Genomic DNA, 71,884 nt, shown 5'->3' with positions numbered 1-71,884 from the left:
CTCTGAAACTCACACACTCAAACAAACAACCCGTAAATTAGAGAGAATGTGGCGCTCCAATAAAACAGAGGAGTCACGAATACTCTGGCAAGAAAGCCATAGTAAATACATGACAGCCTTACGACATAGTCGATCTACATACTATTCCTCACTAATTGAAGAAAATAAAAATAATCCGAGGTACCTTTTCAGCACTGTAGCCAGGCTAACACAAAGTCAGAGCTCTATTGAGCCCATGATTCCTCTAGCCCTCAGCTGTGAGGACTTTATGACATTTTTTAACGATAAAATTCATAAGATTAGAGATAAAATTAGCCACTCCCTGCCTTCACCTGGGCCTGCTGTACCATTAAATGTAAATAGGCCTAACCTAAACTGTTTCACACATATAGGACTTCAGGAACTTAACTCTATTATTTCATCCTCCAAACCATCGACCTGCCTTTCAGATCCGATCCCAACTAAGCTGTTTAAAGAAGTTGTTCCCCTGGTCTGCCCATCTTTGTTGGAGACAATAAATATATCCCTATCAATAGGCTACGTGCCACAGTCCTTTAAAGTAGCTGTAATCAAACCACTTCTCAAAAAACTTACTCTTGATTCCAGCACTTTAGCAAACTACAGGCCTATATCTAATCTTCCTTTTATTTCAAAGATTCTTGAGAAAGTTGTGGCGGCTCAGCTCTGTGAATTTCTTCAAAACAACAGCCTGTTCGAGGACTTCCAGTCAGGTTTTAGAGCTCAACACAGCACAGAGACTGCTTTAGTTAAAGTAAATAATGATCTACTCTGGGCTTCAGATGAAGGACGACTCTCAGTGCTGGTTTTATTAGATCTTAGTGCAACTTTTGACACTATAGATCACTATATTCTACTAGAGAGATTAGAGAAATTACTTGGAATCACAGGGACTGCCCTAAACTGGTTTAAGTCCTACCTATCTGATAGGTACCAGTTTGTACACGTGAATAATAGGTCTTCTGTGTACACTAAAGTAAGCTACGGGGTTCCTCAGGGCTCTGTGCTAGGTCCAATCCTCTTCTGTATCTATATGCTCCCCCTTGGTAATGTTATGAGAAAATACTCTGTTAACTTTCACTGCTATGCTGATGATACCCAACTGTATGTATCAATGAAGCCAGGTGAGACAAATCAGCTATCTAAACTTGAGGCCTGTCTAAAGGACATTAGGGCCTGGATGGACCAAAATTTTCTTCTTCTCAACTCAGACAAGACTGAGGTCATTGTACTGGGCCCACGACACCTTAGAGAAACCTATGCTAGCCTAACTGCCCTAGATGGCATTACTCTGGGACGAAGCACAACTGTTAGAAACCTTGGGGTTCTATTTGATCAGGATTTATCCTTCCACTCTCACATAAAACAAACTTCAAGAACTGCCTTCTTTCATCTCCGTAACATTGCTAAAATCAGATCTATCCTGTCTCAGGGCGACGCCGAAAAACTAGTCCATGCTTTTGTTACCTCTAGACTGGATTATTGTAATTCTCTTTTAGCAGGCTGCCCGAGCAAGTCGCTTAAGACACTTCAGCTGGTTCAAAATGCTGCAGCACGTGTACTGACTAAAACTAGGAGAAGAGATCACATTACTCCTGTATTAGCCTCTCTGCATTGGCTTCCCATAAAATATAGAATAGAATTCAAGATTCTTCTTCTCACTTATAAAGCCCTAAATGGACAGGCACCAGCCTATGTCAAGGAGCTTGTAGTGCCATACAATCCCCCCAGAACACTACGCTCTCAAAATGCTGGACTACTCGTTGTTCCATTTGTCTCTAAAAGTAGTATAGGAGGAAGAGCTTTCAGTTATCAGGCCCCACTTCTCTGGAACCATCTACCAACCACGGTTCGGGGGGCAGACACCCTCTCTACCTTTAAGGTTAGGCTCAAAACATTCCTCTTTGGTAAAGCTTTTAGTTAGGAACCAGCTCATAGCTCATAATTAAGATGCAATAGGCATAGACTGCCGGGGGGGGGGGGGGGGGGGGTCTGGCATGCTCGGTTGGAGAAAGGTTGGAGAGGGCGTTAAGAGAGAGGTCATTTAGGCTAGAGAGGGACCGGAGAGGGACCCATTCCTCTCTCAAACACTCCCTCTATGTCTGCTTCTTCCCTTGTGTGTTTGCTCCTGTACTCCTTCTGGCTTTTGTCTTGCAGGTCCGTGGGATCCTTAGTGTGGAGTTACAGAGTCTCAGCGGCTCTGTCTCCACCCTCTCCTCTGCACACACCCAACACAGCATAACGTGGATGGCTGTTCATCATACGAATGGGATCCACACAAGGTTCCTGCTGCTTAACAGAAGGTTTTCCTTGCCGCCATGATGAATTCATGTTGGGTGTGGGATACATATGTATGTGTATATACGTATATATGCATATGTGTGTATCCATAAAATGAAGAGTCCGTCCTTAAGAATGCTCTACTGTAAAGTGCCTTGAGATACCATTGGTTATGATTTGGCGCTATACAAATAAAGATTGATTGATTGATTGATTGATCTTCTTTTCAACTGATAAAGAAGAAGAACATTACAAGCTATTAGAAGACATCTTGAGACGCTTGAGAGATAATGGTATGAAGATAGGGCTCCCAAAATGCGAGATAGGTGTAAGTTCGGTGAAATACTTAGGTATGACAATAGGGAGTGATTCAATACAGATGGTTCCTGGTTACCTTGACAATTTGAAACCACATACAGTGAAGGATCTAGAGAGAGCAATAGGAAAGATGAGTTGGGTAAGTTCCACTATTCCATGATATCCTAACATAGTCAGGGGAATAGAGGACATAAAACTAGGACTAAGGAAATGGGATACAGAAAAGAAAAAAATGATAGAACGAAATAGGAAACTGACGTCAGAGGGAAAACAGTTGTTCCAGGCAACAGTTAAAGAAGTAAAAGAAGCTGTTAGGTCATGTTGTATGATGTGTATTAATCATTCTTTCATTGTTCTTTTTACTCCCTAATTCATACACTTTTGCAAAAAGAAATGCTCATTTAATCATTATAGCAAATCGCCTGTTCTGACATGTCACACCTGTTTACTGCATTTTGAAAGGTCATAGCTGCAAAGTAGATGTTGTTGAGTGATCGCCATCTGTTTTCCACTGAAAAATAAAGCTAACACCTCAAGGTGTGAGGAGTCACACTTTGGGTGTAAGATGTCACACTTTACTTTAACAGGAAACCAACGTCTTGTTATGCATCAAGTGTTAACCATGGACAGCAACAACAACCAGTGTGGAAACCACCTTTTATGAACATCTGTTATGCAATCTGGGCCTTGACCTATGTATGAACTTTTGTCCTATTTTACTATTTGCTTAGGTGGTCGGAACATGAATAATGACATATTATCACGCTATGCTTGGGGCTATATAAACCACTGTATTTCTGTGTTCTGGGTCTTCTCTTACACGGACATTCTAGTTGTCCATGAAGATCCCCTTCTTTCTCTATCGGCTGATAGTTTAAGACTTTGATACTTTGAAACTTTTTTGATTGACTTTTGATTTTTGTAAACCTATAATAAAAATTCATTAACTATTAAGAAGCCTACTTGATTAAATCAACCGCCTGCATACACCCACATCTGAGACAGCATCTGGTTGGAGGACACACTTCTAGGCCTCTGGTAAGTGAGCCTGCCCTCGGTATCCTCTTCACAGGGGTGCCCAGGGTGGGCTAGCTCATGCTGTTGTAAAAAAGAGTTGTTTCCAGCTTCGACCCATATTGGATGGGTCCTAATATCAATCCCATAAAAATATAGCGAGACTACTCAACTTCCAATAGGAGGAAGCACATTAGTCCTTTTCTTTATTAGACAACAATAATAGAGAATAGGCAGCCAGCTTCGAAGACAAGGTAGAGGGGGAATTCTTGTTTGAGTAAGACAGTTTTAGAACCCTTGCCGCTATAAAGTCCCGCAGGCTAAAGACAGGTCACTATCCCCAGTCACAGGAATAGACCCAATAATCTTAAAAACGGTAATGGACGAAGACGGAGGATGGATAGAGGCAACGGAAACAAGTAGTGAAAAACCATTCATGTATTACTCCCATCGTTTTTCAAACACTGAATTAAAATATGCCACTGTAGAACAGGAGCTTCTATTACTATGGAAAGCAGATGTGACAGGGTGGAATGCTTCCGCCCTCCTCCTACCTGCTTCTTGTAGCGCTCCTCCCTGCGCACCTGGGTTGTCTGCTGATTACAGGGCGGGCACCGAAGGGATTTAGGTTCAGGTCTGCTGTGGCTCAGATTCCTTTGTCGCTCCTGTGCGCGGATCTCTCCTCCTCCGTGAGTCTGTGGAGTTGCACCTCTGGTAGTATCGCAGTGGCTTAACACGCTGTGGTCACCTTGCGTCAATCGCCACCGTTCCTCCTCGTTGGTAAGTTATCTGCTGCCTTTTACGCACCATTGGCTGTCACTTTGCGCTCAAAAGTGCTTTCCCTCCAGTGCTCTGGTGTAGGTTGACGGCTGGCTGCTTTGAGCGCATTGATTGCTACTGTTGGGTGAGTTTTACGCAAAGTTGCTCTTTCTGCTGCTGTGCGCACCGGGCACTCACGGGTTTTTCCTTCTTCCCTAGTGCCATCGCAGTGCGCATTGGTCATCGACAGCGGTTTGTTTGAGTCATCAGAGTGGGATGTTTGGGTAAGCGGCATGCCTCGCCTTTTGGCCCAGCTGGCTGTGCCTAGTCCGTCCTAATGCCTTCCTTTTTATGCAGTGTGGTGCTTTGGTAGGCGCACCTTGCGCACACTTTCTGCGGAGGCCGGGAGAGCGCCTCTGTTGGGGTCTTTGGACCGGTGCTTCTTCTGACCGGTAAGCTGCTGGTTTCTGCCTGGCTCCTTTAAAATTATAATCCCTCTGTCTCCTAATGTGGTGCTTTGATCTCACAGCGGGACCAAACTGCACCTTCCGTGTCTGCTTGGAATAAGTCTTGGCCCACACCATTCATCGCACCGTGGTGCAACTCCTCCCACCTTTGCTGTTCTCGATACTTTAAAACACAGTAACCCTCCCAAGCTGGACTTGGGAGTTTCGCTAGACATTTTTACCAACCCGTCTTTAAGGTTCTGCCACTGTATAAGTATTGTACATATAATTTGTGCATGATTGGTGCATATTGCATATTGGGTTTTTTTGTTGCTTTGCATGTGTGTGCTTTGTTTGGGTTTGTTCTGTTTGATTCTTCTGCACTAATGGACACGAAATGAATACTCTTTTAAAGAAATGCTGTGAAATAAAGAACTTTGCTTGTTATAATTAAAGGTTCTGTCTCTGCCCCATGATTGAAGGTAAAACGAGCCTGTCTGCCTTTATGCAAGGTCCTAGGTTTACCCTAGGTGGCGTTGTCACTTGGTAACTTAAAGATCCCTCCTATTTTGCCACATATATAAAGAAATGAGAGCAATGTCTGGAGATAGGAGCATGATAGTGGAAACAAAACCCGTTGACAAAAGAGATACACAAAGGATCAGTGGAATCTGTGAAAGCCCATCAGAGCAGATGGGGAAAATGGACATTAATGTTACAGGATAAACAATGGAGGTTTGCTCTAGGCGAAAATAAAGGAAAAATCAAGGAAACCCCGGATGAAAAACCCCCCAGCAGAATGGGACGGAATATACTCTATATTCACGGATGGAAGCATGACAGATAAGGACAAAATAGGAAAATGGGGCTTCATAGTTTATAAAAGAGAGAAACAGGTCTGGCAACAAACAGGAAGAGAAGGTAGCACAGCACAGGAAGCTGAGGTTTTAGCACTTGTGAACACACTGCAGTATGCAGATAGTTGGTAAGTAGTAGACGGAGTAAAAAATTATTTAAGGTTTTGGAAAGCTAGGGATTACTATAATTATAGAGGAAAGGAGTTAGGACATAAAATGCATTGGGTAATCATTGCTCAGTTGCTGCAGAAAACTCAAATATGGATAGAACACATGAAAAGTCATACCGGAAATAAAATAATAATATTGATATTCAAAAATAATAATAATAATAAAGCAAATTTAGCTGGGGATGGGACCAAGATGGCGGCCCCACCGCTCCATGCGGCGTCTACTCTTTATCATGTTTATTGATCACAACAGCATGAAAACCCGTATGTTTGTGAGTTAAGCTCATGCAGTTACACAGGAAGTGCTTCAAGACTGTTGTTCAGGTGTTATACATTCAAACATTAACCCTCTGTTGAACACAGAAGGTTAACAAGTACTTAATAACTCAATATTGACACTAAAACATTAAAACATTTTGCAAAAATCATTCAACTACGGTATGCCAGTTAAGTCAATTATTTAAGTCAATTATTTAAAAAAAAAAAAAAAAGGGTGCGACCAAATTCTGTGCTGGTGCAACCAACTGAGAAAGTTAGTCGCACCAGTGCTACCACTACTGGAAAAATTAGTGTAGAGTCCTGAAGCTTGTTTGAGGTTCTCCACTTCCTCCACAGCAGACTGCTCTGGAATGGAAAATACTTATTCCTTTATCTAAAACTTCCTTGTTCTTCTGGTGCTTTTCACCTACAGTTCAGAGTCCAGGGGGGGAGTATGACCCTCCCACACTCTTCACCATTTGTTGGTCATGTGATAACCAACAGAGCCTTTGTTCTAAGTATCATTGGCCATGTTTACATGGGAGCTTTAATTCCTCTTTAAAGCGGAATAAAAGTTAATTCCTCTTTAACCTGACCTTGTAAACACATAATTCCTAATGCTAATTTAATTCCAAATTAAAGTTAATTCCGAATTAGGTGGCTGGTTTAATCCGTTTTTAATTCCGAATTAGAAAATTCTTCTTTCTTGTAAACACTTGATTTAACTTGGTTAAAGCCGCTTTAAGTCAATTTGGATCGTTTTGCTCTTGCGCGACTTGTAGCGATGACTCGCTGGTGACGATAAAATCAAAGATGGCGGCGGCCCAGACTCCAGCTAGACTATTTAATAAGAGCCTTAAACGACATGAATATAATAGAGTGGATGGACGGAGGCATAAACATGCAGACTTTCACACGGACTTATTAAACACACACGGACCTCGGTAAATGGAACAGGCTTTACCGGACGGCTGGCACTAGGACCCGGATGTGGATTAAATGCGTCCCCGTACTGCATGTACAGGCTGTAATATCACCAAGTTTGGAATTTTACCAGTTGTTAGAGCTACAATCTTTAAAAGGGAGCAACTATTTATTCTTGGTGATTGTTTTCTGGGGTTTTACTGGGCTTTTTACCGGTGATTAGTTCCTATCTCCCTTCCGCTCCGCGGTCCAAACTGAAATGGTGTGTTATTGTCGAGCTGCTGCTTCAAAACTACAATCAAAATAAAAGTGAAAACGGTTTTCATGCGGTCTTCTGTGTTTTTTCCCCTTGCTCTCTGCCCCCCTGTTTTGTCCTCACGAATCATGTTCTTACACTGTACAGACCGACTCTCTGATACGATCTGAGTGCTCACACTGCACGTCCATACATGACACGTTGGGGTCTTGTTTCCGGAAATGCAACATACAAATTAGAAGAAGAACTCTTAAGAGTCACCATTAAAACAGAAGAAGAAGGACCCAGAAGTGGAGAGACACTCGCAAATCTCAGCAAAAAGAGCTTTAAAAAAGAAAAGACGGCGATGTGATACATACAGTGTATGCCTGCCTTTAGACTGTTGCTACTCCACGTCGGTCTCCCTTTTTGTTGTTTGCTTTGCTGTGTAACCGTGTCTAACGCCACGATGGGGACTTTTCCTGCTTGAATGTCCACCATTATACTTTACTACAGAGGATGTAAACGGGCTCTGACTTCTGTTGAGCAGCCAAAACACAAAACAGATCATGAAGCACTCTGTTTCTAAAAAGATCTCTGATTGGCTGAAAAGTCGTGTCATGCTCCTGGATTTCTAAAGCTCTTATATAGGGCCAAAAGAAGGAGCAGATGTCCCATTTCCTATCAGAACACTTTGAATTACAATATGCTCATAAGTGATTATGAAATTTTACATACTGCAGCCTTATTTCCAAATTATTCACTGTTCAATAATTCATTACAAATTAAAAAAAAAAAATATCATGTAACTGTGGCCGTTATGTCGTATCATGTGTGTGGCAGGCAGTATTCCTACATGACTTTTCCCTGTGCAGACTGTTTAATTAGATCACTCAAGCTCCGCGGGATATGGACCACGGTCTCCGCTCCTTCCTCTTCATGGCCCTCCTGGCTCAAAAAGAAGCTGATCAACTAACATTTTTCTGTCAAGCACAGCACCCCTGGTGAGCCTGCAGGCACCAGCCGGGCTAATCAATTCTCAAACCATGGCAAAACGTCTCATAACTTTGAAAGACTCCCAGCCTTGGTAGCAAAAGTTCAAAGTATCTGTGGCCTATCTCATAGGAATGAAGAGACGGCCCCCAACTACTTTACATGTAAAAAGTCACAGACGCAGCAACACCAAGACACCCCAGAGTGCAGATCTTCTGTAAAGCCATACATGTGTATTCTAAAGTCTAAAGGCTCAAACATACTCGGGCGAAGCGGTGTCCGCGCGGAGTCTGCAAGATTTTTTGACCGCGCGGACTTCTCCTATTAGTTGGTGTCACACAAAACACTGCTCGGCATTGTATCGACCTGCATTAAATGTAACACCGACCTGCATTTCACCTCCTGGTGAAACAGAGCAGCAGAGATGAAGACGAGCTTAGAGGAAAGACTGGCAAATGAGCTACAACAGTAGCGACACCTTTAGATGGTAAATGGACTTGATTTACATAGCGCTTTATCCCTACACTGAAGTAGTCTCAAAGCGCTTTACATAAAACACATCCAGGAGAACAAACAGAGAAGTGCTAAGAATCATGAGACATTTAGGACAGTCCGCGCAAAGTCCGTTGAGCGCAGTGTCCGCCCGAGTATGTTTGAGCCTTGATGTGGTTTACCTGCTATAATGGAGCTGGATTTAAGACAAATATGACAAAATATTGATTTACATTTAATCTATAAATGAATAAAAACACTTTCTTCCAAAAGTCCACATTATTCAAAATGAAAACTCTCACAAATATAATATTTTATTGATAGACATAACAGTAGTTGGTTGTGTTAAAAAGACAGAAAAACTGAACAAAAATGCTGTTGCATTAGTTTAAAAATATAACTAAACAGTCATGAAATTTGGATTTTACTTCTACGACATCAAGCTCGCGAAAAAGTCATTTTTGAACCTTAGCGCTCTCCGTAGTATCTAAGACAAGCGCAACAACTCACTGTTTGAGGCGTGGCTAGGGTAAACTGTTCAGGATTTCCCCATCACTATCCAAATACTACACAAATAGAACAAAATTTTACCATTAATATTTTAATTTAAAACATGAAAAACGCTGCTTTCATGGTTTTTGTTTTTACCGTTTTAGTTTATTTGTTAAGGGTGTAACAATACATATATTTGTATTGTTGGATAACCGGGTCCCACAGCCGGCGGGGATAATGGTGTGTGCTCTCTCGCACTATCTCTCTTAAACATTTATCATCTAGTGAGTTCTGGAACAGGGTTTTTATGGTACCTTGGGATTGTATACAGTTTACTCTGTTTTGCTAGTGGTTTACCCTGTCTAGCTACCGGTAGGTCAGGAATACATCCAGTGACTCACGATATCTCACCTACGTCAGTCTGCCAATGCACTATGTTGCTCTCTATTGCTTTTGAGGCCTGGGGATATTCTTACCTGGGTAAAAGACATAGTCAGTCCTGGTTCCTTGGTCTTCCTTAATCAAGAAGAATCGGTACTAAAGGTTTAAAGTTTAAATATATCTGAACAAAATCAGATATATGTCCTTTATTTGTAAATTACAAACAGGTGATACAATTTCCCTTCAGATAGGGATCTTCAAGAAATAAAAATAAATCTCTCTCTATTGAGTGAAGTCCTCTTCAGGTAAAGAAATAAAGTAAAGTTATGCAAATTCCCCCGAAAGGGTACATGGCTATAAGTAATTCCTTCAATAGGTTATAAGCAAGTAAGCTCGAGCTTCTCAAAAGACGCACCCAAAAAGACTCTCTTGAAGAAGGGCTCTGAACATCATCACTACTGTCCACATCATTGAGTACTGGTATATATATCCAACCTAGGGTAGGGAAGTGTTATTCCCCTTACCACTATACTGGAATTCTAGCTGAGCATGATATACTTTATTTATCTAAGGTTATACTTGAACACAACGGTTGATCATATTCATCAACAGAGGATGCAGGTATCTCATGATTTTTGTCAGAGTGTTTCGTATGGCCATGACCACAAACAGGAAGGGAAACACTTCTGCATTCTAGTAAGACACTCACTTCATCCTCTGCTGTTAGATCTCTAAGTCACATTGTCATCCGCTAAGCACATTGCAGTTTCATTATATTTATTTATGTCAGCGTAGCTTTCAATAATAATGGAAGATTTTGGAGTCTTCCAACAGTATTTAACCGTTTCGGTACAGGACGTTCGGTTCAGGTACAGGGTTGTTCACGGGTGAGTTTCCGGAACGGAACAGAAGTTGAGTATGTTTACTTCCGCCTGCAGCTAAATGTGCAAGCCCGTATGTCATGGCTTTAATAATATTTTATGTATTTTTTGTTTGAGAATATTATTATTACCAGGCAGCACTTTACAGTATTTTTTTTAAACTTTATTTTCATATTCTGTATAATGTTAAATACATTGTTGGTTTAGTAAAGTTTTGAATGAACAAGCAAATTGATGTTTTGCATTTTGTTCCAAACTGTACCTAAAATGAACCAAACCGTGACCTCAAAATCGAGCTTTGTATCGTACTGTGATTTCTTTGTATTGTTACACCCCTATTATTTGTTGTTGTTTTTTATTATTTAGTTTTGAATAGGAATATCTAAAGAACAAATACAATGACTATTGTTGAAAGTGTTTCTGGGCTGACAAAGCGTTGTTGCAAGTCATTATTTTATTTTATTTTTTTTTTTTGCAAGTCATTATGACACAGCAGTGCCCTCTCTTGGCCCAGCCTCCCATCGCCACCACCCAATATTCCAAGCTTGCTGGATGTGCTTTACCTGCTATAATGGAGCTGTATTTAAGGCAAATATGACAAAATGGTGATTTATATTTAATCTATAAATGAATGAGATCACTTTCTTCTAAAAGTCCACAATATTCAAAATGAAAAATCTCTCACAAATGTATTTTATTGATGGACAAAGCAGTAGTTGGTTGTGATAAAAACAGAAAAAAACCAAACATGTGCTGTTGCCCCAGTTTTCATTTATACGACATCTCCAGATAAAGCTTGCGAAAAAGACAGTTTTGAACGTTAGCGCTCTCCGTAGTACCTCTGTGACATGGGCACCAGAGCCGTATAGAGAGAGTTGTGTAACCATTGGAGTAATGGTTCTTTCTTTTCTTTTTCTTTTTACAGCAATGGCGGTTCATGGAGCCTCACAAAAGTTCCTGAAGTGAGTAGTTGAGCAATGGAGCTAGAGCGTAGTAGACAATTTCTGATGTACATTTGAACTGTGAGACGTTTAAATAATAATATTGGAAATTGTTATTGTTATTATCAGCGTATCTAACCCCATTAACGTGTACATTATTAACTAATTGTTAATTAGTTAATAATACATTAGTAGTATATGACAGTGTGCTGTATAAGTGTGCGTATGACGGTGAACTGTATAAATATTGTAAATCAATGCAGTTATTGACGACAAATTACCTAAAATCCCAAATTATGTCGCTCAGAATCAATGGATTAAGATTTGCCCGTCAATAACTTCCGGAACTATTTGAATCTATTTAGAACTTCCGTTGTCGCAACGCTCTCTGATAGGTAGTACAACTCGGGGGCGGGCTTTCGCCGTTTGGGGCGTAGCTTGAGTAGACATGACGCTATATTTAAAGGATTTCCCCGTAAATATCCAAATATTACACAAACAGAAGAAGATTTCGCAATTAATATTTTAATTTTAGAACTGCTGACATGGTTTTAGTTGTTTTTCTGTATTTCTGTTTTGGTTTTAAATCAGTAAAAATAAACACACTGTTCATTTATAGGTTTTGTGTGTGTGTGTGTGTGTGATTTTTTTTTTTTTTTTTTTTTTTTTAAACAAAATAACGAACAGTACACGGACTAATGACAATTGTTAAAAGTGTTTTTGGGATTTAAAAAGCATTGCATTATTGCAATTCATTATGACACAGCAGAGCTCTCTTAGCCCTCCCTCCCTCCCATCGCCACCACCCACACACACGAAAACACATTAAAGCCGGTGAGCTTCCTGGTTATGGCCAAAATAATCCATCTCTTTCTGTCTCCATCCCCTTCCTGGTCTTCAACCCGAACCCAGCAGCTTCTCTTGCTTTTTCCCGGACTCCGAACTCTCCACCGCGGCATGGCTTCACAGGCGACCCGCTATGACCTCCTGGTGATCGGCGGTGGATCGGGGGGTCTGGCCGGGGCTCGGAGGGCAGCGGAGCTGGGAGCCAGAGCGGCTGTGGTCGAAAGTCACAAACTCGGAGGTACCTGCGTGAGTAACAGACACAGCCATGCTCGCTCTCTCTCTCTCTCTCTGTCTGTCTGTCGCTTTTAAACATACGTCAGAGGAGCCCAGGGTCTGTGTTGGTATTTCATTGTTTATCCTAAAATGGGTTTGTTTGACTTTACTGGACCGTAGCCAACACCCAACAACCAGTCCATCACTCCCCATTCAACCACAATACAGTCCCCACTTTTCTATAAACACTAAAATATAACCATGTCATTACAAAAATCTACTTTTCCAAGCTTAGTTAGGTCTCTGGTAAGCTAAATGACTTACTAATAGAGGGGATAAGAAAGATAAATATGACCTAAAAGTCTGGTAACACTTGGTTTCATACATAAAGGATGACATTGACACCTTCCATTAGCATGAATAAGGTGTTATTAAGGCTGTAATTAAGTGTCGTTAGTCTTAACATCTACACCCTATACCCTATACCCTAAACCAGGGGTCTGCAACCTGCGGCTCTGGAGCCTCATGTGGCTCTTTGACTCTTGTGCAATGGCTCCCTATAGCTTAAAAAAAAAAAACCTATTGAAATTATTATTATTTTTTTTACAGAAGCTATTAATGATTAATGACAAATAAAATCAAGATGTAACAATTTATTAACCTCAAAATAAATCACGTTGTGCAATGACTCAGCACCTTCCTACTTCACCTCCTGCAACATCTACAGACCATCAACTTTCCTTCCACCTGTGGCTAACCTTAAGTTTTAAATCTCTGGTAAGATAATAAACCAACAAAAACACCATTCTGGAGAAAAAAAATAGAGATTTGAATTGTGTGGGAACAGATTCATTTAACCCCCCAATGAGCCGGTTAAATATGTATGATTTATGTGTGGCAAGAAATGAGCAATTAGTATGTGTTGACCACATGATCATGTGTTACTAAATTCAAGTTACTTTTTGTAGCCTTTCAAATACATTAACTAAAAAAAACAAAAAAAAAAAAAACTTATTTATATAACATTGTGTTCATGTAAACTGAGATGCATGATAATTTGAAGATGCAATATACTGTTTTATTTCTTGATTTATTTTAAACTGTTTTTAAGTTGCCATTTACATGATCAACATGAATCAAATCAAATTAAATCAAACATTATTCTATATCATTTTAACTGTATAGAATTGAATACACTGTTTTGTCTTCATTAAGAAGGTTTTTTCCGGCTCCGGGTGAACTTTAATCCAGGTGAGATGAGGCAAAATAGCTCCTTGTAGAGTAAAGGTTGCAGACCCCTGCCCTCACCCTTAACTCTAACCTTACCTATTCCCACTAGATCCTTCCACCTAACCCAAAAAATGCCAACATAGCTACAAAGGTGTCATAATTTAGCAAACGACACTTAATGACAGCTGTCATGACACCTTATATTCATGCTAATGACAGCGTAATGTCAGTCTTATGTATAAAACGTCAAGTAAAGTGTTTCCAAAAGTCCTTTTGTCGTTTATCTTAGAGAAATAGTAAAGAAACCCCACATTTGACTGTTTAGCTTGAGTCTCATTATTAGATAAAATAGCACAAATTGTCACAGACATAACATTCTACATCACTGGCACCCTAAAAAAGGCTTTTAAATATATAATTGTGTCATTTTATCTGTGTTAATAAACACATTAACAGTTGTGCTACGTAAACACATTCATTTTAACCAAAGTAATAAATATGAGTCCTTTAAAACTTTATGTATCTCTGACAAAATCAGATAATTCAACTTCTATTACTTACTTCTCAGGGGTGTAACAACAATCCATCAATCTGGATTTATTTATCGATTGGTTAGGCAATGGTCTAATTAATAAAACCTCAAACCATCAATCAACAGTCACTGAAACATGCCACAGGTCTTTTTTTCTTGTTTAAAAAGCAAATATTTTAATTTAAATGTCTGAATACATTTGTCAAGATGTATTCTTGATTGTGTTAAATGGGTATATAATCCTTGTCTTGTCGTGATATCTGCAAATATTGTACCGTTGTCGAAAGAATCACTTTCATATCGTATTGTCATGAAACTGGTGATTTACATTTGTATTACTTTATTCACCTGAAATCATCTAAAGTAACAAACTCATTGCAATACTTAACTTAAAAATCAACAAAACTGACCTTTACCTTTTCACCATTCCCTCAAATAAAGAAGTTAATGGCAACTCTGGGTTATTTTTGACTCAGTATCTGTTTTCTTTTCATGTTTTTAGGTTAACGTCGGCTGTGTCCCCAAAAAGGTAGAGTTTCCTTCCTTTCCTGTTGCTATTAAACAAGAAAACGTATTAAACGTAACCATTTTCTGCACAGGTTATGTGGAATGCGGCCGTTCATGCTGAGTACCTTCACGATCACAAAGATTATGGATTTGATGCGGACAATGTTGCTTTCAATTGGGAGTAAGTTGCAGCAATTGTTGGTTTTTTTTTCAAAATGGATTATTGCCAAACCTTTTTTTTTTTTTTTAACGCCCACACGCTCACTGGTTGCTTCCCTTTAACCCGCTTCTCAGTTTTTGTGCACAAGGCGAGCCATCGTGTCCGTTACAGATAATCATCTATAGGAGTGGCTCATGGTAACATGAGGAAACATTAGTGAGTCACACAAGGTTCTGCCATGCTCGGGTAGGGCAGAACAACAGGAGAGGGAGTTTGTTTACAGACATGCATGGAGGATGTGTCCAGCATGCGTTTATTATTTATTCAATTGAGTTGTATGACCTTTTAATACACGTTGCCTTTGCTATTTAACGGTGTTACCTTGTTGTGTCGTTAATAGCTTATGTTTCTCTCCCTTGACAAAAAGGACCTGTCTGAATGACACTGTGTAATTCACAAATGCACAACTTTTATCACAGTGGAGGCCACTGAAATGTGATTGTCTAATCTGAGGGCCAGGTTTTGTATATTTTCCTGTCATTTTTGTTGTCGTTTTGTATATTTTATGGAGTCATTTTGTGTATTTTTTGCTGTCATTACATATTTTTTTTGTCTTTTTGTTGTCCTTTTCTTTGTTTTTTTTTTAATTTTGTATGTTTTTGTGTATTTTCTGCCGTCATTTTTATTTTCTTTGTGTTTTTGTGTATTTTTGTTGTCCTTTTGTGCATTTTTCTGTAATTTTGTAAGTTTTTGTAGTCATTTTGTGTAATTTCTGCTGCTTTGGGTTTTTTTTCTTTTTTTTTTTTTCGGTGCTTTGACATTTTTTCTGTTTGTTTTGCAGAACTCTAAAGGCCAAAAGGGACGCCTATATTAGTCACCTGAACCACATTTATCGCAACAATCTTGACAAGGTAAACACAGATGCACATTTTTTGTATTTATTTTACTGAATAGATTAAACAAATGTACAAAAGTAACAATATTTGGTTTGTTTTAAGGCCAAAGTCCAAGCCATCCAAGGACTGGCCACATTTACAGATGATCCTGAACCCACAGTGGAGGTGGAGGGGAAGAAATACACAGCGTCTCACATCCTTATCGCCACTGGAGGGCGACCCACCATGATGAGTGATGATGAAGTTCCAGGTAAGATGAAGAACTCTGAATCAGATCAGTACATAGATATGAATGCAAATAACAAACTATTAACATCATGTAGAAAAAGGTCATCCAACTCATTAATAAAGCTGGTTTTAGAGACCACACATATAAACTTATTTTAAAACAACAAACTGTTAAACTTCACCTTCTGATTCTGTTCAAAACAGCTCAAGTGCTTCTCAAAGCCAAAAACAACGTATTTTCATATACTATAAGAAAACTGTTTGCAGAAAGAGAAGGAGGACTGAATTTAAAATAAAAATAGAAAAAAAAAAACCGTGTGAATACAATAGAAAAACGTGTGTATCAACCGCAGGAGTTAAATTATGGAATATTTAACAGATGAAATAAAAGACAGTAAAAACATACGCAACTTTAAAAATATATATATTCAAAAAACTTGTAGCTGAGGTGCAGCATTTTGACCCAGGGCAGTAATGTCAATGCAGGTGAGGTCTCCACCTTTATTAATATAATTACCTCCTGCAGGAAGTGCAGTGTGGTAAGGTCATGTTTTACCCTCCGTTTATCTGTCAATCTGTCAGTTAGCGTGTTAGCAATATGACTTGAAAAGTTATGAACGGATATGGATGAAATTTTCAGGAAAATTGATAAATAGGACAAGGAACACGGGATGAAATTGTGGTGATGTTCTGACTACCAAAAGAGAGAAAAAAAAAAAATAATATATATATATATCCCATTAATTTCCCCATCCACACTGTGGAACTTTTTGTTGATGATATCATAGGTTCTCTCTTTAGCGTGTTAGCGGCACTTGAGCTGCTTAGTGGAGGTCTGCGCTCTCCGAGTGCTTTTCTAGTTATTGTTGTGTTCATATGTATATAGGTACCTTATATTATAATTATAACTTGTAAATCAGTACTATATAATATTACTGTATGTACATTGTTTATATATATATATATAGATGTATGTATAGGTGTATATATATATATATGTATGGGTGCATATATTTGTATGTATTAATAAGTAGCTCATAGATAACTTCTTACTTTGTGTTTTTGCCTTGTTTCGAAAATTAAAAAAAATCAAATGTTGGTTGATATTTTAGGAGCAAGTCTTGGCATCACCAGCGATGGATTTTTCGAGCTTGAATCTCTGCCGAAGTAAGCATTTAACCTCATATTATCAGTGTTTTTAGAATAGCTGCAAATTTATTGTTCATGTGTTGATTTTCATGCTTTCCTGGTAGACGCACTGTGATCGTGGGTGCTGGTTACATCGCCGTGGAGATGGCTGGTATTCTTTCCACACTGGGGTCCAAAACCTCTCTCATTATCCGACAGACGGGAGTAAGAAAAAAAAAAAAGCCTGGTTTGCTTTGTTTGTAGGCGAGAAGCATTGGGAGGTCATTTACACTCTCTTGTTTTCTTCTCGTTCAGGTTCTGAGGAACTTTGACTCCACGATAAGTGCAAACTGCACCAAAGAACTGCAAAAGTCTGGAATAGATTTGTGGAAAAACTCACAGGTGAAATCTGTGAGAAAAACAGAGCGAGGTTTGGAGTTGACGATCATCACCAAGGACAGCGAGGAAAAGCTCAGCACTATCGAAGACGTGGACTGTCTTCTGTGGGCCATCGGCAGAGTGCCCAACACATCGGGACTGAATCTGGAAGCCATGGTAACAGTTTACTTTTAAAAAGTCATAACGATGAGTTCACTGCATTACAATTACTTATTCAATTATCCATGTTCAATTACAACTCAATTATGTTTTTTTTTAAAAACTGGAAAATAATTCTGGAAAATTTCAAAAAAATTAGTTGCAAAGTCAAGGAATTTTGACAAATGGACCTTTCGCAAACCCCGCCCACAAACAGTCATTGTCCAATCATATGTCTAAGCAAGGTCCGACATGCTCAGAGCAGGCACATTGGTGAAGCGGTGTGCTTATGGCTTGTGCAAGTTGGATACCAGGTACCCCAAGAGTTTGGCTGGTAGAGTCGAGTTCTTTCTGTTCCCAAAGCCCAAAACACAACTGGATCGATATCTACAATGGACTATAAAACTATTAAAACCTCTCAGTGTGCGTGTATGTGTAGTAATATGGGAGATGTGTATGTTTTTAACATTATCTTGTCTGCACTAATGTGTATGTTCAGCAAAATGACAATACAGCTTGATTTGATTTGATTTTGATTAAATAAGGTGTTAAATATGGTCTTGACATAACTATACATTAACGTACCTAATGAAAAGGGAAGGGCACGATGAGGACAGCAACGACTGGGGTATACAGTTATTAACAACTATCATATTACCATATTACTATCAATATTTCAGTCGACATCTTCCTGAAGCACACAAGTCTCCCAATCTATATTAACAGGCTTTGTGACCACTTAGCAGCATTAATAGCTGCTATCTTATGAGCCTTTGGTCACCTGTCGGTTCAGCTAGCGAATGTAACAGTTTGTTTTATTAAGATTCCCATTCACTGTGGTAACGCTCTTATAGCTTAAGTAGGATACAAACAATATAATATAAGAAAACTTAGTCAGCAGTGTTTTTCGTAAAGTTAGAAAAATATTCACATAAGTCCAGCACTTCAGGAGCATGACTGGTCCGCTATGTTTTAGCTTCGATAGTTGTAATGTCCCCTTCGTTCTTTATTTTAATATGTTGAATATATCCCTCCATAGCATATTGTAACACCTCTTGCATGGAATTGGAGGATATCGTGCAGGTATTGCTCCAAAAAGAGTCACTAACACTCACTGGTAGACTTCTCCCATTTGTTACAAACGGGATGAACTCAGGAAGTTGACGGACATCCCAAGAGTAAATAAGGGTGGGGAGGGATTTTTGCGAAGGGTTCATTGCTTCACATTCTGGATTCTGTTTGAATTTGTGCTTTTTTCCTTCACAAAAACATGGATTTTTCTAGTCCGGCAAACTTTGGGGTCAAACTGGGTTGTATGTGGCACTTGAACTATAATAAGTTTGGCACCCTTGCTTTTCAGACACTTTAAAGTTAAAAAAGAGCAATGTTGGACCTCGTGTTTTTCTTTTTTTCATATGGTTTCTCTGTGTGTCAGGATTTGGAGATGGATGAAAGAGGCCATATTGTTGTGGATGAGTTTCAGAACACGACTCGACCTGGGATCTACGCTGTCGGGGATGTTTGTGGCAAAGCTCTCCTCACACCAGGTACAAAGATGCTGTACTTTAGAACAGTGATTCTCAACTGGTGGGTTGCGGACTTGAACTGGGTGGGTCGCGGACAGCTGGTCAAAAAGATATATGCTCAATGTCTCTCATGTTGGCCTTTTTTTTTTTTACAGGTATCCTGTGAAATGCATGTTTCATGGGAAAATATGCATAATCTTTTTTAAAACATAAATTTATGTGTGATTTCAACTGCTTTTTTTTAGAAAAAATAAATTCGGTCTGATGAACTGGGTCACAAATTAATGACCGTGGCAAAATGTGGGTCCAAGGGTGAAACCAGTTGAGAACCCCTGCTTTAGATTGACTATCATAGTATTTACAAGGCTTTGAACTGCTTTTAACAATGATTCAAAACGTCATTTTATTAACTCTTGGGGTTCAGTTTCCATCTCAAGCACAAGTTAAGCTAGTACTGAGTCCTGCAATCCCCAAATTGGAAGACACTTCCCTCTCCCAGCAGAGCAACAGCTGCTCAGCATAAACTGTGTCAAATTTTTCCTTCCTTCCTGTGGGGGCAGTTGCCATTGCTGCAGCCAGAAAGCTGGCCCACCGACTGTTTGAGGCCAAAAAGGACTCTAAACTGGACTATTCCTGCATTCCCACTGTGGTGTTCAGCCACCCTCCAATCGGTACAGTGGGCCTCACAGAGGGTGAGTAAACCTTTAAATAAACCTTTGTGTTTCTATTATCTAACAAGAGCACTCAGAGAGTGCAAACCTCCACCAAGTGCCATATATCCTCTTTGCCAGATATTCTGTTATTTGGATCAGTGATCCTGATCATGGTATCGTGAACTTTCACACTTTACACACTTGTCCCCAAATTTGTGGAAAAAATTGTGACAAAGTGGACTTCTGCCTGAACTTTTTTTTTTTTACAAAAATGTGGGAATCTTTGGCCTATTGTTTATTATTATCACCAAACTTGCTGCAGTTGATGTCCATACATTAGTTCAATTATTAATGGCTTTGTAGCCTTCCCTATTGAGAATTGGCTTCATATTTGATGTAAATCTCTGGGGGTTTTAGGTAGACTATAGATTTCTGTTTTTAAAATGTGATTTATTGTCACTCAGTGTCATATATTAACAAAACATCAACTGTAACCACTAATGGTCCTACTTTAACCTGAAATTAGCCATGCAGGTCATGTAGAAGCTTTGAAAAACATTATGGGTATGTGATTTTCAGAGAAAGAAGACTGAGGGTTAACAGTTTACAGACGGAGATAATACATTTTTAAATGTCACCAATGATGAGAGATTTAATGGGATGTTCCATGGGCTGAGGTCTATCTTTGGTTAAAATAAAAGTGCTTTCGACATTATCCTGCAAACAGACAAACAAATAAACGCCAGTGAAAAGATTACTTCCTTGGCAGAGATAATAAGATAATTACCTTCTCATGTACTTACTGCTGGTACCATTTTGCCCATGTCACAGAGGAGGCTGTCAGATTAAGAGGAAAGGAGAATGTCAAGATCTACAAGACCTCTTTCACCCCCATGTACCACGCCATGACGACCAGGAAGACTCAGTGCCTCATGAAGCTGGTGTGTGTGGGCAAGGAGGAAAAGGTGAGATAAAGAGATTGTTGTCAAATACTTTTCAATGTTGATCTTACAAAGGATAATTTTTTTTTTACACCCTACATCTATTTTATAACAAGGCTAGACTGGTTTTTGTGTTACTGTTTTGATCAAACAATAATGTGTTAGAACAATTTAACACCATTGGAACATTTTTTTTTATTTTTTTATTTTAAAAGGAAAGGAAAAACTTAAACAAAATTCAACAAAGAATCAACTTTTACACCTTTTCTTAAAATTTAACCAACAACTCTGTTTCATCAATAATATAAACACTTCAATGGACTCAAAACCAGTTTCCCATAGAGAAATTATTTTTTAAACTAAGTAAAACATAGACATTTACTTAAAGGCCCAATTGTAGACAATGGCTTTTGACAAAGCTCACTCTATAGTCTACTCAATATTTGATTTCACTTAATCAATGCATTAACCAATACCAGTCTCATCCTGGAGATGCCCAAGTGCTGCGAATGCAGCAAAAAGTCAAACCAAAAAAAAATATGGTTGGGACATATCTTTTAAAATGACGTAAAAACACATTAAAACAAAAAAGAAAGCAAGTTAATATCTTTTTCCTATAAAATAAAACCCTCAATGAGCTAACAAACGCATTAAATAAAGATTCCAAAGAACCATAATCTACAGTATTTAAGTGTAATTGTCCTTACAATGCCCATTAACCAGAAAATCTGTTTTTACATTCGAATCAGTCAGTCTATACAAATAAGGTAATGCAAAATAAATTGAAAAAAAGACAATTATGACAACAAGCAATTTGTATTATTTGCGAATGTCAATAGGAAACTGTTCCTCAACCAACAAATATCTGATACAATCTCAATAAAACAATGCTTTAAAAGTAAATTAAAGCACAAAAAAAAGTCTAACTATTTTTTATTAAATGTGCTGCTGTCTGAGCTTAAGATAACACAATTGTCACAAAATGCTATAAATTTTCACTGGTACTTTTTTTAGCCCGGCAGATATATCAAAAAGATGTTCACTTCTGGAAGAAAGAAACATGATCTTTGTGGCAAAATGTAGGTTTTTGGGGACAAAGATTGTCACGACATAGCTTAAAATACTGTCAATCTCATCCAGAGCAAGATATAAGATGGCCACCACAACGCTGTACACATGGAAAAGGTGAAATTGGGATTTCTTTGCAACCGTGGATGACAAAAATGTGATTTATTTAGGAGCATTTTCTATTTCAAAAATGTTAAAACTTAAAATGTCCAAATCTCTTTGCTTCCAAAGTTATTTTCTCTTCTTTGATATAAGAAATAATAAAGCATGCATGGAGGAAATTCTAATCATAGCTCAAAGGTCCCATAGTACGGTATGCTATTCTTCACCCATCTCTATTTGTTCTAAGAACCCAAAAAACAGTATTTGAGGTTTATTTTCCCAAACTCTCCTGTTTTCCGGAGTTTTAGCCTCTGAAAAGTCACTTTCTGACCAACTCTACAACAGGCTGATTTGCTGCCGACTTATGCATATTCATGAGTGGGCCTGTCTATAGACGGGACACTGACTTCCCTGCATGTCTCGCTCTGTTACGAGGGGGATCAGTAATCACCAAAGCAAATTTATTTTTGCTATCCACACACAGTTGTGATTTTTTTCTGCAAAAAACTGCACATTACAGTAAAACACATGGCTATTTAAGCTGCTATTGACTGTGAGTTTGTCCCTCCTCCCCGCACGGTGACGTAGGGCCAGAGGACGGCCCGCCCTCCTCCCGCTCAGTTGACATGATAGCGACAACACGTATCAACAGCGGCAGTAGCAGAGACAACAACAGCCTTCAATGTGCAGCGGTGATAGACTGTGGAAGCACTACGCGAAGGATGCTGAAATGCTCACCTTTGTAGGCGTGTCTGTTTACATGTCAATCACAGCAGAGCGCGTCCTGGAGGCGTGGCTTCTCCAGCTCAGTGCCACGTCAAATTTGTCATTAAAGTGGGAACTCGTCATCAAATTGGAGCAAGGTGTTTGGGCTCGCCCTCCTGTAAGAAAGGAGCAAATCACCCTCTAACTAACGATTGAGGGAATCAATGAAAAAAACACTTTGCGCATGTGTATGAAGCCCAAATATCACTTTTATGATGTTTAAAGCACAGAACAGTTGATTTAGCTTAACATGGGCCCTTTAAAGATTCATCAGTGGATAAATTGCTATCTTTAAAACAAACACTGTTTCTTTTCAGGTGGTTGGGCTGCACATGCAGGGCCTCGGCTGTGACGAGATGCTTCAGGGATTTGCTGTGGCCATTAAAATGGGGGCCACCAAAGCAGATTTTGACATGACCGTTGCCATTCACCCCACTTCGTCTGAGGAGTTGGTCACCCTGCGTTAAACTCCTTCACACTACAATATATTATTCACCAAATAATACTACCTAAGATGGAGTCGCCCATGTGTACTCCTCTCACATTAGTTTGATTATTATATGATTTTTAAAAACAATACAAAATCTTTAGTTTTCTTTTTCAGTTTCTTTTTCTTTTCTGATTTGTTTCTATTTTCCAATTTCCTTTGAATGGTTATGGACGTCTGAAACCATACTATGGGTCCTAATTTAAAGAATAGATTCTGAATTGTGTTTCACTGATTGATGGTGTGCAGATATTGTTGTCATGAGATTGCATTAGAAGAACATGTTTCAAGTGTTTGTTTCCTTGTTGTTTGTTAGATAAATACTGCATTATTACCGCTGCTCCTGAAGAGCATTATTTACTACTGATGCAAGGTCAACAAATGGTCTTGTAGGTGCTGTTTAAAGCATTTAATAAACAGAATGGAAAAACAATCCCTGACAGTGTGTTCAAACAATTTTTGTGGAGGAATGAATAAATCACTGGCAGAAATTTGCAACAATCAGAAAATAAAGCAGTATATTTATCATTATATCAGAATCAGAATCAGAATCATCTTTATTGGCCAAGTGTATGTTGTACACACGAGGAATTTGACTCGGTCAGTGCGCTTTAATTGAATTAAGAAGGTTAATGATTGGGGTGAGCTTTTTTTATTATATGAAAGAGAGACACCTAAGAACTATAGCCTTATTATTACACATTTATTAAACATTGTGCTTAAGTTTCATGTTTCTAATTGCTTTAATTATGAGATATTGGCAGCTAAATATTGAATTATTGTTAATTATTTCAGTTGCAAGGATGTTAAATGAGGAGGACAGTACACAGCTTTCCTGAGACCTTTGTGGAGTTTGCATGTTTTCTCACAAACCAAAAAACATGTACATTAGGAATTCTGAGTAACTGTCCTAAAAATGAAATGTTGGGGTCTAGAATCAAAACCATATCAGTCTCCAATAATTATATTTAAAGCTTGTGTTGTTTTTATGTTAATTATTATGAATAAAATACATTTTTGAAGCTGTAAAGGTGTAAGAAAAAAATCAATTTGGCGATATATTGTGATATTTGACCACGTCATTAGATCCAAAAAAATGTCCAAATTTATTTTTTTTTTTAATGATGTTTTTAACTAAATAAACATTAAATTGTGCTAAAATACATAGCATGTAAACGCCCGGACACTAGGGGGGTATGGCGAGCTGTCCAGTAAAAGGTGATGTGTGAACATGTCACTGTGTGGATCTGATGTGACAGCTGACACAGAGAAAATATTTAGACATTGATGCAATTCTTTCATTTATCGATGGACTGATAAAGTAAAATAAGTCAGCTGATAAAGCCTGCGTGCATCGGGCGCTTTTACACCGATAAATTCTTTCATTCATTCATTCACGTATTCTGTGGTGACGCTAAGAGCCTCAGTCCTGTAAAATAATATAAAATATAAATATATTCCACCTTATCATGTAGGCTGATCTGTATGAACATATCATCAGAGCGACAGACAAGTTAAAAGAGAAAGTGAAACTGATCACAGTGTCTGTTTATACTCCGTTTATAATCTCACTAATTTAAGTATTAACAGTGCACTCATCAATTCCTGCATTAATTGCTTTCTGCTTTTACTGCAGCAACAGTGTTGTTTTTGGTCTGAAATATGGATTTTAATTATTCATATTTTTAAAGAATTATTCCTCAATTGTGACGTTCTCCAGTTCCTCTGTGTGTGATTGGTCTGATGCTGTAATATCCACCTTCGTCACTAGAGCGCGCCAGTTCACCAGACTGAAATCAACACGCTTAACTCAGCCTGTTGTTATGGACAGCTTTTCTCCGACAGGGAATATTTGGTTAGGTGAAGCCCGCTAACGGAGATTAATCCAGGATATAATTACAGTATCTAGCTTTGTAGCATAGGCCCTAGGTGTCATTGAACCACATCAGACCATGTTACCATGTCACTCCTCAATATATTTTAGCTTGGAAGTTGATTGCACTTTATTTTCATAAAACATACTGGGTACTTTTATGTGGTTACTTATTTTTTAAAGAATTTAAGAACTTGACAGAATGTGTTGTAAAAGCAAAAGTTTAACTTTTTTAAATTGTGTTTTTTAACAGTTTGATAAACATACCACTTTTTTTTGATACTGGTATAGGAATTACAGTCAGTTACCATTTACTTATTCTCGCAAGTTTAAAAGAAATGAAATAAATTATATTTCGTACCATTTTCTAATTGTAAAGGTGAAATCTATACTTATTTGTAATAATTGATACACGATGTATATCGTATTGTATAGTGTCATGATATATCGTATTGTGACATGCAAGTCTTGCAATGCACACCCCTTGTAAGTATCTTTGGCACCTTACAGAAAATAGGATGTTTAAATAAAACTAAAACTTTTTCCTAAATTAATTACATTAGTTCGTGGGAAGTGTTTTTAATGTTGAGAACACTTTTAAAGCGTTTAAATAGAATTTTTTTTTTTATTTTACTATTTCAGTATTCAGTTTCTTTATTATTATTATTATTATTATTATTATTATTATTATTATTATCAACCAGCGACAATGACCTTTACAACATATCGCGATAAAGTGAGAGGGAGTGATAGAAGTTCTCGCGTTAACTCGTAACGTCCCTCTGACGTCAGTCGTGACGTCGGTGTTTGTGCTGCTCTCTTCGTAGCGTTTAGCTCTTGCAATAGCTCTTAAAATGGACAAATATTATGAGCATCGGACGTCTCAGTAGCAAGGTAGGCTGTCAGTTTGTTACGTCGATACTGGCTGGTAGGACGGTGAATGTACACGACATAAATCGTCAATTGTTGCTCAGTCAGGGGGCTAACGAGGCTAAGGTAAGCTGGTGTATGAGCTGAGCTGTGGCTAGAAAGTAATCGTCTTCATGTTAGCTGTGGACCTGTTTCCGGTTACACGAAACGGGCAAAACTGGTTTGCAGCTGTAAATACATTTATATCTATGAGCACATTAGTATGCTAAAATCCGTTATTTTTAAATAATCAAGCGTGTTTGGCTTCTTATTTGTTGTCTCTTTATTACATATTTAGGCTCTCCTTTTTATACGAGTCATTCTACCTAATTAGGGTATTTAATTTGACAACAGGGTCGAAGAAAGCCACTACTCCCCACATTAGTTTTTTAACGACTAATGATATTTTTACAGTCTATGTTAATGACCCATAGACCCTATAGCAGGGATGGGCAACTGTAATTACAGTGGGGACCACAAAAAGTTGATTTTCTGATTCAAGGAACAAAATATTAGAATATAGTCTCAGTTTTAGAATAATGACCAATATAAAGATTAATAATACAGTAAAGAACTAAAGGTTTTGTGTGATTTTTGTTTTTGACATTTTGTAAAATATTTTTTTGTCGTTTGTATTAGAGTATGTTTGGAGTAATTGTGTATTATTTTTGTGTGTATATATATATATATTAATTTTGTACAAATTTTTGTAATTTTGTGTATTGATCTTGTCTTTTTGTGCAATGTGTGGTCATCTCTTATGTTGGTGTTTTTTTTTTTTTTTTTTTTGTATTCTGTTGTCATTACGTCTATTTGTCTCTCGCTTTTTTTTTTTTTTAAGTTTCAGTTTGTGTTGTTTTTCTGTGATTTTGCATTTTAGGATTATTTTTGTATACGAATGTAAATAAATGTTTTGTATATTTTTCAGCATTTTTGTAGTCGTTTACCCTGTAGTATCACTACATATATATAGTTTGCCCATGCATATTTATGTGTTTGTGTATATGGACATACGTAAAACTGTACATAACATTTTCCCCTTTTATAACACTTATAACGCAATTGTAGTTGTTTATTCTACATATATATTTTCTATTTTTTATTATTAATTATTCTGTGTGTGTTTACATCGCTCTATGCCATACTTGCTTTGGCATGGTTCTCATGCCAATAAAGCTGTTTTTAATTGAATTGAATTGTAACGAGCAGTAACGCACACGGTGGTAGGTCATCAGTTAGCCCGAAACCCAGCCGTCCCACAACACCGCCGGCAGCGGCTCTAGTGGACGGACTCGGAGCGATAACCTGTTCACTTAGTCATCGTTTAACACACGTTGTAACTTTCCGTTTTAAGGCTAACAAACACCGCTTCTTCCTGTAGCCGTGATCTCGATGTCTTTACGTTAATCTGTCCAAAGAGGGTTGACGTGACCTGGCTCTCCGTGACACAGGGAGTTCCTGCACTTCAGCCCGAGCCCCGCCGCAGCGAGGAGGATGTTCCCCAGCCTGGCACACCGACCATGGCACGCCTTCTGCCGGGTCTCCTTGCAGCGCAGGCCGCCCCTCTCCCATCGGTCACCCAGGTTCTCTCAGCTGTGCCACGGTTAGTGAATAATGATCCTCTCCTTAAATCTTTCAATAGCACCAGGTTTATCACCTATTTACTCCTTGAGTTTAATTCGACATGTTGTTTTTGTATCTCATACTGGAACCAGGCAATCCAGACAAACTTTAGTGTTCTTTTTTTTAGCTGATCACAAGGTGTGACAAACTTATTTTAATGCCTAAAAAAAAGCTGAATTTGACCTCACCTGACCTGTTTTTTTTTTTTTTTTTTTTTTCTTCCTTTTCTTGTGTTTTTGTTTTTGTTCTTGTTGTTCGTACAATCCAGCAAGTTAAATTCCATGTTTTGTTTTTTTAACGAAGTGTCTATTGATGCAGAAACATACTATTGGTACGTTTTCTGCATTTTCCCAACCTTTTCTACATATGCATAATGTGCCTCTGTTTTTGCCAGGGTGGCCAAGTGGTCTAAGGTGCCGCACTCAAGTATTTTTCCTTCTACTGCCGTGGGTTCGAATCCCACTTTTGTCATTTTTAACATTATATAACATGGCAAATTCCACCTTTAAAAATACATTTACAAAAATACAAACAATTTAGGGTATTTCCTGGGTTAGGGGTAAAATAAAAGGGTTAGTGGGGTAGCTAAAAATGAATATGAGCTAAAATAAAACTGACGGAACTTTAAGTCACGTGGTGCACCTATCACGTGACCTAAACTGGCCAATGAGGGGTGCTCCGTATGAATAGACCGACAATTTATTCATACGTTTGCGTATGAATAGCCACGGCCTTTTTTTAAAACTGCACTTGGCAAATAAAACGTTTCCGTTCATTATTCTTTTTATTTATTATCATTATTACTATTATAGTAGGGATGTAACGATTCACTCAACTCTCGATACAATTCGATTCACGATACGATTCTCTCACGATTTATTTTACAAAATGCGACTGTAGACAAATAATGGTTGAAAAATATTCCTTTATTTTTTGGGGGGGAAAAACTAGAAAATACTGTAGTATTTTCCTTTTATTTTTCATTGTCAAAAGAAGCCCTTGATAAACTATTCAGAACACAATGCAATTTAACTAAAAAAAATCTTGAATAATACAAATGAATGAACAAACGAATTCTTCGCACCATCCACAAGTTACATTTCTTGTATTGTTTTTAAACTTTTTACTTGGTAATAATAATAATCCATTGATTTTTATATAGTGCTTTGCTGGACACTCAAAGTTGCTTTACAGGAATAAGGGATTATTCTTTCACTCCACACTTCGTGGTGGTAAGCTACTATTGTAGCCACAGCTGCCCTGGTGCAGACTGATGGAGGTGAGGCTGCTAAAGTGCTCCATCGGCCCCTCCGACCACCATTAACACTCATACTAGGCAATGTGGGTGAAGTGCCTTGCCCAAGGACACAATGACAGATACCAGTGGGGTGACTGCCACCCCACTGTAGTACCTCAGTGGTCTCCCATCCAACTACTAACCAGGCCCAGACCTGCTTAGCTTCCGAGATCTAACAGGATCGGGCAATGACAGGCTGGTATGATGTAATAAAAGTTTTCTGATTCTGAAAATAATGACATACAATTGTGACATAAGAACGTTTCTGAAATGGAAGGTCCAAATATATTTTAGGCTTTAAACTGATTTGATCGGCTATATCCGATTGGCCGATATTTAGCATTTCATGCCATTGATGTGATCGGCTGTAATAACGTCTTAATTCGTTGATCCGATCAATGACGTCATTGTCGTGATTCATTTTTAAGTAGATCAGATGAATCAGATTAATGGCTCGTTATCATGCTTCTGCAGAGTTTGATGACAACACATTGGTTTTAACCAGGTGTGTTGGAGCAGTGACACATCAAAAAGTCTGAGGAATCCGGCCCTCGAGAACTGGAGTTTGACACCCCTGGTGTAAAGCCTAATATATTTGATTATAGGTTTACCCAAAATGTAGACTTGTATTATTAAGACTGTTAAAACCCACATAAATCAAAGTTTTTAATGGAAATCAGTGCATTTGGTTACTTTGTACCCTGGTTTTAGGCCAGGAGCTAATTGTTAATCAGTGTGTTGTGAATTATTAAACTACTAAATCTACTCTCAAGGAATCTGGCATTCTTCAATATAGAGGAAAGACTTTGCAACATTGCATTCAATAATTCCTACTTTTACGAATTAGGATACAAATAAATAAAATTCTATTCACAAAAGGTTTATTTTTCATGTAGTAAAGGTTATATTTAACACATTTTTTTTCCCATAAAAATGACAACTCGGTATTGATTGAAATTTCCTACTATTTCAGTCCCAGTACCAATTTTACTTGCATATGGAAGAGATTCTCAGAGAACTAATGCTGTAGATAGTAGAAACGATGTCTAACTTGGTGCAGTATTAAACATATTAATGTTTACATTATTAATTGACACCACGGCACTGGATTACACACAGGAAAAAATACATATTCATTGATGGATTTCATGAATTATTAGGCGTTTTAATGGAAAATAGATTTGTTTTTTACCCAGTGCTACTAACTAATTACTTCCTATGCTTTGTCAATGAGTTTGTGTTTTTATTGATTTTTTTTTTTTCTCTGATTTTTGAAAGCCAATTCAGTCATTATAAATATTTCCTATTTAGGAATACTGATGGAGAGAAAATTAAGAAACAATCTTAAATTGGTAGCATCTTTGTCCAGGTATTTCTAAGCAGAGATATTCTGTTCTATTGGAGTGTGTGGCTTCCACTTTGTTAAAAAATCTGTGTCACGTGTTTTGAGTAATTACTGACCTAATGTTTACATGTGTGTCTGTGATTGTCTGTCTCTGTGTGTGTTAGCCCTGTGTGTGTGTATTCTGCATCTAGAACCAACTTGGAATACATTCCTACACTGTGACTTTAGAGAGGATGAAGGGATTTATTAGTTCTCGACAAAACCTAAGTAATCTTTTCACTTTGACTTGCACAGGTTGGCAAAGCGAAGGCATTCATAATTTATGGTTCAGCGTGTCAGACTTTCGTGTGGCATCGCTCGGATCAACAAAGGTCCAGCATTTTTCTACCTCTGGCGACAGCAAAGATGAACGACCAAAACCGCCGTCGGGTGAATCTACAGCAGAAAAGGTTGCTGCAAAAGTCGCCTCAGCTTTAAAGGGTAACAACTAAAAGCCCCTTAAAGGGATCCTCCAGTGTTTTTACAAATGTGGTCTAAAATCTTTGAAATGTACTTATTAGAAGATCTATGCCTGACAAAACTAATTATTTTGCACCATGTTTGTTTTATTAACTTTTAAAAATGGGACTAGTTTAGCGTTTTAAAACCTGTATTCCACCATCTTGAAATCACGTGATTGAAGACGTCACACGGTCTGTAAACAGCCCATTGTTTTCTATTGGAGTGAAGCATTCAGCCTCCATTTTAGATAATTTATCAGCTTTTTTGGTCAAAATGAAAAAAGACTGTTGAAGGACTTCTATCTTCATGGTTTGTGTCTTCAACAGTCCATGATTACTCGCTAACTTCAGCCACCAGAGCGTCCGCTGCGCACTGTTTAAGGGAGAGTAAAGGCCCTTTAGGAGAGCTTCTTTTCTCTGCTTCATTGTCTACTACCAAATTAAAGAGTTGGAACTTTCGCCCCCCCCGCGGTCATTGATTATTTTTTGGGTCACAACAATTTTTATCCTCTTTTGGTAAACCAAAGAGGTTTACATTGATATCTTTCCATTTTCCTGATTATTTAGAGCAACAAAAAGCAGCACAAATTGTCATTTTGACCAATAAAGCTGCTAAATGAGCTAAAAAAAGAAACAGGCTGAATGGGTCACTTCAATAGAAAACAATGGAATGTTTACATGCAAATGGCGCCGTGTGACATCATGAATCATGTGATTTCAAGATGGTGGAACACAGGTTTTAAAACGGTAAAGTAGTCCCATTTTTAAAAGTTAATGAAACGAATATGGTGCAAAATAATGTGTTTTGTAAGGCATAGCTCTTCTAATAAGGGCATTTCAAATGTTTTGGCCACATTTGCAAAAACAGTGGAGGATCCTTTTAATGAGCAGACACACACACACACACACACACTGTTGACTTTATTGTAAAAGAAAATTCGCATAAGATTAGAATTCTGTGAAGCAGTTTTTTATGTTAAGCTTTTGTTTTCCTAGGTACGACGGCACAGGGGCTGACCAAAGTGGAAACTATTCAAGTGAAAGGTAAACTTGTGCATCCTTCAAAATAAAAAAGTATCTGGCTCTTACTTTGAAATATACTACATTAAGGTATGAGTGTTTTTAATGCTTGAATTACATCAATGATTAATGTATTCATGTTTCCTGTCCCACAGTCAGAGCTGTGCTAAAGAAACGAGAGTACGGTGCTAAATACACTCAGAACAACTTTATCACTGCTGTCAGAGCCATGAATGAGTTCTGCCTCAAATCAAGGTAAAATAAATAATAATCAGTCATTATTTTCAAGTACTCTCAGTCAGTAATGAGTCATCAGTGCTGTAAGTGTTGTTGTATTGTGTCTCACACACTCCTGTGGAGGTAATAAATAGCCATGCTGTTGTGATTATTAGCTAATGTGGATCTCCCGCTCATAATTAGGCTGAAGAATCTAAACTCAAAAACTGTTCCTGCAGTGATTTAGAGCAGCTGAGGAAGATCAGAAGGCGGAGCCCCCATGATGACACCGAGGCATTCACCGTGTTCCTGCGGTCAGACGTGGAGGCCAAGTTAGTGTTAAATAAATACACCTACTTTGCAACGACACTGATTCAACACATACTCTACATATTTTTGTATAATCTCTCATGTTGATCGAGCCATTTTTCTCACTGTGTGACTTGTAGAGCACTGGATGTTTGGGGAAGCCCTGAAGCACTTGTTCGAGAAAGAAACCTCAGAAAAGAGGTTGAGCGAGAGTACCAAGAAAGTAGGTTTTTAATTGTTACTTATTGCACCAATATTTAGATTTTAAAATGTATTTTAGAAATCAGATATTTCACTCTGCTGCTAATAATTTAAAACTGTTAAAGATGAAAAAATTTTATCAGATGAAGACAAAGGCTGTGTTCGAAATGTCATATTAACGTTCTACTCATACTAAGTATGAAGTCAAAATGAGTATGTAGTGCATTCATATTAGATAGTATGGAAAGAATCAGTACACGTATGTATCCTATATCGAGACATTTTTGAAGTATGCACAGTGGGCACACTAGTCATACTCAACCGTCCCATGATGCATTGCAACGGAACGTAAAATCATCCTGGATCCGACTTCAAGCTAAAAATCAAACGTTCCTGTTTCAAAATAAAAGCATCTCTTCTTGTCTTAAATATGGCTCTTGTTTTGAAGTTAACCAAAAGTTAATTCAGTAGCACAATTGTGGATCTCAAAAAATCTTCTAAATGTCGGCATGAAATGTGTTTTTTGCAAGTTTTATGGATCAAATGACCACATGTTGATATTTTACTTGCTCACTTTCTTGCTTAAAATGTTTTCAGAACTTTCAAAGGTGGCGAATCAACGGAGATATTTAGTCTCAGTGTGCTTCAGGTTTTTGTTATATGTTCGAAATTCATCTTGGGAAACTTGGAAGTATACTTCAGTGGGAATGGTCATCATACTAATAGTATACAGTAGACAGTATCCTGTATACTCATTGAGTGTGTTTTACATTATTACAACACAGCCAATGTGTAGGCCTAAAAAAAAATCAATAAATCAAAGATCATTTGCTCGAGAAAAAAAAAAAAAAGATGTAAAAGGTTGAAATTGCCGCTCGAAGGTTTGTTCTGATCTCCACTATGAACACTTTGTTTTTTGACATTGTTGGAAAAATCACGCACATTGCATTGTGGGATGTGGAGTCCCATAGACAGATGCATAGAATTGTTTTCATCACTGAATCCCTGTCCTCTTTGTCTGGAGAAGAAACCCAAGAAATCACAGTAAGAACGAAGTAAAAACACTCCTGTGCATCTGTCTACAGGGCTTCACATCCTACAATGCAACGCACCAAACTTTTCCAACAGCATCAAGAAGAGATTGTTCAGGGTGAAGATAAAAAAAACAGACTTTTGTGTGGCAGATCTTTGATTTATTGACTATGTGGCCTACACTATGGATTTATCTCACAAAAAAGTTTAATCTCAAGCAGCTTCAAACACTGGTACAAATTTGGTAAGTTGAAGCACATTGACAGCATGTGTTAATTTAGATAAATTAATGACTAGCCAAGTTTACACATCTCTCTGCACGTGTCAGTGTAAAATAGAAAACTTGTGCTTATTTATTTTTTAGTTTTCATCATAAATAATAATAATGTATTTGTTTCTCTTTCCTGCTGACATTTAGATATTTTTCGAAATCAGCAGCTGTTGAAGGAATACAAAGACTTTTGGGGAAACACAAAGGTGAGCTCATCAAATTCTGTGTTCTCAGGCCATTTGACTAAATCTCCCGATCAGATCTGGCTGTTTGCCTGAGGAGGAATAATGTACAGAGACCTCTGGTCCAATATTTTTAGTTTATTTGGCAGGAACCATATAGAGAAAACATTAAACAGAGTAAAGATGCTCTGGACGAAAGTATAGCGTTCTCTCCACTTTCTTACAATGTCTTACTCATATTTTGAGATCCTGCCAGCTTGTTGCTCTCTCAAAAATATTATTTGTGAAACTCTGGAGATAACATTAAGTGAAGAATATAAGGCCCGAGGTAAAGTATGGAGCAGAGATAATGATGCAATTCCAGGAGCCAGCAGGGACTTTATTGTTCAGTCTGCACTGGGACACGAGCTGAAAATAGCTGAAGTCCTCGCAAGATGTGCAGGAATGTGGGGTCAAAGTTAAAATCTGAGTGCAGGACACATTCAAAGTACATCTAACTCCGAGCTAGTCTGTTGCAGGATTTGATCAACTTAATTTCATACACCTGAAAAACCAGGACAAAAAGGCCCAATGGAAACTAAAGAAACAAATGACTTGCAATCTATTCATTTTTATTTTTGTTCCTTATCTTTAACAATAACTATTGAATAATATAAATATTGATACACGTTTACCCCAGCTTTGCTGTTTTGGGAAAATGTTTTGCTTTTTTGGGAACATTTTGAATTTTTTTCCATTTGACAATTACAACATTTCTAAATCGGAAACTGAAAACATGTCCCAAGCATAAAAAAATGACTTTTCTAAGTTAAAATACAAGCAAACTGCCGAGATTTTTTGCTTACTGGGCGAACCATTCTTTGACTACCTGTCGTCCATTAAAGGTCCTAGATCATGCTATTTTTCGCCCATCTTTATTTGTTCTAAGAACCCCAACAACATAGTTTTTGAGGATTATTTTCCCAAACTCTCTGGTTTTCTAGAGTTTTAGCCTCTGAAATGTAACTTTTGAGCAGTTCTAAAAACACGCTGTTTTGGCGCCAACTTATGCATAGTCGAGTAAGCGTGTCTGTAGACGCTGACTTCATGCCTCGCTCTTGCAAGGCCGATCAGTGATCACTAAAGCCATTTTCTTTTTGCTATCCACACAATGTTAATATTGTTTTCAGCCAAAAACAGCACATTACAGTAAAACACATGGCTATTTAAGCGGCTGTTGTGATTGTGAGTTTGTCTCAGCACTTCAGGCTGTGTGTTTATCACAGCAGCAGTGAAGTGATTCAGCTGCTTCAAACTGCTTAGTCACTTTATTCTCCTCCTTATCTCTATTAACTACAGGAATAGTGCATTTAAGGTGATAATCATTTGTTTTGTAAAACTGCTGCGTTGCATTGTGTCACAAACACGTCAGATCAAGTCAAAGGCGATACGAGGTGATGTAACGGATACTAAAAATGGAACCGCTCCCTTGGTTCTACACTGTTGCTTCACCACTGCTCCTCAGGGAGGGGTTAAATGCAGAGAACACATTTTGTGTATGTAGCTCGCATGCCTTTAGCATTGAGAGAGTGGCTGTGTATGTTCACTGTGGAGGCACTTCCTGGAGTGGGCGGGTCAGACTTTTGTGATGTCACAAAAGTTTGACCGCTTGTTTTTCAGAAGAGGGCAGAGCAGCAGTTCAGAGCAGGATTGGTGAGGATTGCTCAGAGGAAGGAAGGACACCCAATAATACTTTGGGGGTGTTTTTGATAAGGAATTTACAACCCAGTGCATGATTTATTTATTTAATCCTTTTCTCTGCTTTTTCTTAAAGCCTCGATCATCAGGCAAGAGGACACCATTTCTCCAGGGACCAGGAAAGGTGGTCATGGTCGCTATTTGCATGTAAGTTTTACAATCGTGTTCTGTTCTTTCTGCCAACGCTGACTTCACTAATAATAACAATAATAACCACAGGAGCTCGAGACAACAGGATGTTTGTCACAACACGTTCACTAATTTTAATAGGAATATTACATCATTGGAAGTAGGAAACCAGAAAAATGGATGCAAAATGTGGAATACAGACAGATTTTCATGCTTTCAGATGAGTAAGATGACCTGTACTGTTTGACTCGATAAAGGGGTCAAATTGCTGGTCAACTTTGAGTCACATGCTGCTACTATGCAGTGTCATCAATTATCATGATTGTGTTAGAGAGCATGTGCTTTCATTTGAAGAACAGAAAGTATGAGGATGCATCAGATTTATTTATTAAAAGTATCCTTAAATCATTGACTTTACTAACTTCATTGTTCTTAAATTGAACTGATTTGACTTGAATAACCAAAAAGCTTTGACTGGTTTGTTTTGATGCCAGTGTTTTCCTGCCTGTAAATCCCAGTCTGTGCTTTATAAAGCTATGGTTAGAATTCATGTGTATTTCACTAATGTTATTTCTTACATTTGTCTGAAGCAATGGCCTGAATTTCATCTTCAAGCTCCTAGCTTGGGTCTACACGGGATCGGCAAGCATGTTCTCAGAAGCCATTCACTCATTGGCCGACACATGTAACCAGGCTCTGCTCGCACTGGGAATCAGCCAATCGGTGCGCAACCCTGATGCTGGTCACCCGTAAGCAAAACAACTTAGTAAACCTAAAGCAAAGCACTGCAGGAAGTTGTATGTGGCCCCCAAAGTAAATGCACAAAATGATATTAAAATACATAAAACAACAGCAAGAATACACTAAAATATACTAAAAAGTTACATTAGAAAAACATAGAAAATACTCCAGAAACACACAAAACTACTGCAAAAATTAAGAAAACGACAACAGAAATACACAAAATTACAGAAAATGACATCAAACGGAACATACACAAAAAGACAAGAAAAACACCAAATAAATGACTCTGCAAACCCACGAATCTGCAAACAAACTAAACGACAACAGAAACACACAAGAAAGCAAAATGACAACACAAATCCACAATAGAACTCCAAAAGAGATATATTTTACAGGAAATATACACAAAAGGACAACAGAAATGCACATATAAAACAAACATACACAGAATGACAGAAAAAGCACACAAAATAACTGTAAAAACCCATTGTTCTTTCCTGTGTTAATGCTCAGATTGGTCATTATTCTGAATGTTGACATGAATGTACATACAAACAAACACTATTTTGTGGCGCCTGCTCTGATAAAACTTGTCCACCTCTGCTCTACAGTAATATTTATGAATTTTACCACAGTCAGATTTCTTACAGCTCAACATTGGAAATTATAGGTCCAGCTTTGACAAAATGATGCAAAGTAGATCTTGGAAACTTATTTAAATTATCTGTCTTGATTTCAAACCAGGTGGAAGTTAAGTTTCTTTTCTAAATCTGTTTATTTTTAATTATTTAAAAAATGGTATGGTTAAAAAAACAACTCACTAAATCATATGAAATCATTCAGTACCATTTTTTTAAAGGCTTGTGACATGATTTGAAAGCTCTCTTAAATGTAGACTTTCTGTGCGATCCCCAAAAGAAATGTCTGACAACTTAAATCTTCATCAATCTACATCGTAGCAAATCCTGCAGCTCGTTTCTTTTTTTTCCACAGGTATGGTTTCTCAAACATGCGCTACATCGCCTCCCTCATCAGCGGTGTGGGCATCTTCATGATGGGAGCAGGTCTCTCCTGGTATCATGGTGTAATGGGGCTGCTGCATCCACAGCCAATTGAATCCTTGTTATGGGTGAGACAGAGTGACACTTAGCAGCTTCTGTTAGTTTCTGAGTGTGTGTAATGGATAGAATGTTTTCAACATGTCCCATAATCTGTGCATTGTAGGCTTACTGTATTCTGGCAGGCTCTCTGGTGTCAGAAGGAGGTGAGTCATGACCCAAAGCCTTCAATGATGTGTCTCAGCAGTTGGTTTCTCCAAGATTTATTTTGGTTTTTTTCCTTTTTAGCAACTTTACTTGTTGCCATCAATGAGATTAAGAAGAGCGCCAAACAGCACGGACTCACATTCTATGAATATGGTACGTGCTCTAAAATCTACCTGGGACTGTTTCTTAAGGGGAGCCAATAGGATTCCTTTAGAGCTTCACAAGACTGTTTTAATGGATTGTGCATGAAAATGTTTTGGCTAAAGAGAGATGTCATCAGTATTATTGGAGATGATAAAACCAGGTCATCTGGCATCAACACACTTACTCCAAAAGTGAAGAGATTTGCAAAGAAGCAAATGTGAAGGTGTGGAGTTTGTCAATCTGTTGTTAAAATGCAAATTACTGTTGCTTACCCTCAGCCTTTCTGCCCGGGGTGACTCTGTGTTCATTTAACCGTCCTGTTATCCTTGGGGTCAATTTGACCCCGTTCAATGTTTATCATTGAAAAGATAATTGTTGACTTTATTTTTTGGGGGTTCTTCCTATGTCATGACTTTTCCTAATTTTCTGGTTACAATTGATTAAATTAAGCATAGAATTATCATGATAATATTTTTTCAATTTTCTAAACGCATATTATATGCATTGGTGTTCCTCTGAGGTCAATACCTTACATCCTGTGCGTAGTGCAATCTACACACGCTCTCTCTCTCTTTGAAAATGTCCTCTATGAAAAGGTTTATTCTCAATGAGGCTTTGGAACAGCTCTTTCACAGTGAAAGTGATGTAGAGTAGAGTGTGTCTGAGACAGAGAACTTTATAGTGAATAACCCCAAATATGTTACAAAAAAGGAGATAAAAATAAGTAACTAAAGTAAATAAATGTGTTTATGAGAGGAAATGGGGGTCAACAACATCAACAAATATGGTCCATTCTGTAAGAAGCATGAATGAGCACCCGAAAATTAAGAGATTTGGAAGAAAAATATTTCAAGATCAAAATAATTTCAATTTAAAGTTTTTCCTGATGGTGGCGCTAGAAAACAGGTCAAGGTTTAATTATCAAGGGTTTTTTTCATGGATTCAAGAAATAAACAAAGTGCCTGACACAAAAAATTGGGCAACAATTTTCTAAAAATGATTTTCTGGAGGCAAAAATACCTGGGGTAGGATTGACCTCAAGGGTAAAAATGTGTTAGTAATATTTGAGTAATAATTTAAAATAAAGGTTGATTGTCTGTGTGTGATTGTCTTTGATTAAACTTGATATCAGCTTAGGTTGTTGGTTGAAATCCACAGTGTTAATATTGTCCTGTGTTGTTGTATGTAGTGATGCAAAGTCGGGACCCCAGCACTAATGTGGTGCTGCTGGAGGATGCTGCTGCTGTATTGGGAGTCACATTAGCTGCAGGCTGCATGGGCCTCACCTCCCTCACAGGTGAACAAACACCATCCATGTAGCTCTGCCACACCTTAGGCTTTACGATCCTTCAACTGTTGGATTCCTGTTGCGTTTTTAATGTGGGTGTGGACAGCTGATGATCGTGTGCTGCTTGTTACAGGAAACCCACTGTATGACAGTCTGGGTTCTTTGGGTGTAGGGACGCTGCTCGGCGCCGTCTCAGCGTTCCTCATCTACACCAACACAGAGGCTCTACTGGGACGATCTATACAGCCTGAACGCGTTCAGAAGCTCACCGAGTTTTTGGAGAATGATCCGGCTGTGAGGTCAGAGAACCTCTCACACACATTCTCGCTCAAAGATGACAAAGATTCTCCTGATAAAGTCCAGTTTAGCTTTAGATAGTTAGCCTGATCATTGCTAGCATTGTTCAATGGGGTTGAGATTTATTATCTGGCAAATATTTTGAGATTTTGTTCTTAAAGCATTAATAACTCTAAAACAATTCTTTGGACAGGATGTATTGTGTTATCAGTGAGTGTTTTGTTGACAGAGAAAAAAGCACTTACTTGGTGTTGTCCAGGGGTGTCGAATTCATTTTAGTTCAGGGGCCAAATACGGAGCAGTTTATCTTAAGTGGTCCGCAGATTTTAGGTGGTAAAATTAGTAATTTAGTCATTATTGTGCTAGTTTGCACTTTCATGTCTAAATTAATAATAAAATATGTACATCACTGACAATATCAAAGCAATAACTGACAGATGACAGTCCCTGCAGGATCTTAACTTTCAATTTATTTTATTTTGTGAGCAATTTTTATGTTACTTGGGAAAAATTCTCTGGAATAATTTGAAGAAATTAGAGAAAATGGAGAAGTGTTTTCAACAATCTGAGATTAAAAATGACTCCCATCATGTGGTATAGGCGTGGGGAAATGTTAGCCCTGCTAATATTGTGGAGTTACATTGAATTTGTGCATTATTTTGGAGATATCTACAACTGAATTAGTTGGTAATTTACACAATGACTCATGTTTTCTCTGTCATTTCAACTTTCTCTTGCGGGCCGAATTGGATGCTTTAAAGGGCCAGATTTAGGCCCTGGGCCTTGTTTTTGACATGTGTGGTGTTGTATTGTTTGTGCACTTACCACTTTCCTTAGCTTTGTTTGTTATGTTGTTTTTAAATTCCACTTAACATTTTGGAACACACCGAAGTTTGTTTTACTGTCTTAATGACATGATGTCAGTCATTTAGAAACATATTGACACACTGATTTATTTTAGATCAATTTGTCATGTACAACAAAATATTGACAGATTTGTTTACATGAGCCTCTTTTAACTGGATGTTATTCTTTAAATATTAAATGGGAATTCAGTTTTTTGTTGCCTGCCAATAAATAATGTTTTTTTGTTGATGGAGTTTGGATTTCCTGTTTGCATGTGGGACATCTCTAAAAAAGCTTTTAATTGCCTACAGGGCCGTCCACGATGTGAAGGCCACTGATCTGGGACTGAGTAAAGTGCGTTTTAAAGCTGAGGTGGACTTTGACGGCCGAGTGGTGACTCGGTCTTATCTTGAAAAACAAGACATTGACCAAATCCTCAACGTAAGTATTTAGTTTGTTGAGCGTCCATTAGCACCGTCCATCTACAGTGATTACAGTTAGTCGTAAGGCAGCAGAATACACAGTGTATAGAATAAAAATAGGTAATAATTGCTCAGCACGAACCTCATGAACCTTTATTCCATCCTATGATGGATAATAAAACAAGCTAGCACATCTTGCTCTTCTTTTATTAACTAACAATTTACATGTTTTCCAGCAATTGTTAATTTTTTTAGAAGATATGTTTTTGTACAAATATTGTGTACTCAATATAAGGCAGGTAGTCGTAACGTTACTGTTGTTGTAAGTGATTGTGTATGTATGTGTGCATTATAATAATAACTACAAACATTTGCATTGCAACGACAATGCAAGTGGGAATGCGAAAAATAATTGCCAACTCCTTTGACTGTGTGTTTATTGTCAATGAACACAAGTTTGTACACATTACCAAAAGCTTTAATATTTGTAGACAGTACTCACAGGGAATTAACAGTTATACAGAAATTGTGCAGGGCAAGATCCAAACCAGGTTCCTCTTGATGATTGCTCAAAGGAAGGTAGAAGCAGGCTGTGATCACACTGAGCTAAAGCTTCCCATAGGAGTCTGAGGGTAAAAGTCCCACTTGTTGAAGCAAAGCAAGGGGTGAATGCTAAGCATTCACACTAAAAGTGACATAAGAAAGAGGAAGATTGCAGCAACATTTCAAGATAAAAAATTGTGGCTGTAGCTGCATGATTAAAGCTTTAACAGCAGTTTTTCTCAAAGTTCATAAGCAGCAGCTATTACACTCTAGCAGACCTAATCAAGCACTCTAAGGCTTGCAAAAGCAGCCTTATTTGGATAAAACCTTAAATTATATTAAAAGTAAAAGAGTTATCATTTTATAATTTAGATATCATTGTCACTAAGCAGCAGGACATTTTGAATGGTGTAAACTGGTTAAGATTTGCATGCAGCATGACAAACAGTGTTGCTTTGAAAATTTTTATACATTTATTTTTAGTTTACAATGTACATAGATTTGTAGATTAGAAGGTGGACAATATTTTGGTACTAAGATTCTGTCTTTAAGTTTAAAATTGACAGAGATGGAGCAGTTTACAGTAAAAGCAGAAAACCTAATATTACAATAAAAGTGAAAGTGCAGTTCAGTGATGGCTGTTTCTCTTTGCAGGACATTCAGCAGGTGAAGACCCCTGAAGACCTGGAGAACTTCATGCTGAAACACGGAGAGAACATCATCGACACGCTCGGCGCAGAAGTGGATCGATTAGAGAAAGAGCTCAAGGTAGGAAGATATGAAGCCTTATTTTTATTTATTTATCTTAATGATCAGATTAACATTTGATGGCTAACATTTTGATATGTCTTTGTTTTTTAGCAACGGAACCCAGAGGTTCGTCACGTAGATTTGGAGATCCTATAGTATTCTTCTGTGTGAGACTTTGTGCTGTAGTAGGAGAGAAGACTCCACAACACACCTGGCTTTCAGATCAACTGTAACTAAACTGACATCAACGCTCAACTCTAACTGTATGATTGTTCAGTAAGAGAGACATGGGAAAACGTTTGGATGGAGGTGTTCACCTCCAAAACCATCCGTAGTTTCTCTTTCAACTGGTAACTAAAGACCGATGACGCCCCACAGATCAGCCTCTGGTTGTTTGCACAAACACATTCCTCCTCCGACTCACCCGGACTGGCCTGTTGGTGTTGAATGCAAGGATCAGAATTACCACCATGGCTTTAGTTTATCAGAGAACTACATGTTCAGAGATTTAATTCCCAACTGTTAGAATTTTATTTTATTTATGTAGATAATCAGTAACTAAAGAAGCTGTTGATTGAAGACGGGAGGAGATGAATAGATTTTATCGGTAATTTAACAATATACAAATAGCCATTTATAACTTTAAAACAAGAGTTAAAATGAAGCTTTTATAGAGCGTCAGTTTTTGTTAAAACTGTACGAGGGAGTTAAGCATCTGATATTGGAATAATCAGTGAGATAATCAACACTCTTCCTACACAGGTGTGGCATCTCCTCACATGCCACTAACACATTTCTCCCCTTGTGATGAATGATTGTATGGCTCCAGTCTGCCCAAACAAAGGCTGGATCTGCCGCACATTTCAGCAAGATTGAGCTCCACCAATGGTTGTAAACATCAAACAATGTTTGAAGGCAACTCTAATCTGTTTTCAGATTATTATTATTATTATTCTGTAAAGCAGGGTATTCATAATCTGCACATACACATGGCTGTAGTGTGTGTCCTGCATCCCGGTCAGAGTAACTATTTGCTGTGGAAAGGAAGATTGATAATTTTTGAAGTTGTTCGTTGACATTTGGTTAAAATGTTTTTGCCACTTGAGAAGGACTTGGATTCAATTTAGGATAATTTATTAAATTATTTAGTTTTCCTTTCTTAATGTGTATGTGGTTGTTATTTTTTGGTGTGAACGTTTAATGACTGACTTATAATTTTCTGTCTGTTAAATGTTGGTTGTTTATCTATCCATGAGATCTGTGTGAAGAAGACTTCCTAAAGTCTTGTTCATGTCCTTATGTGGAAAAACAAAGTATATGTTAAGGTTTCATTTATTCAAATAATTATTTTCAGGAAAATTACTTTGAAATGTACTTTGATCTCCTGACACGTTTTGACTGCAAATGTCAGTCTTCCTTGGAGGCATCAAAGCAATCAGTAGATGCTTTGATGCTTTCCTTAGTGATACATCAAAGCAATCAGTAAATGCCTCTGAGGGAGACTGGCAGGTGAAACATGTCAGGAGATCAAAGCACTTCATTTTTGTGACAAATAACCTAAACAAAAGCTGGTGTTTGTTCATGTTAAAGGTGAAGGTGAACTTCTTTGGTGCCTGTAGGTACAGTAGATTCCATTTGCAGTAAAGTGACTTTGCTTCATCTGTGAAGTGACAAAAACATTTAAACTTAACATGTCAAAAAGTGCCAACTGTGGTCAATAGAGAAATAAATCCTCCATTAGTGAGAATATGAATTTAAAGAAAGACTAAGAGAAAAACCCCATTAAAACTGATCTTAAGAAATAATAAGATTGAAGCTCAATACATTTGTTAAATTATATATTTACAAAAACTAAAAACCTATATAATCTGTAAGGGAAAAACACATAAATGAGTCATAATAGATTTAATTGATAAAATATTTATAATGACCCACATTGCCTAGTATGAATGTAATGTGTGAGTGAGTGTTGGTGGTCAGAGAAAGGCAGCCTCGCTTCTGTAGGTCTTCCCAAGGGCAACTGTGGCTACAATAGTAGCTTACCACCACTAAGCGTGGAGTGAAAAAATAATTCCTTAATTCTGTAAAGCGCTTTGAGTTTCTATGATAAAGCGTTATATAAAATCCAATGTATTATTAATAAATGTATTAAATGTAATATTTAAATATAGAGCTTTTTTTATTTAAGCAAACAACAGAATTATGTGGTTTTATGTATTGATTAGTATGTTCTGGCTCTTGGGGCCAGATTTGGCCCATGGGCTTTTAGTTTAACGTACTCTAGCCTCTTTTTTAATTCATATTACTGATACTTTTTTTTTTGGTACCTGTAGGTAGATTCCATTTGCAGTTAAAAAAAATAAATAAACATTTCCACCTAATGGGACAAAAGATGGTGACTGTGCTCAGTAGAGAAAAAAAATCCCAGGAGAATATTTATTTTAAAAACAACTAAGAGAAAGAAACTCCATTAAAACTGGACATTGGATAAAATAAAAGATTAAAGCCCAATACATTTGTTTAATTACATATATTAAAAAAAACTACTAAATAATCAGTAGGAAAAAAATCGTTAGATTAAAAAACGCACTACAAAATGATATAAAAAAAAAAAAAAGGGTAAAACGTTATATGTAGTGTAAATGTATTATTAATTATAATCTGTAATATTTTTATTTAAATATTCTATTATCTGATTAGCTAAAGTGCAGAGTTTTTATTTATGTAAACTACAGAATAATGTTGTTTAGTATGTTCCAGATGGGACCTTCTTCGGTCCAGATTTGGCCCGCAGACCTTGAGTTTAACACATGTGCTCGAGCCTGTTTCGTTGAGATCTGAGTTGTGTTTCAGGCTCTGGTGATGGCCTGGAATGTAAACCTTTAAAAATGGGGTGATGCCGTTGAAGGAATGAGAGAGAAGAAGAAGAGTGTGGGAGGGGGCTCCATGTAGCCTTCCCGCTGACGTCAATAACAACAGTCATTTCCAGGCAGGCTGCTGCGCATTGACCGACAAAACATTACGCACAGCACCGCGGCCGGACACCTCTCCGCTGAAACCTCCCCGGGACACGGCGGACTGTCTCTGCTCTGCTCGCAGGTTTTTAAACCATTTGCTGTTGTTTCCCAGTCTTTGTCATGTCTCTCCATACCATCCCCAGTACCATCCCCAGTCTGATGTCAGTGGCCACCATCCTGTGTGTCCTCTCGTCTCTTCACATTAGGAGGTGCTTGCTTGTTTCCACCACACGTACAAACCACAGCAATCACCGTAGAATCACATCTTGGGGCGCTCAAAATGCTGTGCGTAAAAGTGCGAATTTACGCACACTTTTACGCGTTCATTTGCGATCATGTTTTCTGGGGTTTTTTTATTTATTTTTTATCATTATTTATTGTAAAGCCGTTTTCCTTTCATTCTCGATGCCTCTTTGATTTTCGTTGTATTTTTTCGTGTCCAAAAGGGGGCGCTGTGATCCATCTAAACCCCGTGGCCCCCCCTGCGTCACTCCCCATCGCACTTCTTGAATAAAAGAAACCCGAATTTGTGCAGCAATGTATTGTCCGTCCTCATTTTGACGAATGGCGTGGTTTGCGTTCTTTCCTTCTCAGGTTCAGCAGTAACAGTCTTCATGGCAGATGATCACCATCATCTTCCTCCTCCTCCTCCTCCTCCTCCTCCTCACCACATCTCCGTCCATGCTCTACGCTTTTAGCCTCTTTACAGTGCTGCCTTGTCTAATGGTGTTCAAGCAGCATTGTACAGGGCTATGACAGCATAGAGAGCTGTGCTGCAGATCACTGACCCCAGCGGAGGAACCGACAGAGGATGACATCACCACCACCATCACCACCATCACCACCTCTCCAGAGGTGCAGGTGATGTGATGTGTCCTGGACTTTGTCAGCAGAGCTGGGGAGCTCCGTGCAAACCTGCATTGTAGCCTCTTCCATTCTGCATTTCTGCACTTGTTCTCACCACCACCACCACCAGTCTTTATGAATGAACTAAAGTGTATTTTTGGTTATGAAACATCATTTTTAAAAACATGTGTGAACAGATGGCAAATATGATAGGAATAAAAAAAGTGAACTTTTTTTTTTTTTTGCATTTTGTAGATTTTTCCTCAATACGAAAACGGATTAGGGCCAATTTGATTGGAAGAAATCATTTGGGTCGAATTGAGATTAAAGTCAAAATGTCTAGAATGAAGTTGAAATGTCGAGATTAAAGTAGAAATTTCGAGAATAAAATTGAAATATACTGTCAAAATAAAAGTAAAAAACAACAAAAAAAAAAAACAAGATTTAAGGTTATTTTTGAAATTTCAACTTAATTTGCCGCTTAATTTTACGCTTCTCACTTTTTGCTCTGACTTACTGTACCTCACCACCTCATATTTAATACCATTTTAAATTCTAAAAATCAAATAATACCCGGGTTTGAAATTTTGAGAAGAAGCAACTTTCTGTCTGATAGACAAATAGATCTATACAAGTTAGAAACAAAGAAGCGTTAAGTCGAACAGACCTGACAGTCAACAAATACACAAGCACGCAACAACAAAAACCTTCAACTGCTTTTTTCTGTTCATTAATTTTTCTCCATCATTGTCATTATTTATAATAAATATCCACTGATTGACAGATGCCTCTAAAGGAAGTTTTCTGTCCATCCATCATGTTTGTTTTTAGGAAAGAATTGAGCAAGTTTGTCCAACCTTCTTTCTCTGACTGACAGTTTAACGACTCACTTTTGTTTTTGTGCCTAAATTTAAATAAATGATTGACTTTAGGCTGAATTAATGCTGTCATTGATAATTGATGATTTATCAGTTTTATGGTCTTTAAGTAGCATTTAAAAGGAAAAAAAAACACCTGACAGAGTAGAAGCTTGTGAGTGAACATATCTGGATGAAAATGTTACGTATATATGTTTATGTTTAAAGTGTATATATATATATATATATATATATATATATATATATATATATATATACAATATTTTTTAAAACATAAATCTACATCTTTTCATGTGCAACATGCATTTGACAGTATGCCTGTCAAAAGAAAAACAATCTTTCAAAGTAAAAGACAAGTCCAACATGAGAGACATTTATATTTGACTGGCTTTCCGCGACCCACTTTTTGGTCCCAACCCACCAGTTGAGAATCGCTGCTCTAGCACATCCTATCCAGCCTTTGAACGGATCCAACTCTCCGAGAAAAAAAAATAAACATTTATTAGTAATCGTTGGTGAAAAGGCTACGCGACTACGCACAAAATGAAAAATCAGCAACTAATGGTAAAAACCAAACAAACATGTATCAATATGTCCCGTACAGACAGGGGATTTATGTATTGGCGAGAATTGTTTGACCAATTTCAAGCAATGACTTGTATGAAATTTTAGGCACCATTTATGACACTGATCTAGAAATTTCCAAAATATTCAGATATAATACAACCATTAAGGGTGTCCTGAGCCCATATTGATATCGGTCAAATATTAGCACAAAAAAATAGTATCAGATTCTATCACGTGCATCTAAAATCTCTGATATATTATTTTAGATTTTCTTAATTGGATTTATTTAGGTTTTAATTCATTTTCTTATTTAATTGTAGAATATTCTTATTTCTAATGTTAAAAAATGTATGTAACCCATAATGTATGGGTTACTTTTTGAAAGTTTCTATTCGTAGGGTTGCCGAATGGGCAACCCCCGGTTCTATTGGTACGGTTACCGAAGTACAAATACGTGGCATCTTACAGTTAGGTCATAACCCAATATCACAATTTTTAGGGTCAGAGTTGGGTTAAGTTTAGGGTTAGGTTTAGCGTTAGGGTTAGGTTATAACCCAATAACACAATTTTTAGAGTTAGAGTTAGGCTTAGGTTTAGTCTTCGTCACATGACCTAAACTGGCCAATAGCTGACCTATCACGTGATCTAAACTGGCCAAAAAGGGGCGCTGCGGTCGGGTAGAATGACGATATATTGATACGGCAACCGTACGGATAGCCACTGCCTTAGTTTTTCTCATACCTGCTGTTGCTGACTATTGTTTGAGTAATATCACTTGATCACGCCTTTTCTAACATTCCACATTGCAAAATAAACACTAAAAATATGTATAATCAATATCTGTAGCAGTCATTAACCAAGAATGTTATATCGGTATCGTATCGGAAGTGAAAAATGTCAGGTTGTGTTTGGTTTTTTTTGCCTTTAGCCCTTGTAGGATGAGTGATTAGCTGCCTCATGTTTAGCACTCAGGTGTGGCTCGTTCCTAATCAAGCCTCCCTCACTATTTAGCGTAGAGTGTTGGACACAGAATGATTGTCTATGTTATCCTCCTCGTGAGCTGTGGTGTCAAAAGTAGTTTCGGGATGCCTCTAGCAACCACATTCCAGTGACTATAGTAAGTAAAAGTATAAAAATGACTTTCTTCAAGTGAACAAGTAAATTATTATTTGTGCCATAGTATATAGTCATCTTAAAGATGTAATTCTTTGTTTTAATCAGAGAGGTTAAAAGTGACCGGAAAAGGAAGTGAAATGGGATTTTAAAAACCACAGAAATTGGTCAAAAGGTGCAAAAAACACATGCAATAAGTGGTAAAAAGAGTTAAAAGTGTCACTGTTGGCTTAAAAGAGTCTCAGAAATAAGGTTTGGGGTAATGCAATGTAAAAAGTACCAGCAATCAGTTTAAACTGGCAGATAATGGACATGACGAGTTGTGAATGTGATTAAATTGGCCACTTTAAGCATGAATGATGGCGAAAAGAGATTAAAAGTGACAATAAATGGGTCAACTTATGGTACATTAGGTGGGAAAGGTGGTAAAAGGTTTACAAGTGCTGAAAATGTCTTGAAAGTGGAAAAGAATGTTTAGAAAAGGCATTGTATTTTATGAAGTGGCCGAAATGGGAGTAATGTAGTAAAATGCAATAAAAGGAGCAAAACTATGGCAAGAAAAAGTAATGAAAATATGTTAAAATATGGCAAGTATGGTGGAGTGACATTAAAGGTAAAAATAAGCAAAAATAGGCTCAAATTGTGAAAAAAAAACAAAAAAAAAAACATTCTTAGTTTTTTGAAAGCAAATTGACCCCCCTTCCCAGTGTCTGAAACCCTATCAAAATAAGAGTTTCCTTCTGCAAACTGAACCCAGGACTTTCTCTCTCTCTCTCTCTCCAGAGTATCTGTTGTCCTTAACTCGGTCTAATGTGGGATTAGTAAAGACTAAAGAGAACAATGTGACCAAAGGCGCCTCCTCACTAATTCAATAACAAGCTTAGCTTCACCACAGGAGAAAATATTCCAGACTTGTTTACACCTAAAGAAAACCACCCATCGAGGTTATATTTAGCAAAAAAAAGATGACCAACACTTATTTATATGAAATGATGAGGCGATCCACTCTGAAATAACCAAATTGAAAGATTTTTTTTTTTTTTATTATTACAAATGGTTTTCTTAGTTCTACCGATGGCTGCTGCTGGGTTTCACTGGTGTATGTTGTGGTTATTCTGCACCGTGGTGGAGAGAAGAAGCCATGTTTTGGTTCAGGCACTTGGACTTCTTCCTCACTGGCTGCAGCTCGCACAGGCCTGCAGGCCGTTCTCGTTGCAGGAAGTGCACTTGAGGGCTTTGAAGGAATCCGTGAAGCAGTTGCGAAACACGGACATCTTACTGCCATGGCACGTTGGGCACGGGATGAAGGCAAAGCCCCCACAGCTCTGGCACGTTTGGGGGTGCTGTACTCTCTGGAAAAAAAGGATAATTTATCATCATTTATCTATTTTTTTTTTTTTACCAATTGTTTCATGATTATTCAGTAGGTACTGTACATTTTTAGTTTTATCAGATAAATACATTTTGAGATATGGCCAAAAAAGGTTTCAGGGTTTTAGTTTATTTGTACAAAATACAAAAATTATGGAAAAGGTGGTGAAATGGGATTTTAAGAACCACAGAAATTGGTTAAAAGGTGCAAATTAGAGTGGCCGAAAACGTACAGAAAAAGGTTTAAAAGGGTCAATATTGGCTTAAAAGTGGCAGAAATGTGGGAGGGGTGGTACAGTAATTTAAAAAGTACCAACAATCAGTTTAAACTGGCATTTAATGGGCATGACAAATCGTGAATGTGGTTAAATTGACAAAAAAAAAAAAGCATGAATTATGGTGAAAAGAGGATAAAAGTGACAATAATGGGTCAACATATGAAACATTAGGTGGGAAAGGTGGTGGAAAGGGTTTATAAGTACCTAAAAGTGATGAAAGTTGGTCAAAACACGGTATGTTTGGTGTAGTTGCAGAAAAAGGTTAAAAATAAGCAAAATTGGGTTAAAATTTTTCAAAACATATTAGTTTCTTGAAGGTATCTGGAATTATACCACATGGGAAACTGAAATTTAGTATAGTAACCCAGCTCCACCTACTCTCTCAGAATATATAGAATAAATAAAAGATCTGCTATACATCCTATCTGGTGGTGGACATGCTAGCTCCTCAAAATTGGATGAGTTTGTTGGGGTTTGAGCGTGTCCATGTTTGGTCCTTCAGGAAACAACTTTGCATATGTCTCAGCTCCCTGTAATTTAGTCAGCTTTGAGCTATGTACATAGACTGTTCACATCACTAATGATTAGTCACATATATCTATTGGTTGTTGGGCGACAATGTCTGGAAATCCGAAAAAGGACTTTTTACTTTTTTCATTGGCTCATAACTGCATGTGGGGATGTAAAATTTGTTGACATGACATGGAATGACCCATATATAAACTTTGTGTCAGGACTTATGTTTTTTTAATTTGCTTATTTTGAAAATTCTCCTAATTAAAATTCTAGTTGCTGCATTATCAAAGATTAATGCACAAATAAAGCCATGTAAATCTGACTGAATAATGAAACAGATTCAGATTTCTTTGAAAACACCAAACAGATTTCACCGCTACCTCTGTGCTCATAAATGCATATACTGCTGTGCTGCTGATAACAAGTTATAGACCGATTTAGCATGTGCATGACCTTTTAGAGCAGCGTGCATTTTAAACAGCCTGCAGTAACTGGTTTGCATGATTTTTAAATGTCACCGTGCAGCTTTGTACAGTGGGTTTCATGTTGGGAGATGAGCTGATCCGCTGATTTCAGCATTTCCTTTGAAATGTTGATGTTTCCGTCTGAAACTAAAGTACTTTGGACACAGTGTGCCGTGCTAGTGTGTTGAAAACAAATGGAGTTCGCAGCAGAATCCATAACAACTTCTTTATTATTAATGACGGCCTATTGACGTACAGGCAATTTATTTTACATCCTACTGTTCAGATGGTTTATTGATGACAGGAACTGAGTGCTCGGTTTACTGTGAATGCCTTGAAGGTAACACAAACGCATCATTTGTAATTGTTACCATATTATAAAAGTCATTAGGCCAATAATGGCCATTCAGTCATTTATTTTTTCTGATCACCAATTGATTAGATTTCTTTGGTGCACCCTAAAAAAAAAATCCACAGACCTCAATTTTTGTCAGAAGATCTTGGAGTTCTCCAGACTCATTCATGCCAAGTATTTTCTCAGCGCCCTGTGAAGAAAATTCAACATCAATGTTCATTTTATTGACAAAAAAATGTCGTCATAGTTTTTGTCAACTATAACTGTAACTAAACTACGACTACTTGAAAAAAAAAAAAAAAACAAACGAGAATGAAAACTAAATTAAAATGTAGTTATTTTTGTCGACAAACTAAACTATAATGCTCAGATGGAACAAAATCCAATCCCAACTAAACATGTTCATTTTGATTTAGTTTTAGTCGTAGTCTTTTAAGTAAAATGCAACTTAGTTTTAGTGAACATTTAGACATTAGGGGTTGCATTCCTAAAGATTCTTAGTGCAAAGAATTGTTCCTAGTGGCTAAATTCTAAGAAAGTTCTTAGAATCATGACGTGTTCTTAGAATTTCCTCTAAAAGTAGAGTTGATCCTAGTAAAGATTAGATATTCCTAAAGAATCTTGACTCCTAAGGTGAGATCTGTTAAGAGGACTTTTAAGCGGCTTAGGAGTTCCCCAAGCAGGCGACAAAATGGCGAACGGAAGAGGCAGGAGAGATATTCTCCGAACACTGGATGACAGTGAACTAATGAAACGCTACAGATTGGATCGTGCAGGAATCATGTTTGTGGTTGATGCACTTATTTCTCCAACCCAACTCATTTATGGACGTCGCAGGGTTCCCCGGTGTTGTGTAATCGATGGGACACATGTCTGAATAATTGCACTGTCAGAAGATGAAGCCGTCTTTGTGAACAGGAAGAGATTTCACAGCATCAATGTTCAACTTGTTAATGCTGACTATAAGGTTTTGGACATTGTTGCTAAATGGCCAGGCTCAACACGTGATGCCAGAATGTTCTCTGAGAGTGGCCTCAGACAGCTTTTTGAGGAACATCACAGTATGTGTCAGCCAACTGCCACTTGTTAGTGGACAGTGGCTACTCATGCAAACCATGGCTCCTATCCCCTTACCTCCAGCCGTGCCAAGAGCTGCAACTAAACTACAACAGATAACCCAAACAATATAGAATTACGCATGGAAATACAATGTGAGCAGCACGTTGGAGAATCCTGGTAGTTTGTTTGTTTCCGGCAAATAATGTACATTTTGATTGTCTGTATTAACCCAATAACCAATATTTAGGCATTTAAATAACTTTGCCAGCAGGTGTATGTAAGTAAGTGGTATATCGCTCACCTGTGAATGAACAGTCACGTTTGTGTGCGGCAATCTCCTCTTTTGCTTTTGAATGCAACACATACTGTACCACCGCTTCCCACAATCCCCACTTGTCCGTACAACCAGTGGAAAGGAGGCATTTATCTGTTGTGCTATAGTTTCCCATGCTTGCTTCTTGGCGTGTACTGTGACACTGGGGCCAAATGTGTCTCTCAAAACACTTTTATGCTCATTGAGCCAGAAGCAAACACTGTTCCTCTGTCCAGTTGGGTTTCCTTGTTCTTTTTCGTCTCCATTGCTGTTCACTGGTCTGTGGTAGATTTGAAAGCCAACCAACACTGCTTCTAATAGGCCGGTCAGCAATCAGACATCGATGTCTTTGAGCAAGAATGGCAATTCATATAAGCAAATAAATATAACTATCACTATTTGAATACTGTGCAAGTGGACCTAAGTTTTGACACATTTTGTAGGATCATTTTAAAGTATAGCTTACTATTCATTTAAGAGAATTTCTTTTATGTGAAATATTATTTACAGTCTTCATAAGATTAGATTCTATGATTAAGTTTATCAATTTGAGGGTCCATCCTTTGCCCATTATTATCACCAAAAGTATATTTTGTGATCAACTAATCACAGCTTTTGAAATGATGACTCATACCTTGCAACGGGGTTAACCACACCTCTTATCTTAGAAAAGAGTTTCTGTTCATTCCTTGCTCAGAGTTCTCTGAGAATCACTCCTAAGCCAAGACTCCTTGCTGGGAATGTTTAGGTTAAGTTAGGAGTAACTGAATACATGAGTCTACTCAGTTATAGTGTAGTTTTAGTCAACTAAATGACATTAAGATTTTAGTCGACTAAATCTGTTACATATAGTCGACTATGTGTGTCATTCTAAAGATTAAATTAGAATTGATCAACCTGATATGTGATGGTATTAATGTTTGTAAACACACACAGACAGATTTGATGTGATCAATGAGACCAAATGATCACGAATTCTGATTGGATTTAGTTTAAGTCTCATGTGACAAAATTATAGCTTAGTATTTACTAGTTGACAAAAATATAAATATATTTTGACAGTTTATCAACATGTGATTTTTAAAAAAAACTTATAGTCTAGTTATTGTCACTTTTAGTCGACAAAATTAACAATGCAACTACGGTAAGTTTCTTTTTTGGAGGGTATCCAATCAAAACTCCTTTTTTATGTAGAAGGCGGGACCATCCTTAATGCCATCCCATATCAGGTTGATAAATGGTAATTGACTCTTTAGAAAATGCATCAACTCTTATTGTTTTTGTTGACGATCTGTAACAGATTTAGTCGACTAAAATCCTAATATCATTCAGTTGACTAAAACTAGACTATAACTGAAATCGTTCTGATGACTAAGTTGCATTTTAGTCAAAAGACTACAACTGAAACTAAATGAAAATGTGCTTTCAAAATTAAAACCAGTGTCTGTTTCAACCACCATTAAAGCTAAAACACTCTACATACAGTACATCCCATAATGACAATGAGGTAAACACTTCTGACCCCAAGGTAGTGTCCATCGATGAACACGACTGGTAATGAAGGAGGTTCAACCACACGTCTGCACCGCTCCTCCAGCTCCTTCCCGTACTCGCTGTCCAGGGCGATGTTCTTCTCCACAAACTTGACCCGGTGGTTTTGGAAGATCTTCCTGACCAGTTCACAACGCTCAAAGGTGGTCCGCACCACTCGGAAACTGGTGGTGTAGATCACTATCCGCCCGAACTCCAGAGACAGCATCATCTGTTGAGAGGAGGAGAGTTGAACTAGAAACTACATTTACTCACATTCTGAGTGTATAAATACATCACAATATCTAAGGATACAGTCTGTGTCGGATAACAAATGCAATCAGATGGGAACGAAAAGGACATTACAAGCACTTCCAGACAGTCTTACATTCATCAGTTGGGACCAGAAGAAGAAGAAAATCAAGGCTGTGTTCGAAATGGCACACTACAAACTCAATTAGTTTATACTGTCTACTTTATACTATAATTATGGTTAGGATGACCGTTCCCACTCCCATTTCAAACCTACAACGACAAAAACCTGAAACACACTAAGGTTAAATATCTGCATTGATTCGCCACCTTTGAAAGTTTTGAAAACATTTTAAATGAGAAAGTGACCAAGTAGAATATCAACATCATAATAATGCATCAGTTTGATATAGCGCTTTATCATAGACACTCAAAGTCGCTTTACAGAATTAAGGCATTATTCTTTCACTCCACACTTAGTGGTGGTAAACTACTGTTGTAGCCACAGCTGCCCTGGGGCAGACTGACGGAAGCGAGGCTGCCATCGTGCGCCATCGGCCCCTCCGACCACCACCAACACTCACTCACACACTACATTCATACTAGGCAATGTAGGTGAAGTGCCTTGCCCAAGGGCACAATGACAGATCCCACTGGGTGACTGCCACCCCACTGTGTCAATCATGGATATGGACCCAGATCTAAAGAAACACTGGAAACAAAACTCAGACTGTGATTATTTTACGGAGACTGAATTAAATGTGGAAACCAAGAGTAAAAAAGGTCTGTCATTTATTCATTTCAATTGCTAGGTGGTGGGGTGATTAAGGATTACATTAAATTTAAATTCAAAGTGTTTATTGTCATATGTGCAGTTAGAAACACGTTTTCCTGTACAATGAAATTATTGCCTTGCTTATGAACTAAGATATAATAATGTGTTTATACAAGTTAAATCTAACAGTGGAAAATACAACACTGCCAAGAGAACTAACAACAGCTGGATTAACCTTGATGTAGAGACAAAACAAGCTGCAAACTTGTGTGTCCAAAAGAGACATTCCCGAGTGGTGACATTATGGATGAAAAGGGAAAAAACCTTCCAAACACCTTCGAAAGAGGAACTATTCTTGCACTGGAGGAATGCTAACAACGTCTGGCAGGGAACAAGGCCAACACGAACAACGATAGAGAGGAGGAGGAATAAAAATTAAAAAAGGCAACACTGACTACAGATGAGAATACACAAAAAAGGACTGTTCAGAACAACTCAAGAATGTTTGACCAGAGAGACATGTAAACCCATGTAAATTTGCGATGGTAAAACAGGGGACGGGACCCAGATAAGCAAACTGCTTCTCTCGTCTCTTTTTTCGGCATGTACAAAAAAAAAAAAAAAAAGTGAATGTGACCATGTCGGAAATAAACTGAATAAATAAATAAATAAAAGAAGATATGTGACTTTTAGCTTGAAGCTGCTCCCAGGACGATTTTACGTTCCACTTGCAATGCATCATGGGGCAGTTGAGTATGACTAGTGTGACCACTATGCATTCTTCAAAAATGTCCTGATATATATACATTTGGGTTTTTCTCGCTTACTCAATCTTTCCATACTATCTAATGTGAGCACACTACATACTCATTTTGATGAAAGAATTAGTACGTTGGTATGTTATTTCGAACAGAACCATCGACTGGGTTTATGAACACTCCTCCTGACTTATACCTCATCCTGTTCTGTACTTGGGTCTTCCACCACCACACCAACATTATTTATCCAACTGCTATTTTTTTGATAACTTTTTTCCCTTTCCAAAAAATAACATCCCGTAACAATATCGTCACACAGATCGATTACAGCACAGTCACATTTTCACAAATCACACACATACAGTTCTGAATCAAATCATGTAACCTGAGGGAACACGTGCAAACTCTTCATGACATCAGGGTTTCAGTATAAAGAGCACGAGTAGAGAGATGATGTATGAATGACTAATTGGTGACAAACATAGATGGACTATGGTTAATCTGGATACTCCTATCAACCTAAACTAGCGCGCATGTTTTTGGATGCTGGGAGGAGACGGGAACACCTTGAAGAAACTCACAGGGAGAACAAGCAAACTCGTCCCAGTTTGCAAGAAGAGTCACTAAAGCAGTGTTTTCAACCTTGGGGTTTTTTTAAATTAAAATGCAACACAATCATAAACAACTGTGTTCTATACTTTCACTTTCTCAAATCTGAGATGCCACAATTTGTCACTAATCCTCGCTACTCTGCATTTGTAAAAGTGTAACAAACGTGATCTAAAATGAATTATAGAAAGAAAAAGTCTTTGGGGTCACCCGAAAATTGTGATATCGAAATGGGGTCACAAACCAAAAAAGATTTGCAACCACTAAAGGAAGCTTAAATCCATCCAAGATGAGGAGCAAAAATACTAATGATGGGGATTCACACTTTTTTTTTTTTTTACACAGCATAAGGTTTGAATCGTGGATTTATAAATTGATCTACATGGTTTTCTTAGTTAAAAATATCAAAGGTCTTTGTGGTTTACTCCCTTTTTCCTTAAACTGTTTATCTCAGAATTGAAATGCATCAGCAGCTGGTTGAATAAAATTTGTTTCGCTTTTTAAGATGTCAGGCATGTTTAGTTGTCTTTCATGGAAACCAAATTTCGTCAACCTATTTCCGAACAAACGGTTTCACCTTGAGATGGATTCAAATTTTCACCTCAAAGGAAAGATAATCTCTTCTAATGGAGATGAGAAGCTTTATCTGGCTGTGATGCAGCGCTGTTAGCTCCTTGTACTTTACAACAATAGTCTCCCTAATGTGACCTTATGTGTCACCTTTGTATCAGCAAAAAAAAGGGCAGAGTTACTCTGCAATAAACAAACGCTGCATTGTCCGGATACACTAGAAAGTTCTGGGAATTCATTAACCTGATTAGTTTCTCCTGTAACACTAAACAAAATGCATCATTAATCTTTAATTGTTCTCTATCCTTGTGTTCTATTATAAGCTTTTGTCTGATTTGCACAGCTTCCCCTTCCTGTTACTGGAACCATTATGGGCTTCTATCTAAGCAACAGGCGAACCATTAACTGATTCGGTATGTCTGGTTTGACCCATGTCTGATGGACTTACACTGTCGGAGGTGGAGAGGTTTTCAAAGAGCGTCTGACCTGCGCTGACTTTGTGTTTGACCCCTCTGACTGTGCCGTTCTTACTCAGGATGTTGACCCTCTTGGTGGTGAACATCCAGTCTTTGGTGCCCCCGGCGTAGAGAAGCAGCTGGTCTGGTTCGCTCCAGCCATCGTCCAACTCAGTCCTCACGTATCCAAGCAGGTGCCCGTGGACTTCTCCACTGGTGGAGGGTGTACTGGCTCGCTCTGCGTCAGAGCTACTGGTGCAGTCTGAGTCCACAGAGTCTGAAGGCCCCTCATCCTTGAACATCTCCTTCAGAACCCGGCCACTGTTGCCCGAAGCCACGCGGAACCTCACGCGCTTCTGAGGCTTCTCCTCACCCAAAGTCAGCATGGTCTCCTCCATTAGAACCCCTCTGCCATGTTACATGGTCCCCCCTAAAGTTCAGTCCAGCTCCTCGTCTCTGTTTCTGAGATAGACAGACAGCTCAGACACACTGTTTTGTTTCCCATGGATTACTCCCAGGTTTAATCCTCACTTGTTTGAACAGATCTAAAAATGACTAGGAGCCTGTAAGCTGTCTTACAGTCACACTCGCACAGCCGCTGAATAATACATGTATCGCCACCATGGCAACCCAGCAAACGCATCGCAAGTAAAGTGATAGTTGCCTTTGAAATATTCATCACAGTTTCACACAACTTTCAACAAAGCTTTGGCGGAGATGACGTCATAATAATCAGTTATCAACATTCACAAACTTCTGCATCAGAATATTTTCCCAAAATACAAGTTCATCTAATGATAAGGAACACTAACATACACATGGACTAACAGTTGTTTTCCATTAGAGGTTTATTCTCTCTGATACTGGAATACTTGGCTTACAGATGAGGAATATGGCCAATTTTGATGGAGACAACAATTTTGGGCAAATCAAGAATAAATTCAAAAAGTTGAGAATACAGTTGAAATATAACATCGAGACTAAAGCTGAAAACTCTACAGCAAAGAATAACCCTGTTTCAATAACTTGCAAGAATATATACTATTAAAGATGTGTAATTCTGTTAGTTTTTAAGAAAACCTTAAAAATTTAAAATGATCAAAGGTTACAATGAAATTTGATTGTTTTCAGTTCTTCAGTTTAAATAAAAGCATTTATTCATTCATTTCATTGAGCAATGGTACTGATAGTTTGTGGTGAATTTGTCTAAAAAATAGCCTGAAAAGGAACTCTGAACATTCCCGATTATTTTAATATTAATTGTTAAATCTTTCCGAGTGCCCCTGTTTAGAAATCACTGACCTAAAAAAAAACTCATTTTCTGAAAATGTGTTTAAAAAAAGGAGTTATCTGCTTTTGTCAATGAACTCTTTGTGTATATATACAAAGCAATATACATTATATTACATTTATTCACCCTCTTATTGTAATTGGAATACATCAGTCATGCTCTTTCCATTTCACTTCATTTGAATTAGGTTTTTTTTTTTTTTTTCACATTACAGATGCAGGAGCTGTAGAGGCTCTGGAGCAGTTCCACTTCCCCCACTTGGACGTAGTCCCTCTGACTCTCTATGGGAAAACACACTCAACACCCCCCACCCCCCCAGCTACTACTACTGCTGCTGCTGTGCAACAATGAAGAGAGAAACATGCTTTGGTTTCCTGTTAAGATAGAACATGGAGACACACCCTTATCTAGAGTTCAGTGAAACACGACCACGCCATGTTGAGTGCAACAGCCATTTTATCTCACTTTAGCACATGGAGACAAGGGTTAGCTGTATGATAGTCTATTTAACCTGAAGAGCTTTTCTCTGAGTCCTGGTGCTCAGGAGTCATGCTAATGAAAGGATCTCAGCCACTGTTACCAAAAAGCTTTCAAAGAGATGAGTATTTTGTTTAATTTCACTGCTGAGTATCTGCTGTGATACAGTATGACTGAGTGGGAACTGTCATACAGCACAGAGTGATGATAAATGGCATTAATTTTGCACAGTTGGATAAACAGATGTGTTCGTAGATGGGATTTATGACTTATATGGTTACACCTTCATGGAAACCTAGCTGTAGTAGAATGTGTTAAAGATGCTGCAATGAAACAGATCTTTGCTGTTTCTACATCCAGGAGCTCCACGGATGTTGTGTTTAAGAAGCAGTTAATTCATCTTTTGTCTCTAATGGAGCGTGAAATGGAACTTGGTGGCAGGCATCTTTATGGGATGAGCGTGTGCTGCTGGAGCAGGGTTTGGTTGTCTCACCTCTCACGATTGGCTGCTGGCCTTTGGGCTTTATCTCAGACCTCTCCCTCAGTCCTGACCACAGATCACCATCCACAAGAGGGCAGAATGCAATTCAATTACACCCTAAATGTCACAAGGCCCAATCACTCCCAAGGGCTTCTCTTCAGTCTTTGAATGAACGATGCATCTGTAGGTGTTGCATCCAGCAGCATGTGGAGCTCTGATTTTGGTTTCATTAGAGATGACCAAGTAAACATGTAAACCAGACATGGGCAACTGGCGGCCCAGGGGCCACATGTGGCCCTCGGCTCAAGTTTGTGTGCCGCCCCCCCAAAAGTAAATACACAAAACAATTCCAAAAACACACAGAACAAGAACAAAAACATGATAAATATGAGTAAAACACCAACAATACAACAGACAACAAAAATATACCAGAAAGACAACAAAAACGCAAAAATAACCACAAAAGCACACAAATGACCATTAAACTACTTCAAAAACACACAACAAAAATACACAAAAAAGACAACAAAAACACTGACGTATTACTATAAAAACACAATATAAGAACAAAAATGTACATAATAGCTCTTAAAATACATAAAATGACTTAAAATACAAATATAAACCCCTTTTTTGTTGTTTGTTTCCTGTATCAATGCTCTGCTTGGTCATTATTGTAAATGCTAATGTAATTGTTTTAATCAATGTTGATAATGTAGCCCTCAGGTCAGACCATCACATTTTTGTGGCCCCCGCTGTGATAAATGCCAGTTGTTGCATGGACAACCCCCGCTGCTATGGTACGGTTACCAAAGTACAAGTACGTAGTGTCTTAGGGTTAGGTTATAATCCAATATCACAACATTTTTAAGAGTTAGGGTTAGTTTTAGGGTTAGGTTTAGTTTTAGTTTTAGTCACGTGACCTAAACTGACCTATCATGTGACCTAAATTGGCCAAATAGAGGCGCTGTGTACAGACAGAATATTGCCTAAAATTCAGCCCTACAGTGAAATGTCTGACTTTTACCTATCCTGTTGAGTATTAATATATAATAATATATATTTAAATAATCTGTAAGCACACAATAAAACATCTTATTCAAAATTATCAATCAGTTTAGTTTATTAATTAGCATACTGGCATTTTCAATCTGCTTCCACCACTTTTTCTAACCTGATACCCTTGGTTTGATGAAAATTAATAACCCTGAAATAAATGTATGTTTGCTTGAAAATGAAAAGTACAATTGTAATTTGGTAGAAAATATAAAATCAGATCACTAGAAAAATATATATTTATGGTATAGAAGACGGATGGATTGACACTGAGCTGTAATGACGCATAGGAAATGGTAGTGTTTGTGCTTTTTCTTTACAAAATGCTGAGCTTCTGCAAATGTGCAACACTGTTCGTGCACAAGCTGCCAATCTGTCACATAACAAACAGAAATAAACACGAGGTAAATATTTCGGGGTCATCTTAGGGCCGATATAAATATCCAAACAATCTTACATGTTAGTAGGTGACAGACTTTGCCCAGAATGTGGATTGGATTTTAAAAAAACAAACAAACAAAAAAAAAACAGAGCAGCTCACACAATAATTGAAGAGGCAGGCATCTTCTTGCTTGTTGCCTAGCAACCGTGGGAGCTACAGAGCCAAATCCCCATGGTGGCGAGCTGATGTTGAATTAGGAGGAGAGAGAAGAGAGGGAATCTTTGGGAGAGATGTGTCTTTATAGTGGGATCAGGACCATCAGTTGGATCAAAAAAAGAAAAAGAAAGAGGGAACAAATCGCATTTGAACTAATCCCCTCTGCAGTGAAAACATTTCACTGTGTGTGTGTGTGTTTTTTTTTTAAAGATGACACAGATCACAGAGGAGGATGGCAACAGTATCTGAAGAATTTCCTGCAGAATAGACACAATCGGGAGAGTGAGCTTTATGAACAGTAATAATGCTGGGGAAAGAAAGCTGAAGCGTATCTGCAGTTCTCCCAGGCAACTGCAGTGGTGCTGCTGCTGCACGAGAGAGAGAGAGAGAGAGAGAGAGAGAGAGAGAGAGAGAGAGAGAGAGAGAGAGAGAGAGAGAGTTTAGTTAGATTTAGTGTTTCTAAAGGAGAGGTAGCTGATGGAGGAACTTCATTCAGTGTTTTTATTCACTGTAATCATGCATTGCACTTTTGATTTAGGTTGTGCTCAGTATCTAGGTATTTAAAAAAATATTTATTTAATTTAAATTTTATTATTCGATAATCTTATTTGTTTTTTTTAACATGTCTATCATTAAGTGGTGGAGTTTACATCATTCCAAACGTTACTCTTAATTTAAAGTGTTTATGTATGACAGAAGCACATGCAATATACTTATATTGTACGAACAGTGTAATATATTGTACAAACAGTATGATTATATTGTACAAACAATATACTTGCATTGTACGAACAATATAGTATTTTGTACAAGCATGATATATTGTGCAAACAATATATGTTTTTTGTACAATATAATGTTTGTACAATGTAATAATTTAAAAACGATATTGTACAATAAAATGATGTTTTACAAACAATAGAATATCACGTTTGAAATACATAATGATATTGTTTGCACAATTTAGTGATAAAAAAAATAAATTAAAAATGTTCCTATGTGGCAAGCAGCGTATGAACTGTTGACAACATGGTAATGACCAAAGGAAATGCTTCACTTTTGTGACCAATAAAACAGTTATTCTTTGACACATTAGGTTATAAAGAAAGAAATGAAACTCTCTTTTTTGAGTCAAAAGGCTTTCAATGTTTAATTCCCTAATTTACACCAAGAGGCAGTAAATTGAATTGTTCGGTAGTGTCGAACCCCCCTCTGCTGCAGTTCACTGTGGTACGGTCCATAATGTGTAGCGGCACCATCCCCTTCACTTCACTCCGTCCTGAGTCCGTGTCCGCTCGTCCTGCTGCTCCGACGGCATCAATTCGCCTTATGACCCGGTGATGCCGGGGGAACCGTGAGGCTCCGGGAGCCTTTTGAGCATGCGTTTACCGCTACCCAGACATGGAAGTTGTGTCGTTGCTGGTCTGCGGCTGCCTGTAGTTGAGCAGAGGCGGTGGACTGCATAAAGGGAGGAACGAACCCTCCGCAGAATTTGTTTAAAATTCTTTAACGCTGAGGCGCTGCAGCGGCGTGGGGAGGAGGGGAAGTAACCAGAAGCGACCCCTTGACAGGTGCCGTCGCCTGGCTCTGCTGTGGAGAGATGCCGCCGGTCCAGAGAACCATGTCGGATCTTCGTACCCGAGCGGAGGGTGTGTACCAGTAACACTGTTAATCAGTTTCCATGTTATTAATGTACATCATTTGCCCTCTGTTAGAACGAGTGTTGGCGTTATCATGTGTGAAGGAGGCCACCCAGTAGCAGTGTGGAAATGAGCTAAAGCTTGGATTAACGGTGTCCGTGAAGGCACCGCCAGGGAAACCCTTGAAAGTTTTCAACCAGAAAGTATTTGAGGGTTGGCTTTCCTTTATAGATCAGTTTCACTACTCATTTTCACTACTTAAGAAAGCTACACGACTTATTAGCTATTTTATCCAGAAGTTAAAAACAAAAACAATAGAAATATATGCAGTACTTATCTATACCGGTGTTTCCTCAAATGGGGGTACGTGTACGGGTACACGTACCGCTGTAGCTGATGTATGTTCATGTGGATTTGTTGTTTTTTTTTGTCCCTTTTTTCCTGAGAATTTTTTATTTTGATAGCGCTTCGAGATGACTATTAGCGCTATATAAATAAAGTTAAATTGAATTGAATACATTGGAAAATGTACCAAACGAAAGCACTACAATTATGGAGGTTTATGATGTTTGTTTGTTTTTTTAGTTAAAAAGATTTTAGTCGACTAAATCTGTTACAGATATGGTCAACTAAAATATAACGCATAAGAGTTTATGCATTTAAAAATAAAAGTTTGACCAGCATTGATTAACCTGATATGGGATGTTATTAATGTTTGTAGATACACACAGACAGATTTAATGTGATCAATGAGACCAAATTTTCATATGAGTTCAGATTGGTTATTGTTAACAAAAATCTAAATACATCTTGATAGTTTTCATCAAAATTTGATTTAAAAAAAAAGTAGTTTTTTTAAAAAAGGTTGTAGTAAGTTGTTGTCACTGAAATCTATGATGAGTCAACAAAATTAACACTGCAACTATGGTACGTTTCTCTCTTGGAGGGTTTCCAATCAAAACTACTTTTGTTACGTGGAAAGCATTAATGTTAATGGAATGGTATTGAAGTAATGTTCATAAATACACAGACAGATTTGATGTCATCAATGCTTCCTATTGGATCACTTACCGGCTTGTCCCACCTTCCACTTAACACAATTAGTTTAGATTGGATGCATTCCAAAAATGAAACTTAATTCTGATTAAAGGTGCAGTCCGCAACTCTCAGAGCCCTCTCTCCCCCTCCCTCCCTGCTGTTCTCTGCCTCCAAACTTTCCAAAGTCCCTACCTCAGAGGAGCTACCAAGCTAATATTAGCCAGACAGCAACATCACAGTAATATAACATGCTCTGTTAAAAGCATATTACTGCAGCGCTTCTCTCTCTCAATGTGCACACACCTCTGCAGCAACAACAACACAGTCACCTACAGCAGCTCACTCGGAGCACTAGAGTTCTAGTGTAACAATTACAAATCAAACATAATATAAATCAAGCAGCAGTAATTACCTTTCAAGAAGAAAAGTCACCAATTCCATCTTCTACTCCTCCAGACCATACACTGTAAAAAACACAACACTTCAGCCCCGGGAAAGGGGCGGGGACTGTGAGCAACAGCTGTCAGACAGCCCATCAAACACAATCCTGACCCTGATTGGTTCTTTTTTCTCGGTCGCGGTGCATTCTCTGCCAAAGGCTGCAGGAGCAGCAGGGGGGCTCAATGAGTCCTTACATAGTGACAGCTTTAGCAGAAATGACAAAATGTCACTTTTATAAGCGTTGCAGACTGCAGCTTTAAGTTTCGTCCTATAGTTTTGTTTTTATTAGTGAACAAAATATTGATATGTTTTGATGTAGTTTTTCCCACATGTATTTTTAAAATGAGTTATAATCTCATTATTGTTGACGAAAAGTGAGGAATATTTTTATTCAATAAAGTAAATAATAAGTCAATAAACACTGGGCTAGAGTTGGATTGCATTCATTCACTTTGCTTGTTCTTGGGTGTGTGTTGGATTTTCTCATCGTTTACTCCCAACATACTGTACGTTGGTGGATTAATCAGGATCCGTACCGTCATTTTGTTGGTTTGATGTTGGATGTACCCCGGCTCTGTTTTCAGCAGCCTTTACACTGAGGAGAAGCATACACAAACACGAGTGCTGTAGCCCTACACAATATACTTATATTCTGCATGTTTTTTTCCTCATTTCTTTTAAATATGGCTTTGTTTTAAATCCATCTAGTCCTGCATGACTCTCCCAAGTTATTAACATAGTAATAATAGCCACAGATACACAATAGGAGCCACTGATCAGCCATAAAAAGCATCTTGAACCACATTAATAATACAGCCTTCATTTGTACGTTATGCACTGTAGTGACCCCCACTCCATCACTGCACCAGTATGTTCCCAGTGGCTCTGTGGTGTGGGTACAAGTGCTGTGCATGATCTGAATGCTCATAAGGTAATGGGTTTACTTTGAGCTCTCAGTGTTGTATCAGTATATTTAAGGTCTGACAGCGTGTTTGTTTATGTAATAATAGAGCAAGCCTGAATGTACACAATACACGCCCAAGGTTTTTTTTTTTTTTTTTGGCTACTGGCTGCAGGTGATGAAGCTGGTCTTCTTTATGGAGTCCTCCTCACTGTTGTGTGGCTGGCCCTGACCTCTGACCTCTCAGGCCTTGGGCAGAGTCTATCTGCACCAATCAATAGCAAATCCAATTTATTTATGACGTCTGTTGGATTTTTCTCTCTCTCAGTAAATGAATTTGTGCTGTGCTGTTGATATTTATATTTTCATGGACTGTGTTCAGTTTGATTTATAATGCCAAGCTAAACCCTCTATGTGAGTTATTACTCTTGAGTGTTGATATATATAATTTGGCTTCTAAAGCTAGAAACCTTTTAATGTGATTCAAAATAAATTCTCTCTTCCTTCATTTTTTTCGCTGCTTCGTAACTTCATAACATAAAAGTGGAAGGAAACCTTAGCATTTATGTTTTATTTTCCAGAAGCTAAATGGGAACATTCCAAACAGCTTAAAGGGTACCCGTACTCATCATATTCAGTAAGATAAGATAAGATAACCTTTATTAGTCCCACAAGGGGAAATTTGTACAATTTCAGCAGCAGAGAAATAAAATAAAATACAATAAAAACAGCATTATAAAAAATAGAGCATATACTGTATACGTAGGGATGCCCACGATACAACTTTTTCATTTCCGATATGATCCCGAAATTGCAGCCTTGCATATCGGCCAATATTAATGCAATATCAGCATGAATCATACATGACTTATTTTGTAGTGTGGAATGTTAGAAAAGGCTTGATCAAGTGATGTTACTCAAACAGAGAACAATAGCCAGCAACAGTAGGTATGAGCCATTTATTATTAAGCAATTGGTTACATACATTTTAACCTTCAACATAATATCTACAGCATTCTACAATTGAATAAAATAAATAAAAAATTATTTGGAAAAAAAAGGAGAAAAAAATTCCGAAATTTGAATCCAATATCCGATATTCGGCTAATATCGGATCGGGACACCCCTATATAAACACATATGGGCCTGTACACAGTACAGAGTGAAAGCGGGAAGACACGTGGCAAAAAAGGACATTGCCAAAAAAAAAATGTGATTATGTATTACCGATAAACAAAATATTAGCATATTTATTTAAAAAACACATTTAAAGTTTTTTTTCTTTTTACAATTTTATACCTGAAAACAATCCATGTGAAGCAGCCATGTTCAGAGTCGTTCATTTCGATGCAGTGTTTACATTGGCTCCTTCCTGATTTCTTTGTTTTTCCCTCTTTATTGACATTTTTGTTGTGCTTTTCTCCAAATGTTCTTTGATTTTGTTTTATTTAATAATACAGACACAACAAGGATGTGTGCTGCAGCTACCGGTACTTTAGACATGTTTAAAGTTGTTATTGTGAGCGATCATTGCACATCAGAGCAGCCACAGCCAGCAGTTGGTTGAACTGTTTACATACGAGACAAGATATTAAGATGTACATTTTTTAATATAAAATGCCATAACAAGACGATCTGAGTCAAATACATTTACAGGATTCAGACAGAAAACTACAGGTGAAGTTATGTAGACTGTTGGCATGTCTTGAAGCAACAACAATTCTTCCTTTGTTGCTTCCTTTTTTTTTTTTTTTACGTCATGTGCAGAACTTCAAGGTTATCTTTGTTTGACTGTGACACGCACAAGGTGGTGACAAGCACTTGTTGAGTAGCTTTGTTTTCGTTTTGGGTGGGTTGCACTGATACGCCACCGTTATATTCAGACTAGGGTTGCAGTCAATCACTGATTTAAAAAAAAAAAAAAAAAAAAAAAAAAAAACCTGACCTCCAGATCCCAATTTTTGCAGAACTCAATTTTTTTTTTTTATCACTGACAGCATACACCGTTAATGTTCCAACCCTATTTTATTGTAAAATGTTGAACAACACCCGTGAAACATTACAAACTTGTTGTTTTAACTGCACATGAGGTAGTTTTCTCAAATATAGTGTAAATGAAAAGTTTAGAGCTCATGTCAAACTCATGGCCCAGGGGCCAAAACCGGCCCTTTGGAGCATCCAATTTGGCCTGCAGGAGAAAGTAAAAAATACCAGAGAAAACCTGAATTATTGTGTAAATGAAACTCAACTCTCCTGGTGCCTATATTGTGTGATTGCAGTCATTTTTAGTGTTAAACTGTTGGAAAATCTAAAAATTCTTACAAAATCCTTAAATTTTCATAAAATTACAACATATTTCCCGTAATTAAATTGAAATTGGTCACAAAATCTAGGAAAATTTAAAGTGAAGATCCTGTGACTGACATCTGTCATTTATTGCTTGGATATTGTCGGTTTCATACATATTTTGTATTTTATGTATACGTAGAAGTTCAAACTCCTGCACAATAATGTTAAAATTACTTGTTTTTTTATGTCCAAGCCATGAACTCCATCACTTTCCACTGACTGAGCTTTTTGCTCCCACAAGCTTTAGCTTTAACATTAGCTTGATTGCTCGCTTCAAATGCTGCATACTCAGCGGTGTGGTGTGGTGGTTTGTTGTAACGTTTTGTTTGCAGCCCCTCCACGACTTATTTCCGCATTTCATGAAGTACAATTTACGTTATTTTTAGGGCTGGGAATTGATAAAAAAAATTAAAAAAAAATTAATGAACTAATCGCGATTAATTGAAACCAATGTGTTGTCATCAAGCTCTGCAGAAGCATGATAACAAACCATTCATTTGATTCAGGTGTGTTGGAGCAAGGACACATCTTAAAGTCTCAGGAATCCGGCCCTCGAGGACTGTAGTTGAATACCCCTGGTTTATATGGTACATGGACCTATTCAGTATTCACGTGAACCTTTGTTATGATTGGTTCAAGTTTCTGAGAGCCAACAGTACAGACAGTGTTTATGTTGATTAAATTAAGACAACCATACGTCCGGTTTTGCCCAAACATGTTTTCCTCTTTTCACGGTTTGTCCGGACCGTCCGGATTTAAAAAAACTCTTGGAAATGCCCGGGTTTCCCAGGGACCCTGAACGCAGCTTGGGCGCAGTTAATTTAAAAGACGGGAACTCCGCTAATTTTTGCTCTATCATAGAAATTCCAGCAGTTTTTGAAAGCTAAGGAGTTGCCCTTAACAGTCAATATCATGTATTACGGTAATTTAATACACACGTGACGGAATCATTAAATATGTCTCTTTGTTTTGACAAAACCGACTGACACATAAAACCTCCATGGAGGTTCAGAGAGGGGTTTGAAAATGAAAGAAGGAAGTTATGGATAAAATAAGTTCCATTTCTGGATTAATAAATGTTGTTCTGCTTTTCTGTAGTTAGTCTTAACCTTATCGACAATAACAACTTATTTATCTACTATATTGTATTTTGCCGTTAAAAGGTAGATTAAAAAAAAACAAAAAACATTGAGTACTTTTTGAGTATGCCGAGGTCGGCCTGTGTCCTATTTTTTTGGACATCCTAGTTAAATATACATCAGCAGTCCCAGGACCCAAGTGTGAGGAGCTTTGTTCACAGAATATAAATAATATATTATAATATATATAAAATATATCTTATTGTGTACTTTTACTGTTAAATGAGAAAGTTCCTGTTTGAGTTACCTTGACTTACTAAAAAGAGTTTTAAAAACTATTTTGCATCCTGCTTAGTGCTTACCCAATTCAAGGGTTGGAAATATCATAGCATTTGATGTCTGAATAATTGACTACTAACATAGGCTCTTTAAACCACTGTCAACCAATGCGGCTGCTGCAGTCTCAAGAGTGAACGTATTAATTATGCAGCAGCTACTGCTGTCACACTCTCACCACCTCTGTTGGTTACAAAGAGCATTTGAATTCTTCACTTTCTTCACTCTGTGGCTCTAAATGTACACTGTTAACGTCTCCTGAAGCTAAGGATTATTAACACTTCTTGATTACCAGAGCTTTTTATTTTTATTTTTTATTAATACTGATTTTAATGACCTTCCATTGATGACCTTTATTGCTGCGACTCATCCAAATTTAATTAATTTTTTGCCCCATGGCTGCATATCTAGAGTTTTTGCTTCGCACAACTGGGTGCCTGTGCTCAGCATTTCTTTTTGCTGTTTCTAATATCCTCAGCACCCCCCATTCCCTCTTCCCCCTCCCCTCCCTGTTCAGATTTATATTTTAATCACCACACTGCATCAGAAGGGCTTCCATCTAGAGAGGGCAGCCCTCTGCCAGGCTTACCACCTAATCCATCAGCCCCCCCCACCCCGCCTGCACACACCCCAGTCTTGGGCACACATTGTTTCCACTCTGTCGTGGAAACGTCTGACATCCCTGTCAGCTGAATGTAAACGTGCAGCCAAAAATAATCCCTATCTTTGACATTTGGAATTGAGAACCATGTGATATCTTTTCATGATGATGGGAAGGTGTTTCAAACCTGTCCAGATCTAGTAACTATAAAACCGCTGATGGATGAATATAAGCATCCGGATTAGGAGCCTGAAGTAAGAGGTTGACAGGTCAGCTTATGTGAGGATGAGTCCATCGAAAGTTTCCAATCACAGTTTTTCTTGCCTGAGCTAAAGTGATACTTGTTATTAAACCATTATTTAGATGCAGGTAGGACAATATACACTTTAAAAGAGACATATCATGGTTTTAAATCCTTCCTTTTTAGATATAAATCATACAGTTGTGGTCTATATAAAGCGGAACTGCAATGCTTGGGTCTGAATTCCTCATTATTATAGCTCCACAGGCCCCTTTTCTACCCCTTTTCTGATGTGCTACTGAGAGCAGCTCGTTTTGGTGCGGTCTCTTTAAATGCAAATGAGACACTTCATACCCCGCCCCCTCTCCAGGTTGCAGAGGTGACACTCGGTTCAACTCCACCCTGTTCGGCCATTTTTGTAGTTTGATAGAAGAGATACGATTATTTAGCGGCACATAAACTTTTTATTCAGAGGTTATTTACAAAATGTCAACAACAGAAGACTTGTCCATCCAGCCTTACATGTTCGAGCCAGAGTCTGACCCAGCGGAGCGAGATGAAAATGAAGATGAACCTGCAGAGCAACGTCTTCATATAGATGTTAACAAGTGAGCTAACGCTAGCGCCGAGCTAACGTCCCGGAATGCATTTTAATACAGTCTTTTCGGAGACAAAAACGGCAAAATGAAATGACTAATGAAAACTTTAGACTTAATTTAAATCACGTAGGCCATATCATCAAGGATCTAAAACGAGCACACAGCGCTAACATATGAAGACGGTGCAACTGCTAATGCTAACAAAACAATGACAAGGACGTCTTATCATCACACTTTTTAGCGTTTTTTACAGCTTACCGAAGTGATCTGTTCGTCGTCTCCAAAGATAGAAGGAATTGAACCCTCAATCAGACAAAGTCTTTCAGCAAATCCTTCTTTAAACTGGCGGAGGTTGCTGAAGCAGTCATCCTTGAAGTGCTTTGCGCACACAAAAATGACCTTACCCACAGATGTTGGTACATTTCCGTGAAAAATAAAACTCAACCAGGCACTTTGAAAAGGTTCTGATGCTGGGAGACGGTGTAATGAAGCGTGTGGGTTACTACATCCAACAACCGAACATTTTGACTTGTCCTCTCGTAACTTCGGCATCCTTGAGCTTGGACTACAAAATAAATGCGAGAAATAAAAATGGCGGATTGCTCGAAGTGTTGGACCTGGAGTTGATGTACTAATTTGGCAGTTCCGCTGCAAATACTGTGACGTTATTGTTCAAAAAACGTAATAGAGAATCAAAAAATTGAAACAGATTGAAAAATATGACCAAAACAGAATATAAAGATATCTACGGAGCACCTGAAGAGATTAATTTGAACTTTTCTGTACTTCTAAACACTCTAAATATACAA

At 37.9% G+C, this 71,884-nt stretch overlaps 4 protein-coding genes and 1 long non-coding RNA gene across 8 annotated transcripts in view; 4 read left to right on the top strand and 1 right to left on the bottom strand.

The window, feature by feature from the left end:
* The first annotated feature begins 3,443 nt into the window (after positions 1-3,443).
* Positions 3,444-4,673, top strand: LOC114471518 (uncharacterized). The gene is made up of 3 exons (XR_003674982.1): positions 3,444-4,410; positions 4,479-4,534; positions 4,609-4,673. It is a non-coding gene; the product is annotated as an uncharacterized LOC114471518 (long non-coding RNA).
* A 7,555-nt stretch (positions 4,674-12,228) lies between these two features.
* gsr (glutathione reductase) lies at positions 12,229-23,809 on the top strand. 2 transcript variants are annotated; one of them, XM_028460221.1, is made up of 12 exons: positions 12,229-12,543; positions 14,783-14,809; positions 14,880-14,968; positions 15,789-15,858; positions 15,946-16,093; positions 17,184-17,238; positions 17,325-17,424; positions 17,515-17,754; positions 19,172-19,283; positions 19,823-19,954; positions 20,747-20,880; positions 23,109-23,809. In XM_028460221.1, the coding sequence occupies exons 3-12, from the start codon at positions 14,883-14,885 to the stop codon at positions 23,256-23,258; spliced, it is 1,227 nt and encodes a 408-aa protein (XP_028316022.1). In that variant the 5' UTR covers positions 12,229-12,543; positions 14,783-14,809; positions 14,880-14,882; the 3' UTR covers positions 23,259-23,809. The 2 variants fall into 2 exon arrangements, with proteins under 2 accessions (XP_028316022.1, XP_028316021.1); XM_028460220.1 differs by having other exon boundaries at positions 12,231-12,551; positions 23,109-23,711.
* Positions 23,810-25,921: 2,112 nt separating this feature from the next.
* On the top strand, positions 25,922-43,390 carry slc30a9 (solute carrier family 30 member 9). Of its 3 annotated transcripts, none has more exons than XM_028460447.1 (18): positions 25,922-26,045; positions 27,512-27,663; positions 30,620-30,805; positions 31,822-31,869; positions 32,001-32,100; positions 32,301-32,393; positions 32,511-32,593; positions 34,022-34,080; positions 35,870-35,940; positions 36,513-36,671; positions 37,660-37,795; positions 37,891-37,930; positions 38,013-38,084; positions 39,265-39,372; positions 39,497-39,662; positions 40,818-40,947; positions 42,126-42,239; positions 42,333-43,390. In XM_028460447.1, the coding sequence occupies exons 2-18, from the start codon at positions 27,555-27,557 to the stop codon at positions 42,375-42,377; spliced, it is 1,719 nt and encodes a 572-aa protein (XP_028316248.1). In that variant the 5' UTR covers positions 25,922-26,045; positions 27,512-27,554; the 3' UTR covers positions 42,378-43,390. The 3 variants fall into 3 exon arrangements, with proteins under 3 accessions (XP_028316248.1, XP_028316250.1, XP_028316249.1); XM_028460449.1 differs by having other exon boundaries at positions 25,931-26,045; positions 27,442-27,663; XM_028460448.1 differs by having other exon boundaries at positions 25,932-26,045; positions 27,479-27,663.
* Positions 43,391-49,726: 6,336 nt separating this feature from the next.
* grxcr1a (glutaredoxin and cysteine rich domain containing 1 a) lies at positions 49,727-58,526 on the bottom strand. Its single transcript, XM_028459002.1, has 4 exons — positions 57,941-58,526; positions 54,521-54,760; positions 51,751-51,816; positions 49,727-49,994 (listed from the first exon to the last, which is right to left on the bottom strand). The coding sequence occupies exons 1-4, from the start codon at positions 58,343-58,345 to the stop codon at positions 49,815-49,817; spliced, it is 891 nt and encodes a 296-aa protein (XP_028314803.1). The 5' UTR covers positions 58,346-58,526; the 3' UTR covers positions 49,727-49,814.
* A 4,590-nt stretch (positions 58,527-63,116) lies between these two features.
* atp8a1 (ATPase phospholipid transporting 8A1) overlaps positions 63,117-71,884 on the top strand; it is a 143,665-nt gene continuing 134,897 nt past the window's right edge. Inside the window, exon 1 of the mRNA XM_028458999.1 lies at positions 63,117-63,499. Coding sequence (XP_028314800.1) covers positions 63,451-63,499 — 49 coding nt within the window. The 5' untranslated portion in view covers positions 63,117-63,450. The remainder of the gene's footprint in view (positions 63,500-71,884) is intronic.

Source organism: Gouania willdenowi, chromosome 10, assembly GCF_900634775.1.
Source record: "Gouania willdenowi chromosome 10, fGouWil2.1, whole genome shotgun sequence".
NCBI lineage: Eukaryota > Metazoa > Chordata > Actinopteri > Blenniiformes > Gobiesocidae > Gouania > Gouania willdenowi.
The sequence above is the reverse complement of the archived record's forward strand: the minus strand, read 5'-3'. Positions and strand labels throughout refer to the sequence as shown.

Bases quoted from the DNA above. Each gene is read 5' to 3' on its own strand.
- slc30a9 (XM_028460447.1), top strand. From the start codon at position 27,555: ATGTTCCCCAGCCTGGCACACCGACCATGGCACGCCTTCTGCCGGGTC. The intron at 32,594-34,021 runs GTAGGTTTTTAA...GCTGACATTTAG, and splicing joins TGAGCGAGAGTACCAAGAAA to ATATTTTTCGAAATCAGCAG. The intron at 38,085-39,264 runs GTACGTGCTCTA...TGTTGTATGTAG, and splicing joins ACTCACATTCTATGAATATG to TGATGCAAAGTCGGGACCCC.
- gsr (XM_028460220.1), top strand. From the start codon at position 12,309: ATGGCCAAAATAATCCATCTCTTTCTGTCTCCATCCCCTTCCTGGTCT. The intron at 12,552-14,782 runs GTGAGTAACAGA...TCATGTTTTTAG, and splicing joins ACAAACTCGGAGGTACCTGC to GTTAACGTCGGCTGTGTCCC. The intron at 14,810-14,879 runs GTAGAGTTTCCT...TTTTCTGCACAG, and splicing joins TCGGCTGTGTCCCCAAAAAG to GTTATGTGGAATGCGGCCGT.
- grxcr1a (XM_028459002.1), bottom strand. From the start codon at position 58,345: ATGGAGGAGACCATGCTGACTTTGGGTGAGGAGAAGCCTCAGAAGCGC. The intron at 51,817-54,520 runs GTCAGAAGTGTT...TTTTCTTCACAG, and splicing joins TCGATGGACACTACCTTGGG to GGCGCTGAGAAAATACTTGG. The intron at 49,995-51,750 runs GTCTGTGGATTT...CTTTTTTTCCAG, and splicing joins ATCTTCTGACAAAAATTGAG to AGAGTACAGCACCCCCAAAC.